Source organism: Zea mays, chromosome 7, assembly GCF_902167145.1.
Source record: "Zea mays cultivar B73 chromosome 7, Zm-B73-REFERENCE-NAM-5.0, whole genome shotgun sequence".
In the NCBI taxonomy this organism is placed as follows: domain Eukaryota; kingdom Viridiplantae; phylum Streptophyta; class Magnoliopsida; order Poales; family Poaceae; genus Zea; species Zea mays.
The window spans coordinates 138,064,535-138,136,623 of NC_050102.1; the positions used below are offsets into that span (position 1 = coordinate 138,064,535).

Below are 72,089 nucleotides of genomic sequence, written 5' to 3' on the forward strand. Positions count from 1 at the left end.
CTCTCTCCCTCCTCCCTCCCTCTCCCCTCTCCCCTCCTCTCTCCTCGGCCACCGCCCCGGCCGCCTGGCCCCCTGGCCGCGCGCCGCCCGGCCGCCTGGCTCGGCCGCCCGCCTGGCCCCTGGCCGCGCGCCGCCCGGCCGCCTGGCTCGGCCGCCCGCTTGGCCGCCTGGCCGCGTGCCCGCCTGGCCGCGCGCCCCTGGCCGCGCCCCGGCCGCCCGCCTGGCCGCCCCCGGCCGCCTGGCCCTTGGCCGCGCCCCCCTGGCCGCTCGGCCGGCTCAGCCGCCCCGGCTCGGCCGTCCCTGCGCGCCCTGCCCCCGGCCGGTTCAACCGCCCCTAGGGCCGGTTCAACCGCCCCCCCCCTCTGTTTTTTTTTATTTTTTTTATTTTATTTTATTTACTTTCTGTGATCATAGCTATTTTATTTTAGGTAGGCTAATCATTGTTAATGTTATTGAAATATAAAGCTTAATTTAAAATTCCGATATGCTAAATGATTTATGTAGTTAATTGTTTATCTCGTGCGATGTTGAACAACTTAAAATGATTAGGTTCCCACTAGTGTATATGTAACAGAATTCTTTTGTTAAGAACCAATTGTAATTGATCGTTAGTGCATAAGATTTAACCCCCCTGCGAGACCCTTTCCTGTTTCTTTCTAACCATAACAAATGCAATGCCAGATGTCATACTTGATGCATATTCGCTTTATTTGTTTCCTTGTATGGTGTACTGTTCTTTTGTATTAAAAATGTGGATGGATGTATGTATGTTTGCGCTCGCATAGAGAACGATCCAGTCGAAGAGCCCGAGGAATTCGCAGGAGAAGCCCCTGAGCAGCAGTCGGGTGGTGGAGGCAAGTGTCCTTTGACCTATCTCTGTCCTATTCATTATTTAATTCACCTCCCGCATTACACCTTTATACCTAAGGATTGACTAGCTTTTGTTATCCATGTCCTTGTTTACCTATTTGGGTTGGATTATTACTGTTTAGCTTTATGCTATTGCTCAACTCTAATCAATGAACATGATGAGATTATCTATGATACGCTGTTTTCCCTTCTCTTATTATGATGTTGTACTTGTGGTATTCAAGGGGGCTCGAGCGGTTTCTCGAGTGCCTCTCCGTAAGGACCTGTTCTATGGATGACCGCCCGGGAAAACAGTGCAACCATAAGGGTGGAATGGGGTGCCCTTAGCTGAATAATTAGAGGATCCGGGGTGTAGTTCACTTAGCCGTCGTGCCGTCAATGGGGCTCGGTGTATGCGGCTCGCTCTGTCAAGTTTGGGTTCGCCCCTTGGGGAGGAGTGCGGTGCATTTAGGAAACCTAACGGGTGGCTACAGCCCCGGGGAATCTTTGTAAAGGCTACGTAGTGAAACCCTGCCTATTCACCTTGGTAGTGTTTAAGGGTTTGATCGGCCCGAGGCAAGAGGGAATCACGGCTTGTGGGTAAAGTGCACAACCTCTGCAGAGTGTTATGAAACTGATATATCAGCCGTGCTCGCGGTTATGAGCGGCCAAGGGAGCTCCAGTGATTAGTGGTACTTGATAAGAGACCTTTTGGTTTACAGGTGGCAATGAGATTGATGGTTCTGATTACGATTATGGTATTGGTAAGTGGTATTCTTTCCGTTTGGAAAGGATACATTGGGCTAATAACTTGGGTTAATGTTAAAACCTGGCTTTCTACTAGTAAGTAATAACCTGACCAACTAAAAGCAACTGCTTGACTTATCCCCACATAAAGCTAGTCCACTACAGCCAAACAGGATACTTGCTGAGTATGTTGATGTGTACTCACCCTTGCTCTACACACCAAACCCCCCCCCCCCCCAGGTTGTCAGCATTGCAACCACTGCTCGGGCGAAGATGAAGCTGTGGAAGGAGACTTCCAGGAGTTCCAAGATTACGACGAGTTCTAGGTGTGGGTTAGCGGCAACCCCCAGTCGGCTGCTTGTGAAGGCCGCGTTATCTACGTTTCTTTTCCGCACTTTGATTTATTGTAAGAACTATATGGACGTCTCAGACGTATGATGTAATCAACTATTATTCCCTTTTAATACTATTTTGAGCACTGTGTGATGATGTCCATATTATGTAACTGCTGTGTACGTGAATAACTGATCCTGGCACGTACATGGTTCGCATTCGGTTTGCCTTCTAAAACCGGGTGTGACATCGTCCTTCAGAGTGGAGACCCTCGGACCGTGTTGCCGTTGGAGGCTAGGTCGGACCTCGCCGAAGGTGTAGTTGACGCTGAGGGTGCTGCCGCTCCCTTCAACCGTCAAGATCCGAGCCTGGAGGATCGGATATTCTTGTAGCGTGTGTTTTCTGTGGCCGCCGAGGCCCAAACACACCCTCGCCGTGTTGTAAAGCTGCGTTTCTTTTCCTCTTGTTTCGAGTATCTGGACTTTTTCGTCGGTAACAGAATTGTCTGTGCGAGCGAGAGTTGCTTCTCACGGAAGGTGATGAGTGAGGTATCCGTATCCCGGAGGCGTAGGAATCCCTCGGCTCGGTCGGCCTTGCCGCTTACGTGCACTCTTACCCGTCCATAGGGTTCTGTCACCGACACAGTCGAGAAGGCTCGAAGAATCGCTTCGGCAGAGGAGCTTTCGAACGTGAAGACTTGTTCGGTCCGCGGAATCACTTATCCGAACGTGAGTTACTTATCGCAGAAGGTGATGAGTGAGGTATCCGTATCCCGGAGGCGTAGGAGTTCCTCGGCTCGGACAGCCTTGGCTGCTTACGTGTACTCTGTCGTTTTCAGGATCCACTTTCGAAGTAGTCGAAAAGCACGAAAGACATTCTGGCAGAAAGGATCTTTTTCGATGAAAATTTCGACGCAGAGGGGGCACCCCCCTTTTAGCCCCCGAGGGAGGGTCAGGCTTTGCCGAGGCAAGGCTGACCCTTCCTTGATGACTAAACTTTGCGTGGAAGCGAGGTATATGAACAACTTGAACACATCTTAAGGGTAGAAGCGACGTAGCTGTTGGATGTTCCAAGCGTTGCTGTAGACCTCGCCTTGACTGTTGGCCAGCTTGTACGTTCCGGGCTTCAGAACTTTGGCGATGACGAACGGCCCTTCCTAGGGAGGCGTGAGCTTGTGCCGCCCTCGGGCGTCCTGTCGTAGCCGAAGCACCAGGTCGCCCACCTGGAGGTCTCGGGACCGGACTCCTCGGGCGTGGTAGCGTCGCAGGGACTGCTGGTACCACGCCGAGTGCAGTAAGGCCTTGTCCCGAGCCTCTTCCAGCTGGTCCAGCGAGTCTTCTCGATTAGCTGGGTTGCTTTGGTCAGCATAGGCCCTCGTCCTCGGGGAACCGTATTCTAAGTCTGTGGGCAAGATGGCCTCGGCCCCATAGACTAGAAAGAACGGCATGAAGCCCGTGGCTCGGCTCGGCGTCGTCCTCAGACTCCAGACCACCGAGGGGAGTTCCTTCATCCATCGCTTGCCGAACTTGTTGAGGTCGTTGTAGATCCGAGGCTTGAGTCCTTGTAGAATCATGCCGTTGGCACGCTCTACTTGCCCATTCGTCATGGGGTGAGCCATGGCGGCCCAGTCCACCCGGATGTGGTGATCCTCGCAGAAGTCCAGGAACTTTCTGTCGGTGAACTGGGTGCCGTTGTCGGTGATGATGGAGTTCGGGACCCCGAAGCGATGGATGATGTTGGTGAAGAACGCCACCGCCTGCTCGGACCTGATGATGTTTAGGGGTCGGACCTCGATCCACTTGGAGAATTTGTCGATGGCGACCAACAGGTGCGTGTAGCCCCCGGGTGCCTTCTGCAAGGGGCCAACGAGGTCCAGACCCCACACAGCAAAAGGCCAGGTGATGGGTATGGTCTGCAGGGCCTGAGCAGGCATGTGGGTCTGCCTTGCGTAGAACTGACACCCTTCGCAGGTGCGGACGATTCTAGTGGCGTCGGCCACCGCCGTCGGCCAGTAGAAACCTTGCCGGAAAGCATTTTCGACAAGGGCTCGAGGTGCTGTGTGGTGGCCGCAAGCCCCCGAGTGTATCTCTCGCAGGAGTTCCTGACCTTCGGCGATGGAAATGCATCGCTGGAGGATGCCCGAGGGGCTGCGGTGGTAGAGCTCCTTCCCATCTCCCAGCAAGGCGAACGACTTGGCGTGTCACGCCAACCGCCGAGCCTCGGCTCGGTCGAGGGGTAGCTCTCCTCGGTGGAGATATTTCAGGTACGGGGTCTGCCAGTTTTGATTAGGCGTGACCCCGCTTCGCTCCTCCTCGACGCGCAGTGTCTCGCCCTCGGGGGCCGAGGGTACCTCGGGCTGAACCGAGGATGCCTCGGGCCGAGCCGAGGGTGCCTCGGACTGAGCCGAGGGTACTTTGGGCTGGGCCGAGGGTGCCTCGGGCTGGGCCGAGGGTGCCTCGGGCTGGGCCGAGGGTGCCTCGGGCTCGGGCGTGTCGTCGACCTTGACGGAGGGTTGATGCAGGTCTCGAGAGAAGACGTCCGGGGAAACCGTTGTTCGCCCCGAGGCTATTTTAGCCAGCTCCTCCGCAGTCTCGTTGTAGCGTCGGGCGATGTGGTTGAGCTCGAGCCCGTAGAACTTGTCTTCCAGGCGCCGCAGTAGGCCTCCATCTTCGGGTCGCGGCAGTGGGAGTTTGAAAGGGAATTAGGCTTACACCTAGTTCCTATATAATTTTGATGGTTGAATTGCCCAACACAAATCTTTGGACTAACTAGTTTGCTCTAGTTAATAAGTTATACAGGTGTCAAAGGTTCACATCAAGCCAATTAAAAGGACCAAAGTTGGGTTCAAATAGAGAGCTAAAGGCAACCGAAGGCACCTCTGGTCTGGGGGCACCGGACTGTCCGGTGTACACCGGACAGTGTCCGGTGCACCACCGGACATGTCCGGTGCACCAGAGGACTCCAACTCTGAACTGCTCACCTTCGGGAAATTCCAGGGGCGACTCCGCTATAATTCACCGGACTGTCCGGTGTACACCGGACATGTCCGGTGCTCCAAGGAAGGGCGGCCTCCGGAACTCGCCAGCCTCGGGTTTTCACTTCAGGTGCTTCGCTAAAATTCACCGGACTGTCCGGTGTACACCGGACTGTCCGGTGCAACCTCGGGGCAACGGCTACTTCGCGCCAACGGTCACCTGCAGGCGCATTCAATGCGCGACAGAAGCGCGCAGACGTAAGGCACGCGGGAGCAGGCGCACCGGACATGCACTGTTCACTGTCCGGTGCGCCACCGGACATCAAGGCGGGCCCAGAAGTCAGAACTCCAACGGTCAAATTCCAACGGCACTGATGACGTGGCGGGGGCACCGGACTGTCCGGTGTGCACCGGACTGTCCGGTGCGCCATCGAACAGACAGCCTCCCAACGGCCACTTTTGGTGGTTGGGGCTATAAATACTCCAACCACCCCACCATTCATTGTATCCAAGTTTCCAGCTTCCAACCACTATACAAGAGCTAGCATTCATTGCAAAAGCACACCAAAAAGAGATCAAATCCTCTCCCAACTCTACACAAAGCCCTAGTGACTAGTGAGAGTGATTTGTAGTGTTCATTTGAGCTCTTGCGCTTGGATCGCTTCTTTTCTTTCGCATTCTTTCTTGTGATCAAACACTCACTTGTAATTGAGGCAAGAGGCACCAATCGTGTGGTGGCCCTTGCGGGAAGTTTGATTCCCAAGTGATTTGAGAAGAGAAGCTCACTCGGTCCAAGGGACCGTTTGAGAGAGGGAAGGGTTGAAAGAGACCCGGCCTTTGTGGCCTCCTCAACGGGGAGTAGGTTTGCGAGAACCGAACCTCGGTAAAACAAATCCACGTGTCACACTATTCATTTGCTTGCGATTTGTTTTGCGCCCTCTCTCGTGGACTCGATTATATTTCTAACGCTAACCCGGCTTGTAGTTGTGATTATTTTTTTGAGAATTTCAGTTTCGCCCTATTCACCCCCCTCTAGGCGACTATCAATTGGTATCAGAGCCCGGTGCTTCATTAGAGCCTAACCGCTCGAAGTGATGTCGGGAGATCACGCCAAGAAGGAGATGGAGACCGGCGAAAAGCCCATGTTGGGTCTATGCTTCGTCGCCGAAGGTCTTCAAGGGAGAAGCAGCTTTCGGCTGAGGCTGTTTGCATGAGATGGCCGAAGGTTCCTTTCCATGAAGCTTCGACAGTGTAAACCGACTTAAAGATAGAATGACTTTTTAGTCCATGAAGGTCTGAGTCAATGTTGTAAGCTTTTATAAGGGGCATACTTGTAATTCCTCACAGGCTGCGTCCCGTGCCTATAAATAGGTGAACAGTACCCCCGTACTGTTCACGCTGACTTGGCATTTGCTTTTGCGTCACACTTGTATTTTCATCTCCTTCCAAGCCGAAGGTACATTTGTAATTCGATATTGTCTCTATTTTTCTATGATGATATAAAAAAAAGCTAAATTGATGATGTTATATGATTATTCATGCTATCTTTTATGTTTCGTATGCTTCGTCTTTCATTAATGTATACTGTGATGATGAAGGTTCGTCCTTCATGACCTTCGTCTGAAGATCGTTATATCCTAAGGGAAATAATGCTTCAAAGGACGAAGGACTTTATCATTTAACATTCTCTGTGTTGCCTTGTTCTTAACTCATAGCATTTGAGAACAAGTCCCCAACAGCCCACTACAAGCCACGGGAGCACTTCATCGGAAGAGTCCCGCACCAAGAGGAAGGAGAAGAAGAAGGACTCCTCCAAACGGAAGGAGAAAAGATCTTCCTCTTCTCACCACAAAGAGAAGAAGGAAAAATCTTCTTCTCACAAGTCGCATCGGAAAGGCGACAAGCACAAGAGGATGAGGAAAGTGGTCTACTACGAGACCGACACTTCTACAACATCGACCTCCGACTCCGATGCGCCCTCCGTAACTTCTAAACGCCAAGAGCGTAAGAAGTTTAGTAAGATCCCCTTACACTATCCTCGTACATCTAGACATACTCCATTACTTTCTGTTCCATTAGGCAAACCGCCAACCTTTGACGGTGAAGATTATGCTAGGTGGAGTGATTTAATGAAATTTCATCTAACCTCACTCCACAAAAGTATATGGAATGTTGTTGAGTTTGGAGCACAGGTACCATCAATAGGGGATGAGGATTACGATGAGGACGAGGTGGCCCAAATCGAGCACTTCAACTCCCAAGCCACAACCATACTCTTGGCCTCTCTAAATAGAGAGGAGTACAACAAGGTGCAAGGGTTGAAGAATGCAAAGGAAATTTGGGACCTCCTCAAGACCGCGCACGAGGGTGATGAACTAACAAAGATCACCAAGCGGGAAACGATCGAGGGGGAGCTCGGTCGCTTTCGACTTCGCCAAGGGGAAGAGCCACAAGACATGTACAACCGGCTCAAGACTTTGGTGAACCAAGTGCGGAACCTCGGGAGCAAGAAGTGGGATGACCACGAGGTGGTTAAGGTTATTCTTAGATCACTCATTTTCCTTAACCCCACTCAAGTTCAATTAATTCGTGGTAATCCTAGATATACTCAAATGTCCCCCGAGGAAGTTATCGGGAATTTTGTGAGCTTTGAATGTATGATCAAGGGCTCAAAGAAGATCAACGAGCTTGATGAATCCTCCACGCCCGAAGCACAACCGGTGGCATTCAAGGCGATGGAGGAGGAGAAGGAGGAGTCTACATCGAGTAGACAACCAATTGATGCCTCCAAGCTCGACAATGAGGAGATGGCTTTAATCATCAAAAGCTTTCGCCAAATCCTCAAGCAACGGAAGGGGAAGGATTACAAATCCCGTTCCAAGAAGGTTTGCTACAAGTGTGGTAAGCCCAGTCATTTCATTGCAAAATGTCCTATATCTAGTGACAGGGGCGACGACAAGAAGGGAAGGAGGAGAGAAAAGAAGAGGTACTACAAGAAGAAGGGCGGCGATGCCCATGTTTGCCGGGAATGGGACTCGGAAGAGAGCTCCATCGACTCCTCCTCCGACGAGGACGCCGCCAACATCGCCGTCACCAAAGGACTCCTCTTCTCAAACGTCGGCCACAAGTGCCTCATGGCAAAGGACGGCAAAAAGAAGAAGGTAAAATCAAGATCATCTACTAAATATGAAACCTCTAGTGATGAGGATGATGCTAGCAATGAAGAGGATAACTTGCGCGTTCTTTTTGCCAACCTTAACATGGAACAAAAAGGAAAGTTAAATGAATTGATTAGTGCTATTCATGAAAAAGATGACCTTTTGGATTCCCAAGAGGATTTTCTAATTAAAGAAAACAAGAAACATGTTAAGGTTAAAAATGCTTATGCTCTAGGAGGTAGAAAAATGTGACAAATTATCTAGTGAGCTAAGCACATGCCATGACACTATTGCCAACCTTAGAAATGAAAATGCTAAATTAATTGCTAAGGTTGATTCACATGTTTGTAATGTTTCAATTCCCAATCTTAGAAATGATAATAATGATTTACTTGCTAAGATTGAAGAATTAAACATTTCTCTTGCTAGCCTTAGAGTAGAAAATGAAAATTTAATTGCTAAGGCTAAAGAACTAGATGTTTGCAATGTTACAAATTCCGATCTTAGAGATCATAATGATATCTTGCGTGCTAAGATCGTTGAACTTAATTCATGCAAACCCTCTACATCTAGTGTTGAGCATGTTTCTATTTGTACTAGATGTAGAGATGTTGATATTAATGCTATTCATGATCACATGACTTTGATTAAACAACAAAATGATCATATAGCAATATTAGATGCAAAAATTGCCGAGCATAACTTAGAAAATGAAAAGTTTAAATTTGCTAGAAGTATGCTCTATAATGGGAGACGCCCTGGCATTAAGGATGGCATTGGCTTCCAAAGGGGAGACAATGTCAAACTTAATGCCCCTCCTAAAAACTTGTCTAACTTTGTTAAGGGCAAGGCTCCCATGCCTCAGGATAATGAGGGATACATTTTGTACCCTGTCGGCTATCCTGAGAGCAAGATTAGGAAAATTAACTCTAGGAAGTCTCACTCTGGCCCTAACCATGCTTTTATGTATAAGGGTGAGACATCTAGCTCTAGGCAACCAACCCGTGCTAAGTTGCCTAAGAAGAAAATTCCTATTGCATCAAATGATCATAACATTTCTTTTAAAACTTTTGATGCATCTTACGTTTTGACTAACAAATCCGGCAAGGTAGTTGCCAAATTTGTTGGGGGCAAACACAAGGGCTCCAAGACTTGTGTTTGGGTACCCAAAGTTCTTGTGTCTAATGCCAAAGGACCCAAAACCGTTTGGGTACCTAAAGTCAAGAACTAAACTTGTTTTGTAGGTTTATGCATCCGGGGGCTCAAGCTGGATACTCGACAGCGGATGCACAAACCACATGACAGGGGAGAAAAGGATGTTCTCCTCATATGAGAAAAACCAAGATCCCCAACGAGCTATCACATTCGGGGACCGAAATCAAGGTTTGGTCAAAGGTCTTGGTAAAATTGCTATATCTCCTGACCATTCCATTTCAAATGTTTTTCTTGTTGATTCATTAGACTACAATTTGCTTTCCGTATCCCAATTATGTCAAATGGGCTACAACTGTCTATTCACTGATGTAGGTGTCACTGTCTTTAGAAGAAGTGATGATTCAATAGCATTTAAGGGAGTGTTAGAGGGTCAGCTATACTTGGTAGATTTTGATAGAGCTGAACTCGACACTTGCTTAATTGCTAAGACTAACATGGGTTGGCTCTGGCACCGCCGACTAGCCCATGTTGGGATGAAGAATCTTCATAAGCTTCTAAAGGGAGAACACATTTTAGGATTAACAAATGTTCATTTTGAGAAAGACAGGATTTGTAGCGCATGCCAAGCAGGGAAGCAAGTTGGTGCTCATCATCCACACAAGAACATCATGACTAGTGACAGGCCTCTGGAGCTCCTACACATGGACCTATTCGGCCCGATCGCTTACATAAGCATCGGCGGGAGTAAGTACTGTCTAGTTATTGTGGATGATTATTCTCACTTCACTTGGGTGTTCTTTTTGCAGGAAAAGTCTCATACCCAAGAGACCTTAAAGGGATTCTTGAGACGGGCTCAAAATGAGTTCGGCTTAAGGATCAAGAAAATTAGAAGCGACAACGGGACGGAGTTCAAGAACTCTCAAATTGAAGGCTTCCTTGAGGAGGAGGGCATCAAGCATGAGTTCTCTTCTCCCTACACCCCACAACAAAATGGTGTAGTGGAGAGGAAGAATCGAACTCTATTGGACATGGCAAGAACCATGCTTGATGAATACAAGACTTCGGATCGGTTTTGGGCCGAGGCGGTCAACACCGCTTGCTACGCCATCAACCGGTTGTATCTACACCGAATCCTCAAGAAGACATCCTATGAACTCCTAACCGGTAAAAAGCCAAATATTTCATATTTTAGAGTTTTTGGTAGCAAATGTTTTATACTTGTTAAAAGAGGTAGAAAATCTAAATTTGCTCCTAAAACTGTAGAAGGCTTTTTACTAGGATATGACTCAAACACAAGGGCATATAGAGTCTTTAACAAGTCCTCAGGACTTGTTGAAGTTTCTTGTGACGTTGTGTTTGACGAGACTAACGGCTCTCAAGTAGAGCAAGTTGATCTTGATGAGATAGGTGAAGAACAGGCTCCATGCATAGCGCTAAGGAACATGTCCATTGGGGATGTGTGTCCTAAGGAATCCGAAGAGCCTCCACATGCACAAGATCAACCATCCTCCACACTAGCATCTCCACCAACTCAAAATGAGGATGAAGCTCAAGTTGATGAAGTAGAAGATCAAGCAAATGAGCCACCTCAAGATGACGACAATGATCAAGGGGGAGATGCAAATGATCAAGACAAGGAGGATGAAGAGCAAAGGCCGCCACACCCAAGAGTCCACCAAGCAATCCAATGAGATCACCCCATCGACACCATCCTCGGCGACATTCATAAGGGGGTAACTACTAGATCTCGTATTGCACATTTTTGTGAACATTACTCGTTTGTTTCCTCTACTGAGCCACACAGGGTAGAGGAAGCACTACAAGATTCGGATTGGGTGGTGGCAATGCAAGAGGAGCTCAACAACTTCACTAGAAATGAGGTATGACATTTGGTTCCACGTCCTAATCAAAATGTTGTAGGAACCAAATGGGTCTTCCGCAACAAGCAAGATGAGCATGGTGTGGTGACAAGGAACAAAGCTCGACTTGTGGCCAAGGGATACTCCCAAGTCGAAGGTTTGGATTTCGGTGAAACCTATGCACCCGTAGCTAGGCTTGAGTCAATTCGCATATTATTAGCCTATGCTACTTACCATGGCTTTAAGCTTTATCAAATGGACGTGAAAAGTGCCTTCCTCAATGGACCAATCAAGGAAGAGGTCTATGTTGAGCAACCTCCCGGCTTTGAAGACAGTGAGTATCCTAACCATGTCTATAAGCTCTCTAAGGCGCTTTATGGGCTCAAGCAAGCCCCAAGAGCATGGTATGAATGCCTTAGAAATTTCCTTATTGCTAATGGCTTCAAAGTCGGAAAAGCCGATCCTACACTCTTTACTAAAACTCTTGAAAATGACTTGTTTGTATGCCAAATTTATGTTGATGATATTATATTTGGGTCTACTAACGAGTCTACATGTGAAGAGTTTAGTAGGATTATGACACAGAAATTCGAGATGTCTATGATGGGGGAGTTGAAATATTTCTTAGGATTCCAAGTAAAGCAACTCCAGGAGGGCACCTTCATTAGCCAAACGAAGTACACTCAAGACATCCTAAGCAAGTTTGGAATGAAGGATGCCAAGCCCATCAAGACACCCATGGGAACCAATGGGCATCTCGACCTCGACACGGGAGGTAAGTCGGTGGATCAAAAGGTATACCGGTCGATGATTGGTTCTTTGCTTTATTTATGTGCATCTCGACCGAACATTATGCTTTCCGTTTGCATGTGTGCAAGATTCCAAGCCGACCCTAAGGAATCACACCTTACGGCCGTAAAACGAATCTTGAGATATTTGGCTTATACACCTAAGTTTGGGCTTTGGTACCCTCGGGGATCCACATTTGATTTGATTGGTTATTCGGATGCCGATTGGGCAGGTTGTAAGATTAATAGAAAGAGCACATCGGGGACTTGCCAGTTCTTGGGAAGATCCTTGGTGTCTTGGGCTTCAAAGAAACAAAATTCGGTCGCTCTTTCAACCACCGAAGCCGAGTATATTGCCGCAGGTCATTGTTGCGCTCAATTGCTTTGGATGAGGCAAACCCTGCGGGACTACGGTTACAAATTAACCAAAGTCCCTTTGCTATGTGATAATGAGAGTGCAATTAAAATGGCCGACAATCCCGTCGAGCATAGCCGCACTAAGCACATAGCCATTCGGTATCATTTTCTTAGGGATCACCAACAAAAGGGAGATATCGAGATTGCATACATTAATACTAAAGATCAATTAGCCGATATCTTTACCAAGCCTCTTGACGAACAAACTTTTACCAAACTTAGGCATGAGCTCAATATTCTTGATTCTAGGAATTTCTTTTGCTAACTTGCACACATAGCTCATAAATATACCTTTGATCATGTCTCTTTTGTATATGCTATGACTAATGTGTTTTCAAGAGTATTTCAAACCAAGTCATAGGTATATTGAAAGGGAATTGGAGTCTTCGGCGAAGACAAAGGCTTCCACTCCACTCCAATACTCTTCCTTCGCCGTCACTCCGAGCATCTCTCCAACTTTGGTATACTCTTCATTCATTTATCTTATGACCAAAGGAGGAGAAAATACTTCGAGGGCTCTAATGATTCCGTTTTTGGCGATTCATGCCAAAGGGGGAGAAAGTATGAGCCCAAAGCAAAAGGACCGCACCACCACCAATTTCAAAAAAAAAATAGTGTTTTCCAAGAGTATTTTTCAATTGGTATCTTATTGAGTTCAAAAAAAGGGGGAAGAAAATAGTATTTCAACTTGAATCATCAAAACCCTCTTGAACTCTAAGAGGATGATTTCATTTAGGGGGAGTTTTGTTTAGTCAAAGAAAAAGCATTTGAAACAGGGGGAGAAAATTTCAAAACTTGAAAATGCTTCTCAAAATCTTATTCATTTGCCCTTGACCATTTGCAAAAGAACTTTGAAAAGGATTTACAAAAGAGTTTGCAAAAACAAAACATGTGGTGCAAGCGTGGTCCAAAATGTTAAAAATGAAGAAACGATCCATGCATATCTTGTAAGTATTTATATTGGCTCAATTCCAAGCAACCTTTGAACTTACATCATACAAACTAGTTCAATTATGCACTTCTATATTTGCTTTGGTTGGTGTTGGCATCAATCACCAAAAAGGGGGAGATTGAAAGGGAATTAGGCTTACACCTAGTTCCTATATAATTTTGATGGTTGAATTGCCCAACACAAATCTTTGGACTAACTAGTTTGCTCTAGTTAATAAGTTATACAGGTGTCAAAGGTTCACATCAAGCCAATTAAAAGGACCAAAGTTGGGTTCAAATAGAGAGCTAAAGGCAACCGAAGGCACCTCTGGTCTGGGGGCACCGGACTGTCCGGTGTACACCGGATAGTGTCCGGTGCACCACCAGACATGTCCGGTGCACCACCAGACATGTCCGGTGCACCAGAGGACTCCAACTCCGAACTGCTCACCTTCGGGAAATTCCAGGGGCGACTCCGCTATAATTCACCGGACTGTCCGGTGTACACCGGACATGTCCGGTGCTCCAAGGAAGGGCGGCCTCCGGAACTCGCCAGCCTCGGGTTTTCACTTCAGGTGCTTCGCTAAAATTCACCGGACTGTCCGGTGTACACCGGACTGTCCGGTGCAACCTCGGGGCAACGGCTACTTCGCGCCAACGGTCACCTGCAGGCGCATTCAATGCGCGACAGAAGCGCGCAGACGTAAGGCACGCGGGAGCAGGCGCACCGGACAGTGAACAGTGCATGTCCGGTGCACCACCGGACATCAAGGCGGGCCCAGAAGTCAGAACTCCAACGGTCAAATTCCAACGGCACTGATGACGTGGCGGGGGCACCGGACTGCCCGGTGTGCACCGGACTGTCCGGTGCGCCATCGAACAGACAGCCTCCCAACGACCACTTTTGGTGGTTGGGGCTATAAATACTCCAACCACCCCACCATTCATTGTATCCAAGTTTCCAGCTTCCAACCACTATACAAGAGCTAGCATTCATTGCAAAAGCACACCAAAAAGAGATCAAATCCTCTCCCAACTCTACACAAAGCCCTAGTGACTAGTGAGAGTGATTTGTAGTGTTCATTTGAGCTCTTGCGCTTGGATCGCTTCTTTTCTTTCGCATTCTTTCTTGTGATCAAACACTCACTTGTAATTGAGGCAAGAGGCACCAATCGTGTGGTGGCCCTTGCGGGAAGTTTGATTCCCAAGTGATTTGAGAAGAGAAGCTCACTGGGTCCAAGGGACCGTTTGAGAGAGGGAAGGGTTGAAAGAGACCCGGCCTTTGTGGCCTCCTCAACGGGGAGTAGGTTTGCGAGAACCGAACCTCGGTAAAACAAATCCACGTGTCACACTATTCATTTGCTTGCGATTTGTTTTGCGCCCTCTCTCGTGGACTCGATTATATTTCTAACGCTAACCCGGCTTGTAGTTGTGATTATTTTTTTGAGAATTTCAGTTTCGCCCTATTCACCCCCCCTCTAGGCGACTATCAGAGTTCTTCATGACTTGGTCGATGACGAGCTGCGAGTCACCGCGAGCGTCGAGGCGTCGGACCCCTAACTCAATGGCGATGCGCAACCCGTTGACCAGGGCCTCGTACTTAGCCACATTGTTGGACGCCAGGAAGTGGAGGCGTAGCACGTAGCGTAGATGCTTTCCGAGGGGCGAGACGAAGAGCAGGCCTGCGCCTGCTCCTGTCTTCATCAGTGACCCGTCGAAGAACATGGTCCAGAGTTCCGGCTAGATCGGATCTGTTGGGAGCTGGGTGTCGACCCATTCAGCCACGAAGTCCGCCAAGACCTAGGACTTGATGGCCTTCCGAGGAGCGAACGAGATTGTTTCGCCCATAATTTCCACCACCCACTTTGCAATCCTACCCGAGGCCTCTCGGCACTGGATGATCTCCCCTAGGGGGAAGGATGACACCACAGTTACCGGATGAGACTCGAAGTAGTGTCGCAACTTCCGCCGCGTCGGGATCACCGCGTACAGCAGCTTCTGAACTTGTGGGTAGCGGATCTTGGTTTCGGATAGTACCTCGCTGATGAAGTAGACTGGCCTCTGAACGTGCAATGCATGCCCCTCTTCTCGTCTCTCGACCACAATTGCGGCGCTAACCACCTGAGTGGTCGCGGCGATGTAGATCAAGAGGGCTTCTCCGGCAGCGGGGGGCACCAAGATGGGCGCGTTCGTGAGGAGCGCCTTCAGGTTCCCGAGGGCTTCCTCGGCCTCAGGGGTCCATGTGAAGCACTCGGCCTTCCTTAAGAGGCGGTACAGAGGCAGGCCTCTTTCGCCGAGGCGCGAGATGAAGCGGCTCAGAGTCGTAAGACATCCCATGACTCTCTGTACGCCTTTCAAGTCCTTGATGAGCCCCATGCTGGTGATGGCTGCGATCTTCTCCGGGTTGGCTTCGATGCCCCGCTCGGAGACGATGAACCCTAAGAGCATGCCTCGAGGCACCCCGAAGACACACTTTTCGGGATTGAGCTTCACGCCTTTCGCCTTGAGACACCGGAATGTCACTTCAAGGTCGGAAAGGAGGTCGGAGGCTTTCCTCGTCTTGACTACGATGTCATCGACGTAGGCCTCGACCGTCCGGCCAATGTGTTCGCCGAACACATGGTTCATGCACCGCTGGTACGTCGCGCCCGCATTCCTCAAGCCGAACGACATGGTGACATAGCAGTACATGCCGAAAGGTGTGATGAAAGAAGTCGCGAGCTGGTCGGACTCTTTCATCCTGATTTGGTGATACCCTGAATAGGCATCGAGGAAAGACAGGGTTTCGCACCCAGCGGTGGAATCCACGATTTGATCGATGCGAGGAGAGGGTAGGGAACCTTCGGACATGCTTTGTTTAGACCAGTGTAGTCTACACATCCGCCATTTCCCTCCTTTCTTTCTCACAAGCACAGGGTTGGCAAGCCATTCGGGATGGAATACCTCTTTGATGAACCCTACCGCCATTAGCTTGTGGATCTCCTCGCCTATGGCTCTGCGCTTTTCTTCGTCGAATCGGCGCAGAGCCTGCTTGACGGGTCGGGCTCCGGCTCGGATATCCAGCGAGTGCTTGGCGACATCCCTCAGTATGCCGGGCATGTCCGAGGGACTCCACGCGAAAACGTCGGCGTTTGCGCGGAGAAAGTCGACGAGCACTGCTTCCTATTTGGGATCGAGCTCGGAGCCGATCCGAATCTGCTTGGAGGCGTCGCTGCTGGGGTCGAGGGGGACGGACTTAACCGTCTCCGCTGGCTCGAAGTTGCCGGCGTGACGCTTCACGTCTGGCACCTCCTTAGAGAGGCTTTCCAGGTCGGCGATGAGGGCCTCGGACTCGGCGAGGGCCTCGGCGTACTCCACGCACTCCACGTCGCATTCGAACGCGTGTTCGTACGTGGGGCCGACGGTGATGACCCCGTTGGGACCCGGCATCTTGAGCTTGAGGTAGGTGTAGTTGGGGACGGCCATGAACTTCGCGTAGCATGGCCTCCCCAGTACCGCGTGGTAGGTTCCTCGGAACCCGACCACCTCGAACGTGAGGGTCTCCCTTCGGAAGTTGGAGGGCGTTCCGAAGCAGACGGGAAGGTCGAGTTGTCCGAGGGGCTGGACGCGCTTCCCGGGGATGATCCCGTGGAAAGGCGCAGTGCCTGCCCGGACCGAGGACAGATTGACACGCAGGAGCCCGAGGGTCTCGGCGTAGATGATGTTGAGGCTGCTGCCTCCGTCCATGAGGACCTTGGTGAGCCTGATGTCGCCGATGACGGGGTCGACAACGACTGGGTATTTCGCCGGGCTCGGCACGTGATCGGGGTGGTCGGCTTGGTCGAAGGTGATGGGCTTGTCGGACCAGTCTAGGTAGACTGGCGCCGCCACCTTCACCGAACAGACCTCCCGACGCTCTTGCTTGCGGTGTCGAGCCGAGGCGTTCGCCGCTTGCCCACCATATATCATGAAGCAGTCGCGGACCTCGGGGAACTCTCCTGCCTGGTGATCTTCCTTCTTGTCGTCGTCGTGAGCCCTGCCACCCTCCGCGGGTGGCCCGACCCTGTGGAAGTGGCGCCGAAGCATAGCGCACTCCTCAAGGGTGTGCTTGACGGGCCCCTGATGATAGGGGCACGGCTCCTTGAGCATCTTGTCGAAGAGGTTGGCACCTCCGGGGGGTTTCCGATGGTTCTTGTACTCGGCGGCGGCGACAAGGTCCGCGTCGGCGGCGTCGCGTTTCGCTTGCGACTTCTTTTTGCCCTTCTTCTTGGCGCCGTGCTGAGTTGATGCCTCGGGGGCATCTTCCGGTGGGCGGCCCTGGGGCTGCTTGTCCTTCCGGAAGATGGCCTCAACCGCCTCCTGGCCAGAGGCGAACTTGGTGGCGATATCCATCAGCTCGCTCGCCCTGGTGGGGGTCTTGCGACCCAGCTTGCTCACCAGGTCGCGGCAGGTGGTGCCGGCGAGGAACGCGCCGATGACATCTGAATCGGTGATGTTGGGCAGCTCGGTGCGCTGCTTCGAGAATCGCCGGATGTAGTCCCGGAGAGACTTTCCCGGCTGCTGTCGGCAGCTTCGAAGGTCCCAGGAATTTCCAGGGCGCACGTACGTGCCCTAGAAATTGCCGGCGAAGGCTTGGACCAGGTCGTCCCAGTTGGAGATCTGCCCCGGAGGCAGGTGCTCCAACCAGGCGCGAGCGGTGTCGGAGAGGAACAGGGGGAGGTTGCGGATGATGAGGTTGTCATCGTCCGTTCCACCTAGTTGGCACGCCAGCCGGTAGTCCGCGAGCCACAGTTCTGGTCTCGTCTCCCCCGAGTACTTTGTGATAGTAGTCGGGGGTCGGAACCGGGCCGGGAACGGTGCCCGTCGTATGGCACGGCTGAAGGCATGCGAACCGGGTGGTTCGGGCGAGGGACTCCGATCCTCCCCGCTGTCGTAGCGTCCTCCATGCCTGGGGTGGTAGCCTCGGCACACCCTCTTGTCGAGGTGGGCCCGACGGTCGCGGTGATGGTGCTCGTTGCCGAGGCGACCCGGGGCCGCAAGCGCTGTGTTGCGCGTGCGCCTAGTGTGGACCGAGGCTTCCCGCATGAATCGGGAAGTCGCGGCACGATGTTCCGAGGGGTACCCCTGCCTCCGGGAGGCGGAGCTCTCGGCCCGTCGGACCACGGCGCCCTCCAGGAGATTCTTGAGCTCTCCCTGGATTCGCCGCCCCTCGGTGGTTGATGGCTCCGGCATCGCGCGGAGAAGCATTGCTGCTGCAGCCAGGTTCTGGCCGACCCCACCGGAAGAGGGTGGCGGCCTCATCCTGACATCGTCGGCGATGTGGTGCTGGATACCCTGGGGTAGATGGCGCACTTCTCCAGACGGAGGTTGGCCCGCCCATTCCTGCCCGACGTCCCGGTGGATCGGCTCAAGTGCTCCTGCTCCCTCGTCGAGCCTGGCCTGCACCCCGCGGGTTTGCTCGAGCTGTGGGTCATGACCCTCCGCCGAAACGGGGACCACAGCTAGCTCCCGTAGGATGTCAACGCGTGGCACATGCCTAGGGAGATCACCGTTCTCCAGCATACCGAGATGGTTGCCCTCGGAGGGACCCCCTAGATCGACGTGGAAACATTCACGACTTGGGCCGCAGTCCTCGTCGCCGAGGCTGCGGCTACCGTCGGAACAGTCGGAAAGGCAGTAGTCTCATGCGGTCATGAAGTCCTGCATGGCACTGGGGTTGCCAAGTCCAGAGAAATCCCAACAGAAGTCGGGCTCATCATCTTCCTCGGACCCCAAGGGCCCGTAGGTCGAGACGTCCGTCAGCCGGTCCCAGGGTGACCGCATACGAAACCCCAGAGGGTTTGGACTCGCCTCTACGAGAGCGTCCGCCAAAGCGGAGTCGCTTGGCGGGTCGAGGCTGAATCCAATGGGCGTGAGATGGGAACCGGTGGGTGCCTCTTGGTCGACGGGCGGTGACGAAGTCACGTCAGGGACTGACTGCACCGTCGTCCTAGGTACAAGGGTGACGCCCAACAAGCCTTTCGTGAGCGTGCTGGCGTCGTCCATTTGCTCGGAATCGGCGTGTCGCGGGGAGACGACGCTCGTCTTCGTCTCAAACACGAGGTCGATGCCCGACGCGCCCCCTGTTGGGGCGCTGGCGCCGTCGACTTGCTCGATAGCCGACGAGGGGCCGCCATTGTCTCCGTTGGCGGGGGAGAGGGCGGGGTGAGCTTGAATGTTGTTCTTCCACCACGCGGGGAAGACGTCGTCGATTCCACCGCCGGCGGGCGGGCTGTCGGCCGCCATTGTCGCTGTCGCACGACGGAGGAAGGAGTATCATGTCACAGCTGCCGTCAAGGGATATAAACTCAAGACTCCCGAAACGGAGCACCGTCCCGGGCTGGAAAGGTTGCTGGAGACTGCCCATCTGGAGCTTGACGGGAAGCTGTTCGTCAACACGCAGCAGGCCCCTACCTGGCGCGCCAACTATCGGCGTTTCGAGATCGGGGGGTCCCTGGGCCGACGAGTGAAATGTCGCCGCGTGCCCCAGCCCAGATGGGTCGGCGCGAGGCCGAGCGCAAAGGGGGGAAGAAAGGCAGCCGGAGACGGGCGTGAGAGAGGTGGAAATCCCGCGGCCTTCGTGTTCGTCCCGTGCCCAGGTCGGGTGCGCTTGCAGTAGGGGGTTACAAGCGTCCACGCGGGAGGGGGAGCGAGCGGCCTCACGCGAGCGCCTGTCCCATCCTCTTCCCCGCGCGGCCCACCCTCTGTAAGAGGGCCCTGGTCCTTCCTTTTATAGGCGTAAGGAGAGGATCCAGGTGTACAATGGGGGGTGTAGCAGAGTGCTACGTGTCTAGCGGAGGAGAGCTAGCGCCCTAAGTACATGCCGTCGTGCCAACCGGAGAGGTTTTGGCACCCGGTTCGTGTGGTGTCGTGGCCGTCGGAGGAGCGCTGGAGCCTGGCGGAAGGACAGCTGTCGGGGCTGTCGAGTCCTTGCTGACGTCCTCTTGCTTCCGTAAGGGGGCTGAGAGCCGCCGTCGTCACAGAGCGTGCGGGGCGCCATCATAGCCTAGCTGGCGGAGCGAGCCAGATGGAACACCGGTCTTGTTCCCCGTAGCCTGAGTCAGCTTGGGGTAGGGTAATGATGGCGCCTCCTGTCGACGTGGTCGGTCCGCGCCCTAGGTTGGGCGATATGGAGGCTCCTCCGAGGTTGAGGTCGAGTCTATCTTCAGTGGCCGTGGTCGAGTCCGAGCCCCTGGGTCGGGCGAGGCGGAGACCGTCGGCTGAGGCCAGGGCTGTGTCCGAGCCCTGGGGTCGGGCGAAGCGGAGTTCGTCGTCTTCTGGGGCTGAGCCCAAGTCCGAGCCCTGGGTCGGGCGGAGCGGAGTTCGTCGTCTTCTGGAGCTGAGCCCAAGTCCGAGCCCTGGGTCGGGCGGAGCGGAGTTCGTCGTCTTCCGGGGCTGAGCCCGAGTCTGAGCCCTGGGTCGGGCAGAGCGGAGTTCGCCGTCTTCCGGGGCTGAGCCCGAGTCCGAGCCCTGGGTCGAGCGAAGCGGAGCTTCCTGTGGAGCCCGAGGTCGGGCCTGACTGCTTGTCAGCCTCACTCTGTCGAGCGGCACAGCAGTCGGAGCGGCGCAGGCGACACTGTCCTTCTGTCAGGCCGGTCAGTGGAGCGGCGAAGTGACTGCGGTCACTTCGGCTCTGTCGACTGGAGGACGCGTGTCAGGATAAAGGTGTCAGGCCACCTTTGCATTAAATGCTCCTACGATCTGGTCGGTTGGCGCGGCGATTTGCTCAGGGTTGCTTCTTGGCGAAGACAGGGCCTCGGGCGAGCCGGAAGTATGTTCGTCGCTGGAGGGGGGCCTCGGGCGAGACGGAGATCCTCTGGGGTCGGCTGCCCTTGTCCGAGGCTAGGCTCGGGCGAGGCGTGATCGAGTCCCTCGAATGGACCGATCCGTGACTTAATCGCACCCATCAGGCCTTTGCAGCTTTATGCTGATGGAGGTTACCAGCTAAGAATTAGGAGACTTGAGGGTACCCCTAATTATGGTCCCCGACAGTACTGATAATGATATGGAATTTTTCTCGATGATTTTAAGTCTTTCTGCCGACATGAAGGTATTGTGAGGCACCATACCATTCCATATACTTCACAACAGAATGGAGTAGCAGAAAGGATGAACATGGCCATCATCTCCAGGGCTTGTTGCATGTTGTTCAATGCTGGCATAGATAGACATTTTTGGGCGGAAACAACTACCTTAAAGGCACAATTAAGTGGCGAGTTTGACCTGAAGGACCTGGGATCCGCTAGAAACATTCTTGGCATGGAGATTGGGAGAGACAAGAAATCTGGTTTGTTGTTCCTCAGTTAGCACAATTATATTCAGAAGGTTCTGCGCCGTTTCAATATGCATGATTCTAATCCAGTAAGTACTTCCATTGCTCTTCACTTCAAGTTATCATCTGTTCAATGTCCAACGAAAGATGAAGATTTAAAGTATATGTTAAAGGTGCCTTATTGTAGTGTTGTTGGTTCTTTGATGTATGCTATGGTTTGCTCATATCCTGATTTGTCATATGATATGAGTTTGGTTAGCAGATACATGGCTAATCCTGGCAGAACACATTGGGAAGCTGTTAAGTGGATTTTTAAGTGCCTGTGTGGTACGCCTAATGCTTGCTTGCAGTTTGGAAAGATCAAAGAGGAACTTGTTGGATATGTTGATTTAGATTATGGAGCAGATCTGGAAAAGAGAAGATCATTGACAGGTTATGTATTCATTGTTGGTGGATGTGCAATCAGTTGGAGGGCTTGTGTTCAGCCCATAGTTGCTTTGTCTACTACAGAAGCAGAGTATGTTGCAGCTTGTGATGGTAGCAAAGAGGTTGTCTGGTTGAAAGATCTATATGCTGATTTTGTGGAGATATATCTTGTATTACACTATTCTATGTCAGTCAGAGTGCTATTTGCCTTACAAAGGACAAATATTTCATGAGAGGACAAAGCACATTGATATGAAGTATCATTATATCTGGGAAATAGTTGCAGAAGGTAAATTGAGGGTATGCAAGATCAGTACACATTTCAATCTAGCTGACATTAGCTTTGCTGAACTTAGTTGGTATAATTGTTTAGCCCTAGTGTATATGTTGGCATCAACAATTTGTTCCTTCTATTATTGAGAAAGTTGATTACAAGTTATGGCTACAAGATGAAATTTGTTTCAAGGTGGAGATTGTGGAGTTTGTGATCCAAATTTTGTATATGGAGACCGTGTTAGCGAGCGGAGGCCCGTCGCCGGGAGGCTTGGGCCGTACGCCGTTCTATATATATTAGTGACCCTAATTAAGGTTTATTGCACGTCATCTTTTTACTCCTCTTGTAAGCCGCTGTCTACTGACGGTTTTATGTAAACACTTCACATATAATGAAGGTTTCGCCTGACTGGTACCCGCGATTTTTCTCTTCGCATCAAAGGGATTTTCACGTAAATTTGTGTGTCGTATTATGTGATTTATTGGTTGATCATTCTTGCCGTTTATGCTAACAGGAGTAACGCTTATGGCCGTCCCGTTGCATCGCATGATTGGTGACTAATCATATTTTTCTTGTCTTTTGAATTGGACCGATCCCGGAAAAGAATTTCCACATGATTCCCGCTACTGTCCACACGTGTAGAGCGCAACTTGCACTTTCTCGCCTCGAGCTCCACGCCCAATGATCTCTCTCACTCACCCTCTCTTGTTCGATTAAAAAAACTCCAGTAGTACTATCAAAGCAACCGAATAACCGGTCCAGGATACTCCATGATCGTTTCACTCATATTTCCGCAGTTTATTTTAGAGAATCACCTCGCAGAATCAGCACAATATCGCTTCTTAGCAAGAAAAACTGCTTGACAAAGTTTCTCCTAAATTTAGCATGGAAGCCGCTCTGGAAGTTTTGATGAACAGAACATACATCCTTCTTGGTGTGATGCTTTATGATCCAAGCTCAAAATAAAAAGGTCAACCATCCAAGGGTTGTCACAGTCTCTTTTCATCCACACAACGGATATATATATATTCTGGTGGTAATTACTCGATGTGATTATTAAATTGTTCCCCGCGTCCTAAATTATGTAAGCTTATATCTATAACGTCAGATTAGTTTTAAATATAAACTGTTTCTTGATAACATATTTGTTTAAACTTTTTATGTACCTGCGTTAATTATTTTATTTTTATAAAATGAAGTTGTAGTTTAGGACAGAAAAAGGTACTCCCTTCGTTTATTTTTACTAGATGAGTGCCCCGTGCGTTGCAACGGAAACACACAATACCATGATAACTTATATATATAATGTGTCTTATATTGTTATAAGAAAATGTTTCATAATTCATTTGTGATCCTAGTCATATATAAAGTTTGTTATTTTAATTTAACTGTTTCACTACTACATTACAACCATCAGTATCATACAGACTTCGATATATACCATGATTTGCATGGTCTCATCATTGGAGAGCACGTGCCACACCTATCGGTAGAAGTTCCCTCGTACATCGTCAGTCATCAGGCACGCACAACCATACATGTTTGCTTAAATAAAAAGGCAAGTGTGTGCGTTTGCGAAGAGAATTAAAGGCAGGCCAGCACAAAAGCTACCTCGGCGATGGCAAGTGATCATTGTTGTCGGTCCTCCTCTGCGTCATCTCTGTCGCTAAGATGACGTCACAATCTTTGATATAGTAGTCGTCGAACGCGCGTGACATGGCGAGTACCGATGACTTTTGGCTGGGCTGCTAAACGAAGTGCACCCCGGGCTCATCAGCGAGGTAGTATACCTAGTCGTTGCACCTCCAGATGTGCTACTCCTCTACATACATCTTGTTCGAGGACACTCACACAACATCAACAACAACCGTCGTCCCAGCGCACAAGAATTTATGGCCGGTCAGTAGCGACTTACGTGGCCGGTTGAGCTTCAGGTGGATGATGAGCTAGATGGCGTGACGGCGCCGTCGTCGGATGCGGTGCCCAGAACAACCCGAGAGTCGCCGGCGTTGGCAACGACTATGAGGTCCCTCGTTTGAATATGGACAGCGGTGTAGCCGCTCTGGACCGCGTCCAAGCGACGGCTGCGCCGGAGCTTGCCGAACATAGCGACGCATGCGGCCAAGTAGGACTGCTTCCAGAGGTCGAATTGGCAGTTGCCAAGCTTCTTCTCATCGTCGATGAGCGACGCCAACACGAGCGCCTCCTGCCAGTGGTGTTTGTTCGGGGTTTCCAAGTAAGAAACATGGATTCATCTTTGGCGTTAGTTTATAAAAATAACTCACAAGTCAGATCCATGGATAAAATATTACGGAGAATAAATGTCACACATATAAAAAAGGAATTTAAGTTGAAAACTTATTCAAACAAAAGAAGTTGCATGCAAGACTCTTCTTTAAATACTACTCTCTCCATCCAAAAATATAATTCGGGAATCTCGTTGATAATTACCTACTAATACACATTGTGTAAGGGTAGCAGGTGGGCTTTGGGAGAGATGTAGTAGATATTTTTACTGTAACAAATATTAACATAAACACACATGTGGTGTAGTGGTAGCTACGAGCACATTTACTTGAGAGGTCGCGGGTTCGAATCCCATTAGGGCCACATTTGTGTTTTTTTAATTTAATTTTAGCTAGGCGTGGGATGCACGTGGGAATGGGAATGAGCTTTGCGGGGAGAGGAAACGAGAAAGACAGTGCGGGGAGGGACACAATTGGGAATGGGAAACGGGTCATGACACAGTTGGGAATGGGAATGAAAACACACAGGGCGCATGGGAATGGGAATGAAAACACACAAGAGTTCGGAATGGGAATGGCAGAACCAGGAATGAGGCAGCCTACCCCTTAGAGTCTTAATAGGTAGTATAGATATAGATTACAAAACCAAACTAAGTGGCGGAAATAAATAAAAATGCTTTGGATAAAACTGGTGAGCTGATGGAAAGAAAGAAACGCCAAATCCGTGCCGGAAGCAACCATATAATTCTGCTCAAAGTGGCATTGTGGCAACGCCACTTGATTTGTTTTCTTTTGCAGGGAAGACGAGATAAGACAAGCGAACCAGTTAAGCTGCCACCTTATGACGAGCCGGCCCCTACTCGCTTCTCTTTCTTTATATCGCCACGGCGCTCCAAGTCCCCGCCCGCCCTTGGCAACAAGCGCGACACGCCACGACACGGCCCGCGCGATCACGCACGCTCATGCCACTGGCGCCACTCATGGAGATCGACCTGCACGCCGTGCGCGCGGTGCGCGTGCTGGGCCGCGGCGCCATGGGCACGGTCTTCCTCGCCGTGAACGGCGCCGGCGGGGAGGCCTACGCGCTCAAGGTCTTCGACAAGCGCTCCCCCGCGGTAGCGTCCAGGCCGTCCGCGGGCACCGACGCGGCGCGGCGCGCGCGGTGGGAGGTGTCCGTGCTGTCCAGGCTCGCGCACCCGCACCTGCCGTCCCTGCTCGGCTGCGCCGAGACGCCCGACCTGCTGGCGTGGGCACTGCCCTACTGCCCCGGCGGGGACCTGAACGAGCTCCGCCACGCGCAGCCCGACCGCGTGTTCTCCCCCGCGGCCATCCGGTTCTACGTCGCCGAGGTGGTGTCCGCGCTCGCCGAGCTCCACGCCGCCGGGATCGCGTACCGCGACCTCAAGCCCGAGAACGTGCTCCTCCGCGCCGACGGCCACGTCACGCTGACCGACTTCGACCTCTCGCGGCAGCTCCCGCCCAGGTCCCCCTCCGCCGCATCCACGTCCACCTCCTCGTCGTGCTCGGCGACATCGTCTCCGCCGCCACAGGCCCAGAGCCACGGCCGGAGCCAGCACCGCCACGTGAAGAACATCTTCAAGAGAAGCGAGTCCGCGGTGACCGCGTCAACCTCCGGACAGGAGGAACCGCGCAACCTCGCCTGGTACCTGAGCAAAAGAATCGACGGCGGCGCCGACCAGATCAAGAAGGCGAAGTCGGCCAGGGTGTCGCCGATGGACCGCGGCAAGAAGCTCTCGAGCTTCTGCTCCGCCGCAGCAGCGGGGGAGCGGTCGTTCTCGTTCGTGGGCACCGAGGAGTACGTTGCGCCGGAGGTGGTGCGCGGCGACGGGCACGAGTTCGCGGTCGACTGGTGGGCGCTCGGGGTGCTCGTCTACGAGATGTCCCACGGGCGGACGCCGTTCCGGGGCCGGGGCCGGAAGGAGACGTTCCGGAACGTGCTGCTCCGGGAGCCGGAGTTCACGGCGGACGCGCGGCGGCGGTGGCCGGAGCTGACGGACCTCATCGCGAGGCTGCTGGAGAAGGACCCTGCGCGGAGGCTGGGTTTCGCCGGCGGCGCCGACGAGGTCCGGGCGCACCCGTTCTTCGCCGGGGTGGCGTGGGACCTGCTCGGGGAGGTGTCCCGGCCGCCCTACATTCCCGCGCCGGCCGATGACACTGTCTCCTGCGAGGGATTCAGCGTGGTGGAGTACTTCGATAGGCTTCACCAGCCTCCGCTGTCGCCAGCGGAGTACTCGCCCGAGGAAGAGCTCTTGCCGGAGTTCTGACACTGGTTGTGCCGTCGCCGGCGGAGCACTCGCCCGAGGAAGAGCTCTTGCCGGAGTTCTGACGTCGGTTGTTCCGTTGTTGTCGCTCGAGATTTGTGCTCCCTGTTGTTTTCGTTCTGCGCCCTCTAAGATCGATCACTATGTGTGAACAGAGAGGGGCTTTTGTTAGTTAACCAAGATACAGTCGATGATTCGACACTCGACAGATGAGACTTGTGGTTTCAAGTCTCTCGTCAGTTTTTACTGTATACTGTAACCGTAACTGAACTACTGAAGGTGTCAGGCACTGATGCACGAATATGAATTCCTTGTGCATACCATGCATGTATGTCTGCATATGATTTCGTACTGACGAATTATGCCACAGATTAACACACACAATTAGCATGAAAGATCCGAGGTGACATGGACTGAAACTTTATTCGGGAACCAAACATGCCCCTGAACTGCAGTTGGTCCTAGACTCCTTAGTACGGTTACATGTTCAGAAAGGAAAGAGCATCAGTCCTAGACTCCTTAGTACGGTTACATGCCCCTGAACTGAATCTTTAGTACGGTTACATGTTTAGATTCATCGAAAAAAAAACAATGTATATGATACCAAAACGTATTTATAGTTTGGAACCGAGAGAGTACTGTACTAATAAACTCTGTTGGACCACGAATTCACTCCCATCTCTGAATCTTGGAATTCGCTTCCATCTCTGAATCTTGGGATTCACCTCCATCTCTGAATCTTGGACCATGTACGAACGCGTACGTACGCCACTCCTCTACATTTGTACGTGCTCAATTCATCCGTAGATGTTGAGCTGCCGGCTGCCTCCATGCTTTTAGTGGGTGTATGCAGTACGCGCGCACAATGCAGGTCGATGCATGTGTCTTCCTGAGCGATGGCTAACGTAACTGATGGCTAGCTGTTTCGCATCAGAACTTGAGTAGGTCTGCTTGCCACTTCTTCATTTCTGTCCCAAATTCGAGATACTTGATACTTCAATGCAAGTACTCCCTCTGTTCCAAATTAAATTCATTTTAGATAATTAATGAAATCATACAATATTTGATGCATGTGTTTTATATATGTGTCTATGTTCATATTCGTCCATTTGCATTGAGTATAGACATAAAAACTAAGAGCTAAAACGACTACTACTATTTTGGAACGGGGGAGTATATGACTCATACAATATGTATTTCAGGTGCTATATATCGTAAAGAAGCCTTATTGTGCTTCAGTTGAAGCATATGACTCATTTGCTGAGTTGAAATAACGGTGAAAACAGAAGTTTGACTCCATCGGGAAATTTATACCTGAACTGTTCTATACTACCTCTGTATATGCATGGTTTCTGAGGACCAAGAACACTGAGCGCGCGCGCACAGCTAGCATATCTGATCTGAAAACGCTGGCGACAAAGATCGCCAGCATCAGACAATAATGGGGATAAACTAGGCGATCTACTCTGAGCTTGTCCAAGCGTTGCGCCATCGACGAAGGTTTACGTACTAAATTGCTTCGCGTTGGCGCCTAGCGACCGACCAGCACTTCAGTTGGAGAAGAGAGTTTTTATGTCATGCTGTAATGTAATGAATAGGCACTCACAACTCACAGTCACAGCACAGGCCGCCTAGCTAGTTTTATGTCAACTGGTTCGGCGTCAGAGTCGACAAGACAACTAGTAAAACCGATGACAACGTCGCTTTTAGCCACGTACGTACTAATCTACAAGCCACACGATTGGGGGATCGGGGAGGGGTTTGATGTAGAGTGCTCGTGGATGGGCAGACATTGGGGGCAGAGCTTGCTTTCATGCTTGCCGAACTTGATGTGCGTTTTCTGCATATAAATATATATACACTCACGGTCACGGGACAGCAGCAGGTAATTTAGACTCCCTAGTCCCTCCGTCATGAGAAGAACGAGATGTTAGCATAGCCATTGAGTTAAATCATTTTAAGTTCTACCAAGTTTATATAAATAGTTACATTCATGATAGCAAATAAATGTCTTCAGATCCATTGTAAAATATGTTCCCCCCCCCCCCCCCCCCCCCCCCTATTTTGCGTCATAAATATTTGTAATCTTTTTCCCCTGTAATTCCGGTAAGCTTTTAAATGGTTTGAGTACCGATAGAGAGCTAGAATTCTATTCATTCTAGGAGTATTGGGGGGCGCGGCCGGTATTTTCTAATGAGCTTTCTTCGTTTTACAGCATGCATCGCAATGGCTATGAACAGGAGCGCAGTTGTATGATCAATCATGTACCATTGGGTGTATCGCCGTATCGGTACTTGTGCTGCATGCTCAGGCCCCTGCTGCTGCCTTTGTTGTATGCGTGTGTCATGAGTCAAATGACTCATGACCTCCATGCAGATGTCCATAATTCCACATACATATACGTACTCATTCGCCCAGGCGCCGGTAGCCCCAGCAGCGCGGCGCGGCATGCAATGCACGAATATGCATGGCTAGGCGTGCAGGGTGGTCGAGAGGGCAGACAAGGGGCACTGACTGCCTGCACGTACGTACGTACGTAATCCCCACACATGCATGCGCGCACGTCGTGGCGCACGAGAGATGCCGGGCGCGGCAGCTGGTTTTGTCCGGCACGACAGGAGCACCGGATTCGGTGGAATGAAGGCGTGGCCCCTGCCCTGGACCTGGACTCACTGCACCATGCATGCAGATGCAGTCTATGCAGATGCAGATGCGGCGGCGCTTATACCCCTGCTTGTTGGCACGCACTTATGGGTGATAGATCAACGCCGATAGATCGCGATCACGTCGCAACTGACAGCTAGCTCCGACGACCCGTCGCAACTCAGTCTTTTGTCTCTCTCTTGTCCGTGGATTAAGAACCAACGGTGATGATAATGTTTATCGATCGATCAATGTTCGTAACCAAAGTCAATAGTGATAAACCAATTGCTAATAATATTATGGTCATGACTGCCGACAGGGGAGCCGATCTAGCCGAGACTACTAAATTCTCTTCCCTTCTTCGTTCTATCTTATCTATTTTAAACTTTATCAAATAAAAGACATATATCTCAAAAAATATATAAAATAAAACTTTATTTATAGCTGCAAACCTTTTTATTTTGAATTTATTTAGGATTCTAAATATTTATTTTCAAAACCAAATAAAACATGGAATGGTTGAGACGAATATATCAAATTAATAGGCATACGTGTTTTGTAGATGGTGGGAACAGACCCAAGAAGCTTGATATCTCTCCATTAATAGGTAGAGATATAGGTGGACAACTGTTGATGCTTATATTTACTGCTAAGCGCTAACAATTATATTGAACGAAAATATAAAATAAAGGAAATAAAACAAGTAAATTGGAAAGAGAGCCTTCGACAATGACAGTGCTGTTGGGACTGGGATTAATGGGAACCCAAGAGGAATGAATGAATGAATGAAGTCGTTGCTGGTAAGTAATGGTTTGCATGTCATGCATGCACGTTAAGCAGTGCATTAACCGGCGGCCGGACAGAGACAGATGGAACGGTCGTCTGTCCGTGCGGCCAGGCCAGGCCAGCCCAGCCACACGTACGACTGCATGCATGAGGATGGAATGGAACGAACACAAAAGCACTGTGCAGTTTGACCGGCGCGGTGCTTTGCAATGCATGCCTAGCTAACAGACAGCTGGAGATGAGGGTAAGTGCATGGAGCAAATGGGCAGCTGTCGGCGATAGCTTGTGTAGCTAGCGGCTGTAGGCCTTGCTCGATCGATGTGGGACTCTGCCGACAAGGACAGAGATGCAAAGGTTCGTTAGTACTTTGGTGTACAGTACTACTATACGAGAAGCCCAGCGCACTCGTGGTTATAGTAGCTGCTGGACTTGACATACAGCTGCCGGGGCCCAGTGAGCCTGTGGCCGGCCACTACTCGGCCCGCGCGGTGGAAGCATGCGGCCCAACAAGACAAAGCGGCTGCAGCCGGGCTACGCGATCGAGTTGGACTCCGATCCATTTGCTACGCATGCACGTCATGGCGGCAGAACTCCATTTGCTACGCATACACTGTCACACAAATATTGTTTTAATATACACTGTCACACTAATTAGCCCTTAGGCACGGTAAGGCACGATTATGCATGATTAGATCTAAGCACGACTAGTTAGCTGTGTGTTGTACTCTTTTTTTCTATCTAGGGTTTTCTCACAAGGGTGAGCTTTTACCTAGATAGATTTTTAATGAGTCAGTCATTGCACTAAACAACTCAATATTAGCTATTTTAGTGTGTTTTAACTGTGTTTGTGAATATCTGACTAAAATTCTGTGGTGTAGTGCTAAACGGGCTAAACGAGCTAAACGAGTTAAACGGGCCTACCATGCCGGCACAACACGGCTAAGCAGGCTTAGTGCCGTGCTTGGGCCTGATCTTAGGCACTACTGCCGTGCCGGCACGACACAGCTATTAAACGGGCCAAACATTTGGCCATGTATAGTAGCGGCTACAATGCTCAGCCAAACGCCACAACATAGCACACTAAGACTATCTCCAGCAACGTTCTTTATATACATCCTATATATCCGTCCTTTACAGTCTTCTCTAAAAGATTATATCTTCTATATCTACTTCATCTCCAACAATGTCCTCTAAATCACGTCCTCTATATGTAAATACTTATATTAAAGACATTTTTTTATTTTTAATTTTTATACATACGCATTTGTCATACTCTCAAATATAATGTACATATTTTAGTTTTACTAAACCAGTTGTTTAAAGTATTCAAATAAATAGAGAACCGTTTAGAGAAACTCTATATATAGAGGATCCAACGACGTCCTCTAAATTTAGAGGACCGTTTAGAGGACGCTGCTGGAGGGAGTAGAGGACGTAAATTTAGGGTACAGGACCCTTTAGAGCTCCTTGTTGGAGCTAGTCTAAACGAGCTATAGTGTGAGGGGAGGCTCTTTGTACCCCCTGTTAGCAACCTGGAAGGAGGAGAAGGGATAGGGAGAACTAGAGGAGTTCTATTCCAGGATACTAAGTTTTTGTTACAAAATGCATACCGTCTCTTTCGGCTACGCTAGTACTTAAGACAGACAAGCGCCACTTGCGCAAGGGAGCACGCAGGCTTAGACCCAACACCAATACGCCGACTCACTGCACCCACTCTGGTCCTTGTTGACGGACGTTGGCGCGATGGACACGGCGTGTGCGGACAACTGGAGCTGCTTCCGGTTCGCCGTTTGGTACGCCTCGGCTGACTGTAGGGGAATCCATGCTCTCATTGTTGACATTCCCCCCTAGAATCCTGCTTGCCCCCAAGCAGGAGCAAAAGGAAAACATTGCCTCAGGTTGTCTTAGTCTTCCCATGTGGTTAACTCAGTAGGAAGGTTGGACCACTGCACCAGAACCTGTTTCACAAAGCGTTTACCTTTGTCAAAGCCACGAGTCTGCAAAATACGGAGTGGTATGCTGAACTCTGGTAGTTCGTCCGGTAAGGAAGAAGTAGCAGAGCCCGAGAAACCTTTTGCCAGCTTCAGTTGGGAGACATGAACGACGGGATGAATCCTGCTGGAATTTGGGAGTTCCAATCGGTAGGCCACTGAACCGACCCTGCTGGCCACCCGATAAGGACCGAAGAACTTGTAACTGGATTTTTGGTGGGCACATGGAAGCACTGAAGAATGGACATAGGGTTGGAGCTTCATTTAAACCCAATCGCCAACTGAGAAGGAGCATTCAGAGCGGTGTTTATCTGCCTGTTTTTTCATCCGAGTTTGGGCGCGGATAATGTGCTGGTGGATGAGATTTTGCATCACAGATCTTTCTTGTAACCAGGATGACAGGGCAACTGGGGCAGCAACATCAAAAGAAAGACCCAAGGAACGTGGCTTGCGGCCATAAAGCACTTCAAACGGAGAACAACCTAAAGCTGAATGCAGACTTGTGTTATACCAATATTCAGCTGCTGGCAGCCAAGAGGACCACTTTTTAGGACACGCGCTGACAAAGCATCGCAGAAACGTTTCCAAGCATTGGTTCAGACGCTCTGTCTGACCATCCGACTGGGGGTGATAGGAGGAACTGAGGTGTAATTCCGTACCAGCCAGTTGGAACAGCTGACGCCAAAAGGTGCTGGTGAAGATGGGGTCTCTGTCAGATACATTGGCCGCTGGAAAACCATGGAGCTTGTATATGTGAGATAGGAACAGCTGAGCAACAGAGTGTGCTGTATATGATGAGATAATGGAACAAAATGGCCAAACTTGGAGAACTTGTCGACAACAACAAGGATGCAGTCCCACGAGCTAGAACGAGGTAACCCTTCCACAAAATCCATGGAGATGGTGTGCCAGGCAGAGGGTGGAACAGGTAATGGTTGGAGCTTACCAGGATAAGCTGCCCTATCAGGTTTGGCTTGCAGGCAAATCTGACATTGCTGCACAAATGAACGGACGAACGACTTCATATTCTTCCACGCAAATATGCTTTTGACACGGCTGTAGGTATCCGGCACACCGGAGTGACCACCGATCAGAGAGGAATGCAGTGCTGAAACAATCTTAGCCTGGAGGTGGGGATCCTCGCCTATCCAAAGACGGTTCTTGTAACGGATCAGACCATCCTTCAATGAGAAGTGGGCAACAACTGCTGAATCGATAGCTAGTTTAGCCACTAACTCTTTAGTCTTGCTGTCCGAATTGTAAGTGTGTTGGATATCAGTCAGCCATTGAGGGATAACAACAGAAACCACATTGATTTCAGTAGGACCATAGCGCGAGAGAGCGTAAGCTGCCTGGTTTTCTGTCCCTGGACGATACTGCACTCTATATTGAAGGCCCAAAAATTTGGTGAACACTTTGTGCTGCCAAGGAGTATGGAGACGTTGCTCATTTAATTGTGATAGACTTTTGTGGTTAGTTATAATTGAAAGTCGCCTAGAGGGGGGTGAATAGGAAAATCTGAAATTTATAAAGTTTAAGCACAACTACAAGCCGGGGTTAGCGTTAGAAATATAATCAAGTCCGAAAGAGAGGGCGAAAACAAATCACAAGCGAATAAGAGCAGATGACACGATGATTTGTTTTATTGAGGTTCGGTTCTTGCAAACCTACTCCCGGTTGAGGTGGTCACAAAGACCAGGTCTCTTTCAACCCTTTCCCTCTCTCAAACGGTCACTTAGACCGAGTGAACTTTTCTCTTCAATCAAACGGGACACTTAGTCCACTACAAGGACCACCACAACTTGGTGTCTCTTGCTTTGATTACAATGATCTTGAAAACAAGAAAGGAGGAAGAAGAAAAGTGATCCAAGCGCAAGAGCTCAAAAGAACACAAAAGTCTCTCTCTAGTCACTAATTTGTTTGGAGTGATTCCGGACTTGGGAGAGGATTTGATCTCTTTGTTTGTGTCTTGGAATGAAGTCTAGAGCTCTTGTATGAGGTTTGATGGATGAAAACTTGGATGCATTGTGAAAGGGAAATAGGCTTACACCTTTCCCTAATTGATTTTGGTGGTTGAAATGCCCAACACAAATAATTGGACTAACTAGTTTGCTCTAGATTATGAGTTCTATAGGTGCCAAAGGTTCACAACAAACCAATAAAAAGACCGAAAAAGGATTCAAATAAAGAGAACAAAAGTCAGCCGAAGTGTGCCCTGAGCTGTCGCATCGGAATGTCCGGTGCACCACCGGACAGTGTCCGGTGCACCAGGGACTCCAACTCCGAACTGCTCACCTTCGGGAATTCTGGAGGCCGCTCTGCTATAATTCACCGGACTGTCCGGTGTAGCACCGGACTGTGTCCGGTGATGCACCAGACTGTCCGGTGTGCCAGCAGAGCAACGACTACTTCGCGCCAACGGTCGTCTGCAGAACGCATTGAATGCGCTACAGTGCGCGCCAGAGTCAGAGCAGAGACTGATGGCGCACCGGACAGTGAACAGTGCCTGTCCGGTGCACCACCGGACTGTCCGGTGCCCCAGAAGACAGAAGCTCCAACGGTCAGAATCCAACAGCCAGGTGACGTGGCAGGCGCACCGGACTGTCCGGTGCGCCATGCGACAATAGCCTCCACCAAACGACTAGTTTGGTGGTTGGGGCTATAAATACCCCCAACCACCCACCATTCATTGCATCCAAGTTTTCCAACTTCCCACACCTTACAAGAGCTATAACATTCAATACAAGACACACCAAAGAGATCAAATCCTCTCCCAAGTCCTTAGTTCATCCAAATCAAATAGTGACTAGTGAGAGAGTGACTTGTGTTCATTTGAGCTCTTGCGCTTGGATTGCTTCTTTTCTTTCTCATTCTTCTTGTGATCAACTCAATTGTAACCAAGGCAAGAGACACCAATTGTGTGGTGGTCCTTGCGGGGACTTTGTGTCCTGTTTGATTGAGAAGAGAAGCTCACTCGGTCTAAGTGACCGTTTGAGAGAGGGAAAGGGTTGAAAGAGACCCGGTCTTTGTGACCACCTCAACGGGGAGTAGGTTTGCAAGAACCGAACCTCGGTAAAATAAATCCTTGTGTCTCACTCTTTATTTGCTTGCGATTTGTTTTCACCCTCTCTCTCGGACTCGTTTATATTTCTAACGCTAATCCGGCTTGTAGTTGTGCTTAAGTTTATAATTTTCAGATTCGCCCTATTCACCCCCCTCTAGGCGACTTTCAATTGGTATCAGAGCCGGTGCTTCATTAGAGCTTAACCGCTCGAAGTGATGTCGGGAGATCATGCCAAGAAGATGGTGATCGGCTGTGAGAAGTCCGCTACAAGCCACAGGAAGGCTCCATCAAGGGAGTCCACCAACAACAAGAAGGATGGATCCCCTTCACGCATTCGATCGCACAGAGTGGCGAGAAGAAGAAGAAAATGAAGAAAGTGGTCTACTACGAGACCGACTCTTCCTCGCCCTCTACATCCGGATCCGACGCCGCATCCGTCACTTCTAAGCGCCAAGAGCGCAAGAAGTATAATAAGATTCCCCTACGCTATCCCCACATTCATAAACATACACTATTACTTTCTGTCCCATTAGGCAAACCACCGACGTTTGATGGTGAAGATTATTCTAGGTGGAGTGATATGATGAGATATCACCTAACCTCACTCCACAAAAGCATATGGGATGTTGTTGAGTTTGGTGTATAGGTACCATCCGTAGGGGATGAAGATTATGATGAGCATGAGGTGGCCCAAATCGTGCACTTCAACTCCCAAGCCACCACTATACTCCTCACCTCACTAAGTCGAGAGGAGTATAACAAGGTGCAAGGATTGAAGAGCGCCAAAGAGATTTGGGACGTACTCAAGACCGCGCACGAAGGAGACGAGGTGACCAAGATCACCAAGCGGGAGACGATCGAGGGGGAGCTCGGTCGCTTCTGGCTCCGCCAAGGGGAGGAGCCACAAGAAATGTACAACCGGAAGACCTTGGTGAACCAAGTGCGCAACCTCGGGAGCAAAAAATGGGATGACCATGAAATGGTTAAGGTTATTCTTAGATCACTCGTTTTTCTTAACCCTACGCAAGTTCAATTAATACGTGATGATCCTAGATACACACTAATGTCTCCCGAGGAAGTAATAGGAAAATTTGTGAGCTTTGAATTGATGATCAAAGGCTCAAAGAAAATCATCGAGCAAGATGGCCCCTCCACGCCCGAAGCACAACCGGCCGCATTCAAGGCGACGGAGGAGAAGAAGGAAGAGTCTACATCAAGTAGACCACCCATCGACGCCTCCAAGCTCGACAACAAGGAAACGACGCTCATCATCAAGAGCTTTCGCCAAATCCTCAAGCAAAGGAGGGGAAGGACTACAAGTCCCGCTCCAAGAAAGTTTGCTACAAGTGTGGTAAGCCCGGTCACTTTATTGCAAAATGTCCTTTATCAAGTGACAGTGACAGGGATAACGACAAGAGGGGCAAGATGAGAGAAAAGAAGAGGTACCACAAGAAGAAGGGCGGCGATGCCCATGTGTGTCGCGAGTGGAACTCCGACGAGAGCTCCTCCGACTCCTCCTCCGACGAGGACGCCGCCAACATCGCCGTCACCAAAGGGCTCCTCTTCCCTAACGTCGGCCACAAGTGCCTCATGGCAAAGAACGACAAAAGGAAGAAGGTAAAATCAAAATCCTCCACTAAATATGCATCCTCTAGTGATGAAGATCATTCTAGTGATGAGGAAGATAATTTGCGTACTCTTTTTGCCAATCTTAACATGGAACAGAAAGAAAAATTAAATGAACTAATTAGTGCTATTCATGAGAAGGATGAACTCTTGGACACCCAAGAGGACTTACTAATTAAGGAAAATAAGAAGCATGTTAAGGTTAAGAATGCTTATGCTCTAGAAGTAGAAAAATGTGAAAAATTATCTAATGAGCTAAGCACATGCCATGATATTATTACCAACCTTAGAAATGAGAATGCTAGTTTAATTGCTAAGGTTGATTCAAATGTATGTGATGATTCAATTCCCAATCTTAAAGATGATAATGCTAATTTGCTTGCTAAGATTGAAAAATTGAATGATTCACTTGCTAGCCTTAGGATTGAAAATGAAAAATTAATTGCTAAGGCTAAAGACCTAGATGTTTGCAATGTTACCATTTCCAATCTTAGAAGTGAAAATGACATTTTACATGCTAAGATTGTTGAACAAAAATCTTGCAAACCCTCTACATCTACCGTTGAGCATGTTTCCATTTGCACCAGATGTAGAGACATTAATGTTGATGCTATTCATGGTCACCTAGCTTTAATTAAGAAACAAAATGATCACATAGCTCAACTTATTGCCAAAGTTAATGAGCATGACTTAGAAAATGAAAAATTTAAATTTGCTAGAATCATGCTCTATAGTGGGAGACGCCCTGACATCAAGGATGGCATTGGCTTCCAAAAGGGAGACAATGTCAAACTTAATGCCCCTCCTAAAAGATTGTCTAATTTTGTTAAGGGCAAGGCTCCCATGCCTCAGGACAACGAGGGTTACATTTTGTACCCTGCCGGTTATCTCGAGCATAAAATTAGGAGAATTCACTCTAGGAAGTCTCACTCTGGCCCTAATCATGCTTTTATGTATAAGGGTGAGACATCTAGCTCTAGGCAATCAACCCGTGCAAAATTGCCTAAAAAGAAAACTCCTATTGCATCAAATGATTCTAACATTTCATTTAAGACTTTTGATGCATCTTATGTTTTGACTAACAAATCCGGCAAGGTAGTTGCCAAGTATGTTGGGGGCAAACACAAGGGGTCAAAGACTTGTGTTTGGGTACCCAAAGTTCTTGTATCTAATGTCAAAGGACCCAAAACCGTTTGGGTACCTAAAATCAAGAACTAAATTTGTTTTGTAGGTTTATGCATCTGAAAGAGAATTAGGCTTACACCTAGTTCCTAAATAATTTTGGTGGTTGAATTGCCCAACACAAATAATTGGACTAACTAGTTTGCTCTAGTGTATAAGTTATACAGGTGCCAAAGGTTCACAACAAGCCAATTAAAAGGACCAATGTTGGGTTCAAAATAGAGAGCTAAAGGCTCCCTGGTCTGGTGCACCGGACTGTCCGGTGTGCCACCAGACAGTGTCCGGTGCACCAGGGGACCTCGCGCTGAACTCCTCAGCCTCGGGAATTTTCAGAGCCGGCGCGCTATAATTCACCGGACATGTCCGGTGTACACCGGACAGTGTCCGGTGCTCAAAGAGGACGCGGCTCTGGAACTTGGCAGCCTCGGGAATTTGCAACGGCTGCTCCGCTATATTTCACCGGACATGTCCGGTGTACACCGGACTGTCCGGTGTAATAGCGGGGCAACGGCTACTTCGGCGCCAACGGCTACCTGCGGACGCATTAAATGCGCGCCAGCGCGCGCAGAAGTCAGGCACGCCCATGCTGGCGCACCGGACACTCTACAGTACATGTCCGGTGCGCCACCGGACATCCAGGCGGGCCCAGAAGACAGAGCTCCAACGGTCAAAACCCAACGGCTTTGGTGACGTGGCTGGCGCACCGGACATGTCCGGTGTGCACCGGACTGTCCGGTGCACCATGCGACAGACAGCCCCACCAAACGGCTAGTTTGGTGGTTGGGGCTATAAATACCCTCAACCACCCACCATTCATTGCATCCAAGTTTTTCACTTCTCAACCACTTACAAGAGCTAGGCATTCAATTCTAGACACACCAAAGAGATCAAATCCTCTCAAATTCCACACAAGGCTTTAGTGATTAGCGAGAGAGATTTGCCGTGTTCCTTTGAGCTCTTGCGCTTGGATCGCTTCTTTTCTTTCTCACTTGTTCTTGTGATCAAAACTCCATTGTAATCAAGGCAAGAGGCACCAATTATGTGGTGGCCCTTGCGGGGAAGTTTTGTTCCCGGTTTTGATTTGAGAAGAGAAGCTCACTCGGTCCGAGGGACCGTTTGAGAGAGGGTAAGGGTTGAAAGAGACCCGGCCTTTGTGGCCTCCTCAACGGGGAGTAGGTTTGCGAGAACCGAACCTCGGTAAAACAAATCCGCGTGTCATACTCTTCATTTGCTTGCGATTTGTTTTGCGCCCTCTCTCTCGGACTCATTTATATTTCTAACGCTAACCCGGCTTGTAGTTGTGATTAATTTTGTAAATTTCAGTTTCGCCCTATTCACCCCCCCTCTAGGCGACTATCAATTGGTATCGGAGCCCGGTGCTTCATTAGAGCCTAACCGCTCGAAGTGATGTCGGGAGATCACGCCAAGAAGGAGATGAAGACCGGCAAAAAGCCCACTACAAGCCACAGGAGCACTTCATCGGAAGAGTCCCGCATCAAGAGGAAGGAGAAGAAGAAGGACTCCTCCAAAGGGAAGGAGAAGAAATCTTCTTCACACCACAAAGAGAAGAAGGAGAAATCTTCTTCCCACAAGCCGCATCAGAGTGGGGACAAGAAAAAGAGGATGAGGAAGGTGGTCTACTACGAGACCGATTCTTCATCGGCATCTACCTCCGGCTCCGACGCGGCATCCGTCACTTCAAAACGCCAAGAGCGTAAGAAGTATAGTAAGATCCCCCTACGCTACCCTCGCATTCCTAAACACACACCTTTACTTTCCGTCCCATTAGGCAAACCACCAACATTTGATGGTGAAGATTATGTTAGGTGGAGTGATTTAATGTGATTTCATCTAACCTCACTCCACAAAAGTATATGGGATGTTGTTGAGTTTGGTGCACAGGTACCATCCGTAGGGGATGAAAACTATGATGAGGATGAAGTAGCCCAAATCGAGCACTTCAACTCCCAAGCCACAACCATACTCCTCGCCTCTCTAAGTAGAGAGGAATATAACAAGGTGCAAGGGTTGAAGAATGCAAAGGAGATTTGGGATCTACTCAAGACCGCGCACGAGGGTGATGAACTCACCAAGATCACCAAGCGGGAAATGATCGAGGGGGAGCTCGGTCGCTTCCGTCTTCGCCAAGGGGAGGAGCCACAAGATATGTACAACCGGCTCAAGACCTTGGTGAACCAAGTGCGCAACCTCGGGAGCAAGAAATGGGATGACCACGAGGTGGTTAAGGTTATTCTTAGATCACTCATCTTCCTTAACCCCACTCAAGTTCAATTAATTCGTGGTAATCCTAGATACACACTAATGACTCCCGAGGAAGTCATCGGGAATTTTGTGAGCTTTGAATGTATGATCAAGGGCTCAAAGAAGATCAACGAGCTTGATGATCCCTCCACATCCAAAGCACAACCAGTGGCTTTCAAGGCGACGGAGGAGAAGAAGGAGGAGTCTACACCAAGTAGACAACCAATCGACGCTTCAAAGCTCGACAACGAGGAGATGGCTTTAATCATCAAAAGCTTTCGCCAAATCCTCAAGCAACGGAAGGGGAAGGATTATAAATCCCGTTCCAAGAAGGTTTGCTACAAGTGTGGTAAGCCCGGTCACTTTATTGCTAAATGTCCATTATCAAGTGAAAGTGACAGGGATAACGACAAGAAGGGCAAGAGGAGAGAAAAGAAGAGGTACCACAAGAAGAGGGGCGGCGATGCCCACGTGTGCCGCGAATGGGACTCCGACGAGAGCTCCACCGACTCCTCCGACGACGAGGACGCCGCCAACATCGCCGTCACCAAGGGACTCCTCTTCCCCAACGTCAGCCACAAGTGCCTCATGGCAAAGGACGGCAAGAGGAAGAAGGTTAAATCCAAATCATCCACTAAATATGAGTCTTCTAGTGATGATAATGCTAGTGATAAGGAGGATAACTTGCGTACCCTTTTTGCCAACCTTAACATGGAACAAAAGGAAAAATTAAATGAATTAATTAGTGCTATTCATGAAAAGGATGACCTTTTGGATTCCCAAGAGGACTTCCTAATTAAGGAAAATAAGAAACATGTTAAGGTTAAAAATGCTTATGCTCTAGAGGTAGAAAAATGTGAAAAATTAACTAGTGAGCTAAGCACATGCCATGACACTATTGCCAACCTTAGAAATGAAAATGGTATTTTGTTAGCTAAGGTTGATTCTCATGTTTGTAATGTTTCAACTTCCAATTCTAGAGATGATAATGATGATTTACTTGCTAGGATTGAAGAATTGAACATTTCACTTGCTAGCCTTAGAAATGAAAATGAAAAATTGCTTGCTAAGGCTAAAGATTTTGATGTTTGCAATGTTACTATTTCTGACCTTAGGAGTGAAAACGATATATTACATGCTAAGGTTATAGAATTAAAATCTTGCAAACCCTCTACATCTATCGTTGAGCATGTATCTATTTGTACTAGATGTAGAGATGTTGATATTAATGCTATTCATGATCACATGTCTTTAATTAAACAACAAAATGATCATATAGAAAAATTAGATGCTAAAATTGTCGAGCATAACTTAGAAAATGAAAAATTCAAATTTGCTAGAAGTATGCTCTATAATGGGAGACGCCCTGGCATCAAGGATGGCATTGGATTCCAAAGAGGAGACAATGTCAAACTTAGTGCCCCTCCTAAGAAATTGTCAAACTTTGTTAAGGGCAAGGCTCCCATGCCTCAGGATAACGAGGGTTACATTTTATACCCTGCCGGTTATCCCGAGAGCAAAATTAGGAGAATTCAATCTAGGAAGTCTCACTCTGGCCCTAATCATGCATTTATGTATAAGGGTGAGACATCTAGCTCTAGGCAACCAACCTGTGCTAAGTTGCCTAAGAAGAAAACTCCTAGTGCATCAAATGAACATAGCTTTTCATTTAAAACTATTGATGCATCATATGTTTTGACTAACAAATCCGGCAAGGTCGTTGCCAAGTATGTTGGGGGCAAACACAAGAGCTCCAAAACTTGTGTTTGGGTACCCAAAGTTCTTGTTTCTAATGCCAAAGGACCCAAAACCGTTTGGGTACCTAAAGTCAAGAACTAAACTTGTTTTGTAGGTTTATGCATCCGGGGTCTCAAGTTGGATCATCGATAGCGGGTGCACAAACCACATGACCGGGGAGAAGAGAATGGTCTCCTCCTACGAGAAAAACCAAGATCCCCAACGAGCTATCACATTTGGGGATGGAAATCAAGGTTTGGTCAAAGGATTGGGTAAAATTGCTATATCTCCTGACAATTCTATTTCCAATGTTTTTCTCGTAGATTCATTAGATTACAATTTGCTTTCTGTATCTCAATTATGCAAAATGGGCTACAACTGTCTCTTTACTGAAATAGGTGTCACTGTCTTTAGAAGAAGTGATGATTCAATAGCATTTAAGGGTGTGTTAGAGGGTCAGCTATACTTAGTAGATTTTGATAAAGCTAAACTCGACACATGCTTAATTGCTAAGACTAACATGGGTTGGCTCTGGCACCGCCGACTAGCCCATGTTGGGATGAAGAATCTTCATAAGCTTCTAAAGGGAGAGCACATTTTAGGACTAACCAATGTTCATTTTGAGAAAGACAGGGTTTGTAGCGCATGCCAAGCAGGAAAGCAAGTTGGTGCCCATCATCCACACAAGAACATCATGACGACCGACAGGCCGCTTGAGCTACTCCACATGGATCTATTCGGCCTGATTGCTTACATAAGCATCGACAGGAGTAAGTATTGTCTTGTAATAGTGGATGATTATTCTCGCTTCACTTGGGTATTCTTTTTGCAGGAAAAATCTCAAACCCAAGAGACCTTAAAGGGATTCTTGAGACAGGCTCAAAATGAGTTCGGCTTAAGGATCAAGAAAATAAGAAGCGGCAACGGGACGGAGTTCAAGAACTCTCAAATCGAAGGCTTCCTTGAGGTGGAGGGCATCAAGCATGAGTTCTCTTCTCCTTACACGCCACAACAAAATGGTGTAGTGGAGAGGAAGAATCGAACTCTATTGGACATGGCAAGGACCATGCTTGATGAGTACAAGACTTCAGATCGGTTTTGGGCCGAGGCGGTCAACACCGCCTGCTACGCCATCAACCGGTTATATCTACACCGAATCCTCAAGAAGACATCTTATGAACTCCTAACCGGTAAAAGCCCAATATTTCATATTTTAGAGTCTTTGGTAGCAAATGTTTTATTCTTGTTAAAAGAGGTAGAAAATCTAAATTTGCTCCTAAGACTGTAGAAGGCTTTTTACTAGGATATGATTCAAACACAAGGGCATATAGAGTCTTTAACAAGTCCACTGGACAAGTTGAAGTTTCTTGTGACGTTGTGTTTGATGAGACTAACGGCTCTCAAATAGAGCAAGTTGATCTTGATGAGATAGGTAATGAAGAGGCTCCATGCATCGCGCTAAGGAACATGTCCATTGGGGATGTATGTCCTAAGGAATCCGAAGAGCCTCCAAATGCACAAGATCAACCATCCTCCTCCTCGCAAGCATCTCCACCGACTCAAAATGAGGATGAAGCTCAAGTTGATGAAATAGAAGATCAAGCAAATGAGCCACCTCAAGATGACGGCAATGATCAAGGGGGAGATGCAAATGATCAAGACAAGGAGGATGAAGAACAAAGGCCGCCACACCCAAGAGTCCACCAAGCAATCCAACGAGATCACCCGGTCGACACCATCCTCGGCGACATTCATAAGGGGGTAACTACTAGATCTCGTGTTGCACATTTTTATGAGCATTACTCTTTTGTTTCCTCTATTGAGCCACACAGGGTAGAGGAAGCACTCCAAGATTCGGATTGGGTGATGGCGATGCAAGAGGAGCTCAACAACTTCACTAGGAATGAGGTATGACATTTAGTTGCACGTCCTAATCAAAATGTTGTAGGAACCAAATGGGTCTTCCGCAACAAACAAGATGAGCATGGTGTGGTGACAAGGAACAAAGCTCGGCTTGTGGCCAAGGGATACTCCCAAGTCGAAGGTTTGGATTTTGGTGAAACCTATGCACCCGTAGCTAGGCTTGAGTCAATTCGCATATTATTAGCCTATGCTACTTACCATGGCTTCAAGCTTTATCAAATGGACGTAAAGAGTGCCTTCCTCAATGGACCAATCAAGGAAGAGGTCTATGTTGAGCAACCTCCCGGCTTTGAAGATAGTGAGTACCCTAACCATGTCTATAGGCTCTCTAAGGCGCTTTATGGGCTCAAGCAAGCCCCAAGAGCATGGTATGAATGCCTAAGAGATTTCCTTATAGCTAATGGCTTCAAAGTCGGCAAGGCCGATCCTACTTTATTCACTAAAACTCTTGATAATGATTTGTTTGTATGCCAAATTTATGTTGATGATATTATATTTAGGTCTACTAATGAATCTACATGTGAAGAATTTAGTAGGATCATGACACAAAAATTCGAGATGTCGATGATGGGGGAGTTGCAGTATTTTCTAGGATTCCAAGTCAAGCAACTCCAAGAAGGCACCTTCATTAGCCAAACAAAGTATACTCAAGACATTCTAACCAAGTTTGGAATGAAGGATGCTAAGCCCATCAAGACACCCATGGGAACCAATGGGCATCTCGACCTCGACACGGGAGGTAAATCCGTCGATCAAAAGGTATACCGGTCGATGATAGGTTCTTTACTCTATTTATGTGCATCTCGACCGAACATTATGCTTTCCGTTTGCATGTGTGCAAGATTCCAAGCCGACCCTAAGGAAGCTCACCTTACGGCCGTAAAACGAATCTTGAGATATTTGGCTTATACTCCTAAGTTTGGGCTTTGGTACCCTCGGGGATCCACATTTGATTTGATTGGTTATTCGGATGCCGATTGGGCGGGGTGTAAAATCAATAGGAAGAGCACATCGGGGACTTGCCAGTTCTTGGGAAGATCCTTGGTGTCTTGGGCTTCAAAGAAGCACAATTCGGTCGCTCTTTCCACCGCCGAAGCCGAGTACATTGCCGCAGGCCACTGTTGCGCGCAATTGCTTTGGATGAGGCAAACCCTGCGGGACTACGGTTACAAATTAACCAAAGTCCCTTTGCTATGTGATAATGAAAGTGCAATCAAAATGGCGGATAATCCCGTCGAGCATAGCCGCACTAAACACATAGCCATTCGGTATCATTTTCTTAGGGATCACCAACAAAAGGGAGATATCGAGATTTCTTACATTAACACTAAAGATCAATTAGCCGATATCTTTACCAAGCCTCTTGATGAACAAACTTTTAACAAACTTAGGCATGAGCTCAATATTCTTGATTCGCGCAATTTCTTTTGATAAAATTGCACACATAGCTCATTTGTATACCTTTGATCATGTCTCTTTCATATGCTATGACTAATGTGTTTTCAAGTTTATTTCAAACCAAGTCATAGGTGTATTGAAAGGGAATTGGAGTCTTCGGCGAAGACAAAGGCTTCCACTCCGTAACTCATCCTTCGTCGTCGCTCCTCGCATCTCTCCATCTTTGGGGGAGAATCCAAAGCAAAAGGACTCCATCTTTGGTATAATCTTCACTCATTTATTTATGTCTAAAGACGGAGAAAGGTCTAATGAGGGCTTGTATCTCACTCAAAGTATCCGTTTTTGGCGATTCATGCCAAAGGGGAGAAAATATTTGCCCAAAGCAAAAGGACCGCACCACCACCTAATTTTAATTTTAAAATTGGAGATTTTCAATTGGGTAAATTTCAAATTGGTATCTTATTGTGTTCAAAAGAGGGAGAAAGTAGTATTTCAAAAATGATATATCAAAACCCTCTTGAACACTAAGAGGAGGATCTCATTTAGGGGGAGTTTTGTTTAGTCAAAGGAAAAGTATCTGAAACAGGGGGAGAAAATTTCAAATCTTGAAAATGCTTCGTAAAATCTTATTCATTTACCTTTGACTATTTGCAAAAGAACTTTGAAAAGGATTTACAAAAGAATTTGCAAAAACAAAATCGGTGGTGCAAGCGTGGTCCAAAATGTTAAAAATGAAGAAACAATCCATGCAAGTACTTATATTGGCTCAATTCCAAGCAATCTTTGCACTTACATTATGCAAACTAGTTCAATTATGCACTTGTATATTTGCTTTAGTTTGTGTTGGCATCAATCACCAAAAAGGGGGAGATTGAAAGGGAATTAGGCTTACACCTAGTTCCTAAATAATTTTGGTGGTTGAATTGCCCAACACAAATAATTGGACTAACTAGTTTGCTCTAGTGTATAAGTTATACAGGTGTCAAAGGTTCACAACAAGCCAATTAAAAGGACCAATGTTGGGTTCAAAATAGAGAGCTAAAGGCTCCCTGGTCTGGTGCACCGGACTGTCCGGTGTGCCACCGGACAGTGTCCGGTGCACCAGGGGACCTCGCGCTGAACTCCTCAGCCTCGGGAATTTTCAGAGCCGGCGCGCTATAATTCACCGGACATGTCCGGTGTACACCGGACAGTGTCCGGTGCTCAAAGAGGACGCGGCTCTGGAACTTGGCAGCCTCGGGAATTCGCAACGGCTGCTCCGCTATAATTCACCGGACATGTCCGGTGTAACAGCGGGGCAACGGCTACTTCGGTGCCAACGGCTACCTGCGGACGCATTAAATGCGCGCCAGCGCGCGCAGAAGTCAGGCACGCCCATGCTGGCGCACCGAACACTCTACAGTACATGTCCGGTGCGCCACCGGACATCCAGGCGGGCCCAGAAGACAGAGCTCCAACGGTCAAAACCCAACGGCTTTGGTGACGTGGCTGGCGCACCGGACATGTCCGGTGTGCACCGGACTGTCCGGTGCACCATGCGACAGACAGCCCCACCAAACGGCTAGTTTGGTGGTTGGGGCTATAAATACCCCAACCACCCACCATTCATTGCATCCAAGTTTTTCACTTCTCAACCACTTACAAGAGCTAGGCATTCAATTCTAGACACACCAAAGAGATCAAATCCTCTCAAATTCCACACAAGGCTTTAGTGATTAGCGAGAGAGATTTGTCGTGTTCCTTTGAGCTCTTGCGCTTGGATCGCTTCTTTTCTTTCTCACTTGTTCTTGTGATCAAAACTCCATTGTAATCAAGGCAAGAGGCACCAATTGTGTGGTGGCCCTTGCGGGGAAGTTTTGTTCCCGGTTTTGATTTGAGAAGAGAAGCTCACTCGGTCCGAGGGACCGTTTGAGAGAGGGTAAGGGTTGAAAGAGACCCGGCCTTTGTGGCCTCCTCAACGGGGAGTAGGTTTGCGAGAACCGAACCTCGGTAAAACAAATCCGCATGTCACACTCTTCATTTGCTTGCGATTTGTTTTGCGCCCTCTCTCTCGGACTCGTTTATATTTCTAACGCTAACCCGGCTTGTAGTTGTGATTAATTTTGTAAATTTCAGTTTCGCCCTATTCACCCCCCCTCTAGGCGACTATCAGCATCCGGGGGCTCAAGTTGGATCATCGACAGCGGGTGCACAAACCATATGACAGGGGAGAAGAAGATGTTCTCCTCCTATGAGAAAAACCAAGATCCCCAACGAGCTATCACATTCGGGGATGGAAATCAAGGTTTGGTCAAAGGATTGGGTAAAATTGCTATATCTCCTGACCATTCCATTTCCAATGTTTTTCTTGTAGATTGTTTAGATTACAACTTGCTTTCAGTTTCACAATTATGTAAAATGGGTTACAACTGTCTTTTTACGGATATAGGTGTTACTGTCTTTAGAAGAAGTGATGATTCAGTAGCATTTAAGGGAGTGTTAGAGGGTCAGCTATACTTAGTAGATTTTGATAGAGCTGAACTCGACACTTGCTTAATTGCTAAGACTAACATGGGCTGGCTCTGGCATCGCCGACTAGCACATGTTGGAATGAAGAATCTTCACAAGCTTCTAAAGGGAGAACACATTTTGAGACTAACAAATGTTCATTTTGAGAAAGACAGGATTTGTAGCGCATGTCAGGCAGGGAAGCAAGTTGGTGTTCATCATCCACACAAGAACATCATGACGACTGACATGCCACTCGAGCTCCTACACATGGACCTATTCGGCCCGATAGCTTACATAAGCATCGGCGGGAGTAAGTACTGTCTAGTTATTGTGGATGATTATTCTCGCTTCACTTGGGTGTTCTTTTTGCAGGAAAAATCTCATACCCAAGAAACCTTAAAGGGATTCTTGAGACGGGCTCAAAACGAGTTTGGCTTAAGGATCAAGAAGATTAGAAGCGACAACGGGACAGAGTTCAAGAACTCTCAAATTGAAGGCTTCCTTGAGGAGGAGGGCAACAAGCATGAGTTCTCTTCTCCCTACACACCACAACAAAATGGTGTAGTGGAGATGAAGAATAGAACTCTATTGGACATGGCAAGGACCATGCTTGATGAATACAAGACTTCGGATCGGTTTTGGGCCAAGGCGGTCAACACCGCCTACTACGCCATCAACCGGTTGTATCTACACCGAATCCTCAAGAAGACATCTTATGAACTCCTAACCGGTAAAGAGCCTAATGTTTCATATTTTAGAGTCTTTGGTAGCAAATGCTTTATTCTTGTTAAAAGAGGTAGAAAATCTGAATTTGCTCCTAAGACAGTAGAAGGCTTTTTACTAGGATATGATTCAAACACAAGGGCATATAGAGTCTTTAACAAGTCCTCTGGACTAGTTGAAGTTTCTTGTGACATTGTGTTTGATGAGACTAACGGCTCTCAAGTAGAGCAAGTTGATCTTGATGAGCTAGATAATGAAGAGGCTCCGTGCGTCGCGCTAAGGAACATGTCCATTGGGGATGTGTGTCCTAAGGAATCCGAAGAGTCTCCAAATGCACAAGATCAACCATCTTCCTCAATGCAAGCATCTCCACCAACTCAAGATGAGAATGTGGCTCAAGATGATGAAGGAGAAGATCAAGAAGTTGAGCCAGCTCAAGAGGAGAGCAATGATCAAGGGGGAGATGCCCGTAATCAAGATGGGGAAGATGAACAAGTTCCTAGGCCGCCACACCCAAGAGTCCACCAAGCAATTCAAAGAGTTCACCCCGTGAACACCATCCTCGGCGATATTCAAAAGGGGGTAACTACTCGATCTCGTGTTGCTCACTTTTGTGAACATTACTCTTTTGTTTCCTCTATTGAGCCACACAGGGTAGAGGAAGCACTTCAAGATTCGGATTGGGTGGTGGCAATGCAAGAGGAGCTCAACAACTTCACTAGGAATGAGGTATGACATTTAGTTCCACGTCCTAACCAAAATGTTGTAGGAACCAAGTGGGTTTTCCGCAACAAGCAAGATGAGCATGGTGTGGTGACAAGGAACAAAGCCCGACTTGTGGCCAAGGGATACTCACAAGTCGAAGGTTTGGATTTCGGTGAAATCTATGCACCCGTAGCTAGGCTTGAATCAATTCGCATATTACTTGCCTATGCTACTTACCATGACTTTAAGCTTTACCAAATGGACGTGAAAAGTGCCTTCCTCAATGGACCAATCAAGGAGGAGGTCTATGTTGAGCAACCTCCCGGCTTTGAAGATAGTGAGTATCCTAACTATGTATATAAACTCTCTAAGGCGCTTTATGGGCTCAAGCAAGCCCCAAGAGCATGGTATGAATGCCTAAGAGATTTCCTTATCACTAATGGCTTCAAAGTCGGAAAAGCCGATCCTACTTTATTTACTAAAACTCTTGAAAATGATTTGTTTGTATGCCAAATTTATGTTGATGATATTATATTTGGGTCTACTAACGAATCTACATGTGAGGAATTTAGTAGGATCATGACACAAAAATTCGAGATGTCTATGATGGGGGAGTTGAAGTACTTCTTGGGATTTCAAGTGAAGCAACTCCACGAGGGCACCTTCATTAGCCAAACGAAGTATATTCAAGACATTCTAAACAAGTTTGGGATGAAGGATGCCAAGCCCATCAAGACACCCATGGGAACCAATGGGCATCTCGACCTCGACATGGGAGGTAAATCCGTAGATCAAAAGGTATACCGGTCGATGATAGGTTCTTTACTCTACTTGTGTGCATCTCGACCGGATATTATGCTTTCCATATGCATGTGTGCAAGATTCCAAGCTGACCCTAAGGAAGCTCACCTTAAGGCCGTAAAACGAATCTTGAGATATTTAGTTTATACTCCTAAGTTTGGCCTTTGGTACCCTAGGGGATCCACATTTGATTTAATTGGTTATTCGGATGCTGATTGGGTGGGGTGTAAAATTAATAGAAAGAGCACATCGGGGACTTGCCAGTTCTTGGGAAGGTCCCTGGTGTCTTGGGCTTCAAAGAAGCAAAATTCTGTAGCTCTTTCTACCGCCGAAGCCGAGTATATTGCCATAGGCCATTGTTGCGCGCAATTGCTTTGGATGAGGCAAACCCTTAGGGACTATGGTTACAAATTAACCAAAGTTCCTCTTCTATGTGATAACGCGAGTGCAATCCGCATGGCAGATAATCCCGTTGAACATAGCCGCACTAAGCACATAGCCATTCGGTATCATTTCTTAAGGGATCACCAACAAAAGGGGGATATCGAGATTGCATATATTAACACCAAAGAACAATTAGCCGATATCTTTACCAAGTTACTAGATGAACAAACATTTAACAAACTTAGGCATGAGCTAAATATTCTTGATTCTAGGAATTTCTTTTGATGTTTTGCACACATAGCTCATTAATACACCTTTGATCATATCTCTTTTATATGCTATGACTAATGTGTTCTCAAGTATATTTCAAACCAAGTCATAGATTGAAAGGGAATTAGAGTCTTCGGCGAAGACAAAGGCTTCCACTCCACTCCATCAAATTACTCATCCTTCGCCGTCGGTCCGAGCAACTCTCCAACTTTGGTATAATCTTCACTCTTATGTTATTTGCCATAGGGAGAGAAAGTAAAAGGGCTTATATTTCACTCAAGTATCTGTTTTTGACGATTCATGCCAAAGGGGGAGAAAGTATTAGCCCAAAGCAAAAGGACCGCACCACCACCAATTTTCAAAAATTCGAGTTAAGAAAAGATCTTTCAATTGATGATTTTTTAATCGGTATCTTATTTTTGATAGATTTTCAAATTGGTACAACCTCTTCAAAACTAATATCTAAAACCCTCTTGAACACTAAGAGGAGGATTTGATTGAGGGGGAAGTTTTGTTTAGTCAAAGGAAAAGCATTTGAAACAGGGGGAGAAAATTTCAAATCTTGAAAAATGGTTCTCAAAATCTTATTCATTTACCTTTGACTATTTGCAAAAGGAGTTTGAAAAGAATTTACAAAAGAATTTGCAAAAACAAAACATGTGGTGCAAGCGTGGTCCAAAATGTTAAAAACAAAGAAATCAATCCATGCGCATCTTATGAGTGTTTATTGGTTCAATTCTAAGTAACCTTTGCACTTACATTATGCAAACTAGTTCAATTATGCAATTCTATATTTGCTTTGGTTTGTGTTGGCATCAATCACCAAAAAGGGGGAGATTGAAAGGGAAATAGGCTTACACCTTTCCCTAATTGATTTTGGTGGTTGAATTGCCCAACACAAATAATTGGACTAACTAGTTTGCTCTAGATTATGAGTTCTACAGGTGCCAAAGGTTCACAACAAACCAATAAAAAGACCGAAAAGGATTCAAAGAAAGAGAGCAAAAGTCAGCCGAAGTGTGCCCTGGTCTGGCGCACCGGACTGTCCGGTGTGCCACCGGATAGTGTCCGGTGCACCACCGGACAGTGTCCGGTGCACCAGGGACTCCAACTCCGAACTGCTCACCTTCGGGAATTCTGGAGGCCGCTCCGCTATAATTCACCAGACTGTCCGGTGTGCCAGCGGAGCAACGACTACTTCGCGCCAACGGTCGTCTGCAGAACGCATTGAATGCGCTACAGTGCGCGCCAGAGTCAGAGCAGAGACTGATGGCGCACCGGACAGTAAACAGTGCCTGTCCGGTGCACCACCGGACTGTCCGGTGCCCCAGAAGACAGAAGCTCCAACGGTCAGAATCCAATGGCCAGGTGACGTGGCAGGCGCACCGAACAGTGTCCGGTGGCGCACCGGACTGTGCGGTGCGCCATGCGACAACAGCCTCCACCAAACGACTAGTTTGGTGGTTGGGGCTATAAATACCCCCAACCACCCACCATTCATTGCATCCAAGTTTTCCAACTTCCCACACCTTACAAGAGCTATAACATTCAATACAAGACACACCAAAGAGATCAAATCCTCTCCCAAGTCCTTAGTTCATTCCAAATCAAATAGTGACTAGTGAGAGAGTGACTTGTGTTCATTTGAGCTCTTGCGCTTGGATTGCTTCTTTTCTTTCTCATTCTTCTTGTGATCAACTCAATTGTAACCCAGGCAAGAGACACCAATTGTGTGGTGATCCTTGCGGGGACTTTGTGTCCCGTTTGATTGAGAAGAGAAGCTCACTCGGTCTAAGTGAACGTTTGAGAGAGGGAAAGGGTTGAAAGAGACCCGGTCTTTGTGACCACCTCAACGGGGAGTAGGTTTGCAAGAACCGAACCTCGGTAAAACAAATCCTTGTGTCTCACTCTTTATTTGCTTGCAATTTGTTTTCACCCTCTCTCTCGGACTCGTTTATATTTCTAACGCTAATCCGGCTTGTAGTTGTGCTTAAGTTTATAAATTTCAGATTCGCCCTATTCACCCCCTCTAGGCGACTTTCACATTGAAGTGTGGTGGTTGGGGGGTATTTATAGCCCCAACCACCAAAATGGCCGTTGGTGAGGGCTTCTGTCGTATGGCGCACCAGACAGTCCGGTGCGCCACCGGACACTACCCGGTGCGCTAGCCATGTCACCCAGCCGTTGGGGTTCGACCGTTGGAGCTTCTGACATGTGGGCCACCAGACAGTTCGGTGGTGCACGAGACAGGTCCTGTTCACTGTCCGGTGCGCCATCTGACGCCTACTCTGACTCTACGTGCGCAGTCGGCACTGTTCACTGTAGCCGTTGCAGACGACTGCTGGCGCGGGTAGCCGTTGCTCCGCTTGGCACACCGAACAGTCCGGTGCTACACCAGACAGTTCGGTGAATTATAGCGGAGTGGCTCCCAGAATTCCCGAAGGTGGCAAGTTTGGAGTTGATCTTCCTGGTGCACTGGACACTTTCCGGTGTTGCACCGGACAGTCCGGTGCGCCAGACCAGGGCAGCCTTCGGTTGTCTTTTGCTCTTTTTATTTGAACCCTTTCTTGGACTTTTTATTGGTTTGTGTTGAACCTTTGGCACCTGTAGAACTTATAATCTAGAGCAAACTAGTTAGTCCAATTATTTGTGTTGGGCAATTCAACCACCAAAATCATTTAGGAAAAGGTGTAAGCCTATTTTCCTTTCAATAATCACGAATTCCTGGCGTTGAAGGTAAGCATGCCATTGTTGGACAGCTAGAATGACAGCTAGATACTCTTTTTCATAAGTCGAGAGACCACGAGATTTAACTCCAAGGGCCTTACTCAGGAATGCCAGAGGGTGACCTTGCTGTGAAAGAACAACCCCTACACCATTGGCGCTGGCATCAGTTTCAATCTGAAATGTGACATTAAAATCTGGCAGAGCCAACACCGGAGCCGATGACATTGCTTGTTTGAGAGTGCAGAATGCAGTGTCATGATCAGCTGTCCAAACGTACAGAGCGCCCTTTTTTAACAGTGCTGTCAGGGGTTGGCAGATCACGCCGTAATGTCGTATGAATTTCCTGTAATATCTAGAGAGTCCCAGGAAGCTCCGCAATTCCTTCACACACTTGGGAACAGGCCATGCCACAATAGCTTGGACCTTTGCTAGGTCGGTAGCGACACCGGCTGAGCTGATAATGTGGCCTAAGTAGGTTACTTGGGGTTGAGCGAAATTGCACTTAGACATTTTAATCTTCCAGTGATCAGACGACAGCAGCTCGAATACTTGTTGTAGGTGGGTGAAGTGGTCTTGAAGGGAGCGGTTGTAGACTAAAATATCATCAAAGAACACAATAGTGCATTTACGAAGAAGAGGAGCCAAAGTATGATTCATGGCTTTTTGAAATGTGCCAGGCACCCCAGTGAGACCGAATGCCATGACCCGGAATTCGTAGTGTCCTGTGTGGGTTTGAAATGATGTTTTGTACTCTTCCCCGGGCTTGAGCAATATTTGATGGAATCCATCTCGCAAATCCAATATAGAGAACCAACATGCGCCAGCTAGTTCATCCAATAATTCAACGATGATGGGAACTGGGTACTTAGATTTAACTGTGAGGGCATTCAAGTGCCTGTAATCGACACAGAATCTCCATGAATTGTCCTTTTTCTTGACCATGAGGACATGAGAGGAAAAGGCACTAGAACTGTTTTGAATTATGCCATTTTGAAGCATTTCTGCCACTTGGGATTCCACTTCGTCCTTCAGTGCAGGGGACAACCGATAAGGTCGTATAGTAACCGGGCGAGCACCATCCACTAATGGGATGGAGTGATCACATGCACGGCTCGGTGGCAATGTTGTAGGAGGTTGAAACAAGGCATCGAACTGTTGCAGCAAGGAATGAACCGGTTCAGGAACAGTAGAAGCCGTGGCTGAAAATAAATGTTGTGGTGTTGATGCCGAGGTCACGGAACATATTTCCAACAACGAACCAGCAGGAACCAATGACTGACAGTCACGCGGGACAATAAGCTGATCTTGAAATGGTATAGACAGCCATTTGTTCTTCCAATCTATCAACATTGGGCTGAACTGTTGTAGCCAATCCATACCAAGGATTGTGTCATAGTGAGGTAAGGACAATAACTTCAATGTTGTGCTAAACGAGACACCCTGTAAAGTCCAGTCTACTTCCACCAGCTCTGAATTGCATATAAGGACCTCACCATTGGCTACGGTGACCATTAGCGGAGCCGACACAGGAGTGAGGCCAGTGATTGCCGCAACGCTGTTAGTGTTCAGAAAACAATGTGAACTGCCGGAGTCAAGAAGCATCAACAATTCCACACCTTTCAAACAACCTTGAAGTCTGAATGCTTGGGCCTTGGCTGGGGTTGAAATGGCTGCCTGGGACAACATTACTGTGAACTAGTCTGATGAATCTTGGAAATCAGGACCAGTATCTGACTGGTCATGATCAAAGAGTTCCCACATCTCTTGGACTGCATGCAGTTGAACAGTTGGAGAACATTTATGGCCCTTGTTCCACTTTTTAGCACAATACTGGCATAATCCACGAGCACACCGATATGAACGAAGAGAAGCCACTTTAGAATCAATTATTGGCGCTGGCTAAGTTGGAGTTTTAGAGGATTCTGGAGCCAAACTGCGCGGCTGATCCCAGCGAGCAGACTGTGGAACAACCAACTTCCACGACGAACGACCAGCATAAGATGAATCACCACGAACAGGATCCGGACGCCGAGAAGATTCCGCAGCTTCCTGCAATAAAGCCAAGGAGCAGGCAGTATCGAGATCGCCAGGACGTTGTACAAGAATCACAGATTTGATGTCATCCCTCAACCTATCAATGAATTTCATGGTATAGTATAACAGGTTTGTTGTGTGTTCGTATGTGACTAACAAATCAACTAACTCTGAAAAACGATCAACCTAGTCTTGGACTATGGAGGTCTGCTTAAAGTGGAAGAGTTTGCGAATAACAAGTTCGTGTTGCTCCCTGCCGAACCTATCGTGGATAGCTTGACAAAATTGGCGCCATGACATGGACGGAAGACGTGGTTCAATGGACTGTAACCATCGAGCCACAGCACCCACAAAGTGCATGGTGGAGACCTTAACCCAGACAAAATTCTCAGTAGCATACATCTCAAAGTAATCTTCGCAACACTTTTGCCAGAGCTTAGGGCAGGTACCATCAAACGTAGGAAAATTTAATTTAGGTGACCCCCCACAGTGACGGCTAAGTGGACCACGCTGATCCCAATCACCCTGACTATGCCACCATGAGCATTGAATGAAAATGAGGGCGAGTGAGGGGAGCTCCACATACCTGTGACCGGGTAGTGAGCGTCGGCACCGGGGTGCACGTGCCCACTATCTCGGTAGTAATTCTCGAAGCAGGACCCAAAACGTGGGCGATTTGGAGGTTCTTCAGGAGCAGGGACCCTTCCGGATCCAGATCTGTGCGCATCGAGGAGACCGGGTTGTCCAGATCCATCCGCACGGGCGTTGGTGGACCAGCGGATCCCCATCTTGGAGACCTCGGCACGGATCGAATCGATGGAGGAGTGGAGGGACTCGACCGATGCTTCCACGCGAGGGCGCCACAGCTCAAAGACGTGCATAGTCGATTGGAGGGCGGCGACACGAGTTTTGACGTCAGCTTCGATCTGGTGGAGGTGATCGGCGGCTGAGGAGAACTGGAACTCCACATCCACATGAAGGTCGGTGGTGATGGAATCCAGGCGGTGGCTGGACACAGAGACCTGAGATTCAAGCTCTCTGACACAGGATTCCCACTTGACATCCATGGCGGACAACTGTTTGTCCAACTCGAACAACAAGGAGCGGGTTTGGTGTTCGAGGGCGAGCGTGAGGGCTGAATCGATGGGTGGAGAAGCCATGGCGGACGACCAAGGAAAGGTGTCTTTGATACCAATCTGTTAGCAACTTGGAAGGAGGAGGAGAAGGGATAGGGAGAACTAGAGGAGTTCTATTCCAGGATACTAAGTTTTCCTTAGAAAATGCATACTGTCTCTTTTGGCTATGCTACTACTAAAAGGGAATTAGGCTTACACCTAGTTCCTAAATAATTTTGGTGGTTGAATTGCCCAACACAAATAATTGGACTAACTAGTTTGCTTGAGTGTATAAGTTATACAGGTGTAAAAGGTTCACACTTAGCCAATAAAAAGATCAAATATTGGATTCAACAAAGGAGCAAAGGGACAACCGAAGGCACCTCTGGTCTGGGACACCGGACTGTCCGGTGCACCTGAGGACTCCAACTCCAACTTGCCACCTTCGGGAATTTCCAGAGGCACTCCGCTATAATTCACCGGACTGTCCGGTGTACACCGGACAGTGTCCGGTGCTCCAAGGAAGAGCGGCCTCCGGAACTCGCCAGCCTCGGAAAAACGCAGCGGCTGCTCCGCTATAATTCACCGGACATGTCCGGTGTACACCGGACTGTCCGGTGAACCAGCAGAGCAACGGCTACTTCGCGCCAACGGTCACTGCAGGCGCATTCAATGCGCGCCAGAAGCGAGCAGAAGTCAGGCACGCCCATACTGGCGCACCGGACATTGAACAGTACATGTCTGGTGTGCACCGGACATTCAGGCGGGCCCAGAAGTCAGAAGCTCCAACGGTCGGAATCCAACGGCATTGGTGACGTGGCTGGTACACCGGACATGTCCGGTGTGCACCGGACTGTCCGGTGTACCATACGACAGACAGCCTCCACCAACGGTCAAGTTTGGTGGTTGGGGCTATAAATACCCCAGCCACCCCCACATTCAAGGCATCCAAGTTTTCCACTTCCCAACTACTTACAAGAGCTCTAGCATTCAATTCTAGACACACCAAAGAGATCAAATCCTCTCCAAATTCCACACAACGCCCTAGTGATTAGAGAGAGAGATTTGCTTGTGTTCTTTCTAGCTCTTGCGCTTGGATTGCTTTCTTCTTCCTTAATTCTTTCATTGCGATCAAACTCACTTGTAATTGAGGCAAGAGACACCAAACTTGTGGTGGTCCTTGTGGGAACTTTGTGTTCCAAGTGATTGAGAAGAGAAAGCTCACTCGGTCCGAGGGACCGTTTGAGAGAGGGTAAGGGTTGAAAGAGACCCGGCCTTTGTGGCCTCCTCAACGGGGAGTAGGTTTGAGAGAACCGAACCTCAGTAAAACAAATCCGCGTGTCTCACTTCATTATTCGCTTGCAATTTGTTTTGCACCCTCTCTCGTGGACTCTATTATATTTCTAACGCTAACACGGCTTGTAGTTGTGATTATTTTTGAGAATTTCAGTTTCGCCCTATTCACCCCCCCCTCTAGGCGACTTTCAATTGGTATCAGAGCCTGGTGCTTCATTAGAGCCTAACCGCTCGAAGTGATGTCGGGAGATCACACCAAGAGGGAGATGGAGACCGGCGACAAGCACACTACGAGCCAAGGGAGTACTTCATCGGAAGAGTCCCGCACCAAGAGGAAGGAGAAGAAGAAGGACTCCTCCAAACGGAAGGAGAAAAGATCTTCTTCCTCACACCACAAAGAGAAGAAGGAAAAATCTTCTTCCCATAAGTCGCATCGGAAAGGCGACAAGCACAAGAGGATGAGGAAGGTGGTCTACTACGAGACCGACACTTCATCAACATCGACCTCCGACTCCGATGCGCCGTCCGTAACTTCTAAGCACCAAGAGCGCAAGAAGTTTAGTAAGATCCCCTTACACTATCCTCGTGCATCTAGACATACTCCATTACTTTCCGTTCCATTAGGCAAACCGCCAACTTTTGATGGCGAAGATTATGCTAGGTGGAGTGATTTAATGAAATTTCATCTAACCTCACTGCACAAAAGTATATGGAATGTTGTTGAGTTTGGAGCACAGGTACCATCCGTAGGGGATGAAGACTACGATACGGACGAAGTGGCCCAAATCGAGCACTTCAACTCTCAAGCTACAACCATACTCCTCGCCTCTCTAAGCAAGGAGGAGTACAACAAGGTGCAAGGGTTGAAGAATGCAAAGGAGATTTGGGACCTACTCAAGACCGCGCACGAGGGTGATGAACTCACCAAGATCACCAAGCGGGAAACGATCGAGGGGGAGCTCGGTCGCTTCCGTCTTCGCCAAGGGGAGGAGCCACAAGATATGTACAACCGGCTCAAAACCTTGGTGAACCAAGTGCGCAACCTCGGGAGCAAGAAATGGGATGACCACGAGGTGGTTAAGGTTATTTTGAGATCACTTATTTTCCTTAACCCCACTCAAGTTCAATTAATTCGTGGTAACCCAAGATATACACTAATGACTCCCGAGGAAGTAATCGGGAATTTTGTGAGCTTTGAATGTATGATTAAAGGATCAAAGAAGATCAACGAGCTTGACGAACCCTCCACGTCCGAAGCACAACCGGTGGCATTTAAGGCGACAGAGGAGAAGAAGGAGGAGTCTACACCGAGTAGACAACCAATTGACGCCTCCAAGCTCGATAATGAGGAGATGGCTTTAATCATCAAAAGCTTTCGCCAAATCCTCAAGCAACGGAAGGGGAAGGACTACAAATCCCGTTCCAAGAAGGTTTGCTACAAGTGTGGTAAGCCCGGTCACTTTATTGCAAAATGTCCATTATCAAGTGACAGTGACAGGGATAACGACAAGAAGGGCAAGAGGAGAGAAAAGAAGAGGTACCACAAGAAGAGGGGCGGCGATGCTCACGTGTGCCGCGAGTGGAACTCCGACGAGAGCTCCACCGACTCCTCCTCCGACGACGAGGACGCCGCCAACATCGCCGTCACCAAGGGACTCCTCTTCCCCAACGTCGGCCACAAGTGCCTCATGGCAAAGGACGGCAAAAGGAAGAAGGTTAAATCTAAATCCTCCACTAAATATGAGTCCTCTAGTGATGATAATGCTAGTGATGAGGAAAATAATTTGCGTACCCTTTTTGCCAACCTTAACATGGAACAAAAAGAAAAGTTGAGTGAATTGATTAGTGCCATTCATGAAAAAGATGACCTTTTGGATTCCCAAGAGGATTTTCTAATTAAAGAAAATAAGAAACATGTTAAGGTTAAGAATGCTTATGCTCTAGAGGTAGAAAAATGTGAAAAATTGTCTAGTGAGCTAAGCACTTGCCATGAGACCATTAACAACCTTAGAAATGAAAATGCTAAATTAATTGCTAAGGTTGATTCTCATGTTTGTATTGATTCAACTTCCAATCGTAGAAATGATAATGTCGATTTACTTGCTAGAATTGATGAATTGAATGTCTCTATTGCTAGCCTTAGAAATGAGAATGAGAAATTAATTGCTAAGGCTAAAGAATTAGATGTTTGCAATGTTACAATTTCCAATCTTAGAGATAACAATGATATTTTGCATGCTAAGATTGTTGAACTTAATTCTTGCAAACCCTCTACATCTACTAATGAGCATGTGTCTATTTGTAATAGATGTAGAGATGTTGATATCAATGCTATTCATGATCACATGGCTTTAATTAAACAACAAAATGATCATATAGCATTATTAGATGCTAAAATTGCCGAGCATAACTTAGAAAATGAAAAGTTTAAATTTGCTAGTAGTATGCTCTATAATGGGAGACGCCCTGGCATCAAGGATGGCATTGGCTTCCAAAGGAGAGACAGTGTCAAACTTGATGCCCCTCCTAAAAACTTGTCTAATTTTGTTAAGGGCAAGGCTCCCATGCCTCAGGATAACGAGGGTTACATTTTGTACCCTGCCGGCTATCCTGAGAGCAAAATTAAGAAAATTCATTCTAGGAAGTCTCACTCTGGCCCTAACCATGCTTTTATGTATAAGGGTGAGACATCTAGCTCTAGGCAACCAACCCGTGCCAAGTTGCCTAAAAAGAAAACTCCTATTGCATCAAATGATCATAGCATTTCATTTAAAACTTTTGATGCATCTTATGTGCTTACTAACAAATCCGGCAAGGTAGTTGCCAAGTTTGTTGGGGGCAAATACAAGAGTTCCAAGACTTGTGTTTGGGTACCCAAAGTTCTTGTTTCTAATTCCAAAGGACCCAAAACCGTTTGGGTACCTAAAGTCAAGAACTAAAAAAGTTTTGCAGGTTTATGCATCCGGGGGCTCAAGTTGGATCATCGACAGCGGGTGCACAAACCACATGACAGGGGAGAAGAAAATGTTCTCCTCCTACGAGAAAAACCAAGATCCCCAACGAGCTATCACATTCGGGGATGGAAATCAAGGTTTGGTCAAAGGTCTTGGTAAAATAGCTATATCTCCTGACCATTCTATTTCCAATGTTTTTCTTGTAGATTCATTAGATTACAATTTGCTTTCTGTTTCTCAACTGTGCAAAATGGGCTACAACTGTCTCTTCACTGATATAGGTGTCACTGTCTTTAGAAGAAGTGATGATTCAATAGCATTTAAGGGTGTGTTAGAGGGTCAGCTATACTTGGTAGATTTTGATAGAGCTGAACTCGACACATGCTTAATTGCTAAGACTAACATGGGTTGGCTCTGGCACCGCCGACTAGCCCATGTTGGGATGAAAAATCTTCATAAGCTTCTAAAAGGAGAGCACATTTTAGGACTAACCAATGTTCATTTTGAGAAAGACAGGGTTTGTAGCGCATGCCAAGCAGGAAAGCAAGTTGGAGCTCATCATCCACACAAGAACATCATGACGACCGACAGGCCGCTTGAGCTACTCCACATGGATCTATTCGGCCCGATTGCTTACATAAGCATCGGCGGGAGTAAGTATTGTCTAGTAATTGTGGATGATTATTCTCGCTTCACTTGGGTGTTCTTTTTGCAGGAAAAATCTCATACCCAAGAGACCTTAAAAGGATTCTTGAGACGGGCTCAAAACGAGTTCGGCTTGAGGATCAAGAAAATTAGAAGCGACAATGGGACGGAGTTCAAGAACTCATAAATCGAAGGCTTCCTTGAGGAGGAGGGCATCAAGCATGAGTTCTCTTCTCCCTACACGCCACAACAAAATGGTGTAGTGGAGAGGAAGAATAGAACTCTATTGGACATGGCAAGAACCATGCTTGATGAGTACAAGACTTCGGATCGATTTTGGGCGGAGGCGGTCAACACCGCTTGCTACGCCATCAACCGGTTGTATCTACACCGAATCCTCAAGAAGACATCATACGAACTCCTAACCGGTAAAAAGCCCAATATTTCATACTTTAGAGTCTTTGGTAGCAAATGCTTTATTCTTGTTAAAAGAGGTAGAAAATCTAAATTTGCTCCTAAGACTGTAGAAGGCTTTTTACTAGGATATGATTCAAACACAAAGGCATATAGAGTCTTTAACAAGTCCTCCAGACAAGTTGAAGTTTCTTGTGACGTTGTGTTTGATGAGACTAACGGCTCTCAAGTAGAGCAAGTTGATCTTGATGAGATAGGTAATGAAGAGGCTCCATGCATCGCGCTAAGGAACATGTCCATTGGGGATGTGTGTCCTAAGGAATCCGAAGAGCCTCCAAATGCACAAGATCAACCATCCTCCTCCATGCAAGCATCTCCACCGACTCAAAATGAGGATGAAGCTCAAGTTGATGAAATAGAAGATCAAGCAAATGAGCCACCTCAAGATGACGACAATGATCAAGGGGGAGATGCAAATGATCAAGACAAGGAGGATGAAGAACAAAAACCGCCACACCCAAGAGTCCACCAAGCAATCCAACGAGATCACCCTGTTGACACCATCCTCGGCGACATTCATAAGGGGGTAACTACTAGATCTCGTGTTGCACATTTTTGTGAACATTACTCTTTTGTTTCCTCTATTGAGCCACACAGGATAGAGGAAGCACTTCAAGATTCGGATTGGGTGGTGGCGATGCAAGAGGAGCTCAACAATTTCACTAGGAATGAGGTATGGCATTTGGTTCCACATCCTAATCAAAATGTTGTAGGAACCAAATGGGTCTTCCGCAACAAGCAAGATGAGCATGGTGTGGTGACAAGGAACAAAGCTCGACTTGTGGCCAAAGGATACTCCCAATTCGAAGGTTTGGATTTTGGTGAAACCTATGCACCCGTAGCTAGGCTTGAGTCAATTCGAATATTATTGGCCTATGCTACTTACCATGGCTTTAAGCTTTATCAAATGGACGTGAAAAGTGCCTTTCTCAATGGACCAATCAAGGAAGAGGTCTATGTTGAGCAACCTCCCGGCTTTGAAGATAGTGAGTACCCTAACCATGTCTATAAACTCTCTAAGGCGCTTTATGGGCTCAAGCAAGCCCCAAGAGCATGGTATGAATGCCTTAGAGATTTCCTTATCACTAATGAATTCAAAGTCGGAAAGGCCGATCCTACTCTATTCACTAAAACTCTTGATAATGACTTGTTTGTATGCCAAATTTATGTTGATGATATTATATTTGGGTCTACTAACAAGTCTACATGTGAAGAATTTAGTAGGATCATGACACAAAAATTCGAGATGTCTATGATGGGGGAGTTAAAGTACTTCTTGGGATTTCAAGTGAAGCAGCTCCAAGAGGGCACCTTCATTAGCCAAACGAAATATACTCAAGACATTCTAAACAAGTTTGGGATGAAGGATGCCAAGCCCATCAAGACACCCATGGGAACTAATGGGCATCTCGACCTCCACACGGGAGGTAAGTCCGTGGATCAAAAGGTATACCGGTCGATGATAGGTTCTTTACTCTATTTATGTGCATCACGACCGGATATTATGCTTTCCGTATGCATGTGTGCAAGATTCCAAGCCGACCCTAAGGAAGCTCACCTTACGGCCGTAAAACGAATCTTGAGATATTTGGCTTATACTCCTAAGTTTGGGCTTTGGTATCCTAGGGGATCCACATTTGATTTGATTGGTTATTCGGATGCCGATTGGGCGGGGTGTAGGATTAATAGGAAGAGCACATCGGGGACTTGCCAGTTCTTGGGAAGATCCTTGGTGTCTTGGGCTTCAAAGAAGCAAAATTCGGTCGCTCTTTCCACCGCCGAAGCCGAGTACATTGCCGCAGGCCATTGTTGCGCGCAATTGCTTTGGATGAGGAAAACCCTGCGAGACTACGGTTACAAATTAACCAAAGTCCCTTTGCTATGTGATAATGAGAGTGCAATCAAAATGGCGGATAATCCCGTCGAGCATAGCCGCACTAAACACATAGCCATTCGGTATCACTTTTTAAGGGATCACCAACAAAAGGGAGATATCGAGATTTCTTACATTAACACTAAAGATCAATTAGCCGATATCTTTACCAATCCACTTGATGAACAATCCTTTAACAAACTTAGGCATGAGCTAAATATTCTTGATTCTAGGAACTTCTTTTGCTAATTTGCACACATAGCTCATTTATATACCTTTGATCATATCTCTTTCATATGCTCTGACTAATGTGTTTTCAAGTCTATTTCAAACCAAGTCATAGGTGTATTGAAAGGGAATTGGAGTCTTCGGCGAAGACAAAGGCTTCCACTCCGTAACTCATCCTTCGCCGTCGCTCCAAGTCACTCTCCATTCTTGGGGGAGAAAGCATGAGCACAAGGACTCCATCTTTGGTATAATCTTCACTCATTTATTTATGACCAAAGGGGAGAAAGTAGTTAAAAAGGGCTCTAATGATTCCGTTTTTGGCGATTCATGCCAAAGGGGGAGAAAGTATGAGCCCAAAGCAAAAGGACCGCACCAACACCAATTTCAAAAACTCAGTTTTTCAAAGAGTATTTTCATTTGGTATCCTATTGTGTTCAAAAGGGGGAGAAAGTAGTATTTCAAAATGATATATCAAAACCCTCTTGAACACTAAGAGGAGGATCCCATTTAGGGGGAGTTTTGTTTTAGTCAAAGGAAAAGCATTTGGAACAAAGGGAGAAAATTTCAAATCTTGAAAATGCTTTGCAAAATCTTATTCATTTACCTTTGACTATTTGTAAACGAACTTTGAAAAGAATTTACAAAATAGTTTGCAAAAACAAAACGTGTGTGGTGCAAGCGTGGTCCAAAATATTAAGAATGAAAGAAACGATCCATGCATATCTTGTAAGTATTAATATTGGCTCAATTCCAAGCAACCTTTGCACTTACATTATGCAAACTAGTTCAATTATGCACTTCTATATTTGCTTTGGTTTGTGTTGGCATCAATCACCAAAAAGGGGGAGATTGAAAGGGAATTAGGCTAACACCTAGTTCCTAAATAATTTTGGTGGTTGAATTGCCCAACACAAATAATTGGACTAACTAGTTTGCTCGAGTGTATAAGTTATACAGGTGTAAAAGGTTCACACTTAGCCAATAAAAAGATCAAATATTGGATTCAACAAAGGAGCAAAGGGACAACCGAAGGCACCTCTGGTCTGGGACACCGGACTGTCCGGTGTACACCGGACAGTGTCCGGTGTACACCGGACAGTGTCCGGTGCACCAGAGGACTCCAACTCCAACTTGCCACCTTCGGGAATTTCCAGAGGCACTCCGCTATAATTCACCGGACTGTCCGGTGTACACCGGACAGTGTCCGGTGCTCCAAGGAAGAGCGGCCTCCGGAACTCGCCAGCCTCGGAAAAACGCAGCGGCTGCTCCGCTATAATTCACCGGACATGTCCGGTGTACACCGGACATGTCCGGTGAACCAGCAGAGCAACGGCTACTTCGCGCCAATGGTCACTGCAGGCGCATTCAATGCGCGCCAGAAGCGCGCAGAAGTCAGGCACGCCCATACTGGCGCACCGGACATTGAACAGTACATGTCCGGTGTGCACCGGACATTCAGGCGGGCCCAGAAGTCAGAAGCTCCAACGGTCGGAATCCAACGGCATTGGTGACGTGGCTGGTACACCGGACATGTCCGGTGTGCACCGGACTGTCCGGTGCACCATACGACAGACAGCCTCCACCAACGGTCAAGTTTGGTGGTTGGGGCTATAAAGACCCCAGCCACCCCCACATTCAAGGCATCCAAGTTTTCCACTTCCCAACTACTTACAAGAGCTCTAGTATTCAATTCTAGACACACCAAAGAGATCAAATCCTCTCCAAATTCCACACAACGCCCTAGTGATTAGAGAGAGAGATTTGCTTGTGTTCTTTCTAGCTCTTGCGCTTGGATTGCTTTCTTCTTCCTTGATTCTTTCATTGCGATCAAACTCACTTGTAATTGAGGCAAGAGACACCAAACTTGTGGTGGTCCTTGTGGGAACTTTGTGTTCCAAGTGATTGAGAAGAGAAAGCTCACTCGGTCCGAGGGACCGTTTGAGAGAGGGTAAGGGTTGAAAGAGACCCGGCCTTTGTGGCCTCCTCAACGGGGAGTAGGTTTGAGAGAACCGAACCTCGGTAAAACAAATCTGCGTGTCTCACTTCATTATTCGCTTGCAATTTGTTTTGCACCCTCTCTCGTGGACTCTATTATATTTCTAACGCTAACACGGCTTGTAGTTGTGATTATTTTTGAGAATTTCAGTTTCGCCCTATTCACCCCCCCTCTAGGCGACTTTCAACTACTTAAGACAGACAAGCGCCACTTGCGCAAGGGAGCATGCAGACTCAGACCCAACACCAATACGCCGACTCACTGCACCCACTCTGGTCCTTGCTGACGGACGTTGGCGCGACGGACACGGCGTGTGCGAACAACTGGAGCTGCTTCTGGTTCGCCGTTTGGTACGCCTTAGCTGACTGTAGGGGAACCCATGCTCTCATTGTTGACACCCCCTGATCAAGGGGCACGCGAAACAGCCCCCTCTTCTCGATTTTTGTGTACGCTAGTATTTGTTAGTTGAAGAAAAATTGGTAACATATGGTGAATAGGTATGAAAATTGATATTTTATGGTTGTATTGGTGTATAGGGAGGGAATTTAGTTAAAACCACTGCGAGAGGGAAAAATGGGAGTGGAATCTGGGTGACGTGGCATAAAAGTGGGATATAGAGGACCAAATTAGAGGGGAACCATTGCGGATAGTATGAGAGACGGAACCCTATAAGAGCAAGTACAATAAGATAATGTAGGCGGACTGCAGGAGATGCCACATCGGATTTGTGGTGACATGGAAGAGGGAGAATTGGAGAGAAGGAAAGTGAGTTGCTCACTAGTAGTCAGCTTAAATTGGGCTGCTCAATACTCTTTGCGAGAGAAAGAGGTGGACCAAGTGTTGAATGTACAACTTGTATCACGAGAGACTTATTATATAAGAAGGCTTTCAGTTGACTATATGTGATATGTCAATACCGTAAAATCTACTATAGGCTATATCACTAAACTTGCTCTAACAGCAGCATCACCTACCGTCTACAAGGCAGACACTGAGACACCTACCCCATTCCTATGCTGTTGGCGACACAACTCACGAGGGAATTCGAGGAATGAAGGTGGCTTCACGCCTATATGATACCAGTTGTCGTAGGCATATGTCGTGGCCCAAGGCCCAAGCCCAACATGTGAGGCAATTATATGCACACCTGGTAGCCCACAACAATCCTCGTCGTGTTGTCCACGGTCGCGGAGTCAAACGAATGATAGAGACGAGCGGCGACCGGTGAGCAACAACTACGACGGATTTTTCTCCTTGATGTTTTTAGTTCATCTAAAAATATATAATATAAATTTATAAATTTCGTTTTTTAAAACTACTCTACGAAGAAGTCAATATAGTAGAGTTTATAAAACACTTTCAAAAGACACTACAGTAATCAACTAGTCACCGCTTCTATGAAACATGGGCGGACCTACGTTGATATGAGTGGGGGCCTAGACACATTCATTTGTATTTGTTAGTAGAGCCTAGGTTTTCATTATAAGGTCCTCTTGCAAGTGCAATCAACCTCTAAGAGAGTTTTGATGATCAAATGACAAAACAAATAAAGACTCTAACAAGTTTGCTCCTATTATGTGCTCAATTTGTGCAAGATGAAAGAAAGCACAAATGATACTGCAAAATGAACAAAAGAGCTTGTGGTTAACAAGAATCATGTGTATCCTTTTATCTTTTGCATGTTGTAGGAGGTTCCTCACATGGATAGATTTAAAATTTGATATATCTTGAGTTGTAGGAACCATAGTACAATCAAGAGATATCCATAGAAGGTAATGACTTGCAACGAGCTCAAAGTCTCTCCCCTTCAAAATCTTTGTAAAAAGTTGAGGTTTGGACTATGATGTGCCTAACATGTTCCTTACATGTTTTTGGCTAGAGAGTTCCCTTAAAAATACCAGCTGAGCCAGCCCAACATGGTTTGTGAACTTCACTGGTCAAAGCCGGTTCAGCCGGCTGATCTCGCTGCTCCAGGGGCGTCGCGACATTTTGGGAGGCCTGGTGCAATACGTAGCAAAAAAATAGTATGTATACATATATAAATAATATAATGATAACTAAATATTATTTACTCCCTTTGTCCCAATTTATAATTTGTTTGACTTTTTTGGCTAAGTTTGAATGGCTCGTTTTATTCAATTTTTTTGCGAAAAAACTAAAAATCAAAGCCATACTTAAAGTATATTATATAGTAGACGATATCACAGTAAAAATTAACAATAATCATGATTTTTTTGAATAAGAGGAGTTGGTCAAACTTGGGATAAAAAGTCAAACGACTTATAAATTGGAACAGAGAGTGTATTACATAATATTCATTTGGTAAACATTAATCTTCTAGTGTTCTTCGAAATAATTTTTTTAATGATATCTTTGTATTTAATCTTCTGCAACATTTTACTGACAATTGTTGTTACACCTGATACATTAAGTTTTTTTTTGCAAGTATAGAACACAAATAGGATTTCAATAAGTTTATTTTAGAAAAACTTCAACAATCCGATGCAACTGTCGGCGTTTCGATCCCGGGGGGTCCCTGGACCGACGAGTAAAATTGTCGCTGCGTGTCCCAGCCCAGATGGGTTGGCTTGAGATGGAACACAAGGGGGAAAACGCGGCTCGTGTTATCCTGCGCCGGGGGATGCGCTCGTAGTAGAGGTCACAAGCGTTCGCGAGGGAGAGAGAGTGAGCCTGCTCGTCAGCCCGTTCTCCTGCGCGACCCTCTCGCATGAGGGCCCTGGACCTTCCTTTTATAGATGCAAGGAGAGGGTCCAGGTGTACAATGGGGGTGTAGCTATGCGCTAACGTGTCCGGCAGAGAGGTGCCTGAGCCCTATGTACATGCCAACGTGGCTGTCGGAGAGGTGCTAGAGCTCTGTGTACGCGGTATCGTGGCCATCGGAGGAGCGCTTGAGCCCTGTAGAAGCACAGCTGTCAGGGCTGCTGGGATCTTGTTGACGTCTCCTTGCTTCCGTAGGGGGCTGAGAACCACCGTCGTCATGGACGCACGCGGGGAGCCATCATTACTTGTTACCGGGGCGAGCCTGGATGGGACACCGGTCTTGTTCCCCCGTAGCCTGAGCTAGCTAGGGGTAGGGTAATGATGCATCCCCCGTGGCGCGGTCGGTCCAAGCCCAAGGTCGGGCGAGGCGGAGGCTCCTCTTGAGGCCGAGGCTGGGGTCGGGCGAGGACGCGATTCCTCCCGAGGTCGAGGTTGAGGCTGAGCCCTGGGGTCGGGCGAGGCGGAGACCACCTTCCGAGGCCGAGGTGGGGGCTGAGCCCTGGGGTCGGGCGAGGCGGATACCACCCTCCGAGGTCGAGGCTGAGGCCGAGCCCTGGGGTCGGGCGAGGCGGAGCTTCCTGTTGCGCCTGAGGCTAAACTTGGTCGTTGTCAGCCTCACCCTGGCGGGTGGCACAACAGTCGGAGCGGAGCGAGCGACGTTGTTTTCCTGTCAGGTCGGTCAGTGGAAGGGCGAAGTGACTGCGGTCACTTCGACCTTGCCGACTGAGACACGTGTGTCAGGATAAGGTGTCAGGCGATCCTCGCATTGAATGCGCCTGCGATACAGACGGTTGGTGAGGCGATTTGGCCAAGGTTGCTTCACAACGAAGCTTGCCCGAGCTGGGGTTCGGGCGAGTCGAGGGTGCGCCCGTTGCTTGAGGAGGCCCGCGGGCGAGGCGAGAATTCGTCTGGGACTACTGTTCCCGCCCGAGGCTGGGCTCGGACGAGGCGAGATCGCGTCCCTTGAGTAGACGAAGCCTTGACCTGAATCGTGCCCATCAGTCTCTGCAACTTGTGCTGGTGGTGGTTACCAGCCGTGTTTAGGAGTGTTGGAGGTACCCCTAATTACGGTACCTGACAGTAGCCCCCGAGCCTCGAAGGGAGTGTCGGTACTCGCTTGGAGGCTTTGCCGCACTTTTTTGCGAGGGGATCGGCCTTTCTCGGTTACACTTTGTTCCGGTGGGTGCGCGCGAGCGCACCCGCCGGGTGTAGCCCCCGAGGCCTTAGAGGAGTGGTTTGACTCCTCTGAGGTCTTAATGCCTTTCGTGATGCCTTGGCCGGCCTGGTTGTTCCCTCATGCGACCTGATTGTAGCCCGGGTGCATGGTCAGGTTCCAAGTTTTCAGGCTGGTATGTTGACGCTGTCAACGGTTTGGCTGTAGCCGGGTTTGCGAGAGCAGCCCCCGAGCCTCTGCACGGAGCGAGAGGACGATCAAGGACTGTCTCGACTTTTATCATACGCCCCTTCGTCGCCTTTCCGCAAGGAGGAAGGGGGGAAGCGCCATGTTGCCCTCGGAGGGCGCCGAACATGGTGTCTCCAGTGAGTTGCTAACGGGTGATCCGAGTGGACGCCCGTGCCCCGTTCGATAAGGGTCGGCTAGTGGCCCAGAGGCGCGCTCCAAAAGTACCTGCAGGTGATTTGCTGGACCCGGACCCGTTCGATAGGGTCCGAGGGCTCGATGCCTCCCTCTGGTGGGATCCCGTTACAAAATTGCTCCTGCTGGGCTCGGAAATGTCCTAGGGTACCTCGGGAGCGTAGCCCGAGCCTCGGCCATGTAACGGACGTACCCAGAGTCATCCCTCGCTCTGCGTGCTCTGGGGCGGCTGTCGAACCCTTCCGAGGGGCCAGCCTTCGAACCCCTGATCAGTAGTGGGCGCGGAGCCCGAGTGCTCTGAGGCGGCTGTCGAACCCTTCCGAGGGGCCAGCCTTCGAACCCCTGATCAGTAATGAGCTTGAAGCCCGCGTGCTCTGGGCGGCTGTCAAACCCTTCCGAGGGGCCAGCCTTCGAACCCCTGATCAGTAGGAGGGCTCGGGGCCCGCTTCCTTCGCGGAGAAGGATCCCATTCAAAATATCCCCTTTCCCGGTTCCTGTAGCAAGAGAGAGAAAGGGGAAGAGGAAAAGGATATGAATTTAAACGGTGTGGCGCACCTTTTTTTGACGCGGTCATCATGGCGGAGGTGAAATGACGCCTGCTTCGCCTGCCAAAGGTGTTGCTTGCCTTGTCGCGGAGTTAATGCGACGGGACGGGCGGTTCGCGGGGCGGCCGCGTGCGCGAGCCATTCGAGGAATGGAACACGGACGCGTCGTCTTCACGACGTGGGAGAGGGCTCCCCAACTGCTCCAGGAGGGGACGTGAGCCTGCAGACGATTTGACCGCCGTTTCCGCTCGTTTGCTGCCGCCATTACTGCCGGTCCACTTTTGGCCATATCAACCATCGCGCCTCCTCCCGCGGCTGACTGACCCCTAATTGATGTGCTCGACTAGCACTGTTGGGCCACGCGCAGGGTTGCCTCGAGTCGCGGCACCGGTTCCACAGTCGAGAAGGCGCGACATTGGCGCAAGTGGCGGTGCGGTTGCTTGCACGTAGTAACCGGCGCGCCGGTTACATGACGTGTGGGCCTGGGCCTCCATGCTGGATGCGACGAAGCCGAAGGGGTGTGCCCCCGTGGTGCAGTTGTACGCCACCTGCATGGCGGTCCGCCCTTTCGACCGCTGGTTTCGGCGAGGATGGAGGAGTGCATGTAACCACGGGGCAGTTACATGCTCCGCGTGCGGCGGTTTGGCTTCTTCCGTTTCTGGTAAGCTTGCATGACACGTGGGACCCAGCCCCCGTGTCGTAGGGGGAGGACCCCGGAGCACGTCGGTGAAGACTTTGCCCGCGACGCTTGAGGACGCGAGTGGGGAGAGCCGCCTTTAAAAAGGGGTCGATCCCCCGGGCGGTAGCCATGCCTTCGCACTCCCCTCATGCATCGCGCCCTTCCACCTTCCGAGCCCCCAGATGGGGAGCACCCGCGTTGCCTTCATCTTGCTGCTGTTGGAGGAGCACAATCTTGCGGGGGTTGGCGCCTTTCAGCCATCGCTCGGCTTTAAGGATTTTCATCATGCAACCCGGCTGCACTCCCTCACCAGTGGTCATCTAGGATGATGACCACCAGTTCGATGGTGGGGAGAAGCAAGCCGGGCTGCGACCTCTGCCCCGCCCTCAGCTTCAAGGATCTTCATCATCCTTGCTGGGGAGGAGGGCGGGACAG

At 48.3% G+C, this 72,089-nt stretch overlaps 1 protein-coding gene and 1 pseudogene across 1 annotated transcript; one reads left to right on the forward strand and one right to left on the reverse strand.

Moving 5' to 3' along the window:
* The first annotated feature begins 25,374 nt into the window (after positions 1 to 25,374).
* On the forward strand, positions 25,375 to 27,047 carry LOC100381917 (putative protein kinase superfamily protein). The gene has a single exon (NM_001174694.1). It carries the CDS (start codon positions 25,409 to 25,411, stop codon positions 26,729 to 26,731), a length of 1,323 nt encoding a protein of 440 aa, NP_001168165.1. The 5' UTR covers positions 25,375 to 25,408; the 3' UTR covers positions 26,732 to 27,047.
* A 4,661-nt stretch (positions 27,048 to 31,708) lies between these two features.
* On the reverse strand, positions 31,709 to 56,537 carry LOC103632931 (uncharacterized; annotated as a pseudogene).
* Between the last annotated feature and the right edge of the window lie 15,552 nt (positions 56,538 to 72,089).

What these genes read in the sequence shown, in the direction of transcription:
- LOC100381917 (NM_001174694.1), top strand. Translation starts at nt 25,409, where the DNA reads ATGCCACTGGCGCCACTCATGGAGATCGACCTGCACGCCGTGCGCGCG.